We start from the raw sequence: 72,089 nt of genomic DNA, 5'->3' as shown, positions 1-72,089 counted from the left end.
TTTTTAAAGTAAATATATATATATATATATCTCACATGGTAGTTTCCTTTTATAGTTAATATTATGTCATAACTGTTTTCTTAGAAAACATAATGTTAAATACATAATAAGATTTTAAAAATTATGTTGATATATGTGAGGCTCTGGGTATAACTCACTGATAGAGTTATTGCCAGCATGTGTAAATGGTGGGTTCAATCCCAAACACTAAAAATAAAATTAAATAAATACAAACAAGTAATGAATCTTGAAGCAAAACATAACATCAAAGACTTTGGGCACAGTATTAGGGAAAAGCATTGCTGGGGCTTGAACAAGGAGGGAGGCACACGTGTGGTGAGGGGAAAAGTGTCTCTGTTCTCTCACTTTATCACAAATAGGACCTGTGCTTACGCTTTTAATTCCTACAAAATCTGAGAAGAGAAAAACCGAAGGCTTAAAGGAGCTAACTTTGAGGGTGTGAGTCAGACAATTGTTATGTAGGAACTCCTCTGAAATGGTGCAGGAGACATAGAGTGGATTTTAAACTGGCCTGGGAGAGCAAGAGAAGAGCAGGAGAACAAAGGTGTACTATATACCAAGGCACACCATACGCAAAGGTTCTTAAGTGGTAGCACCACCGGCATGGCCAAAGATGCACGTTTTATTTGAGAAAAACCACACTTTGCAGTCTCAATATTGTATTGCGAAATGCTAAGAACGCTTTGAAACACAGCTTGGGATATATTTGCTAGTAAATATCAAAATTTGCTAGAAAATCAGTGCTTTGGAGCACTGATATTCAAACCCTTTTCATGTGTACCAACACGGCTGCAATAAAATAACCAAGTGTTTCACAGGGAATATTAATTATAAATGTATAATAAATTATAGAAGCTAGGTACTGTAGTGATATTTAATTTTTCCTAGTATTTACTTTTAGAGCTATGGTACTGACATCTGTGATATTCTCTGAAAACATCTCTACTGCTTCCTAAGCACAGGATGCAAAATAACCTAATTACTAAAAACAGCAACATAAAGAATCATTCTTCCCAATTCCAAACACAGAGAAGAAACTACAATAATCAAGGCAGTGAAGTATTGAGATAAAGGGAATATACACTGGTAGAACTGGCAGTTCAGAAATGGAATAGTTATAATCAAACAATTTTGAATAAAACTGCTAAGACAATTCAATGAGGGAAAGAATTGATTTTTTTCCACAATGTTTCTGGGACAACTGGATGTCTATGTACAAAACAATGAAGCTGAATTAACTTACTAGCAACATCACACGAAACCCAAATAAACTGCATAGGAAAAATGACATGTGGCAGGAGAATAAATGCAACTGAGAACAATTTATATTAAGAAAATGAAGTCAATCTCACACAAATACTATATGCTTTTTCTAAGGTATTGTTTGTAGTCTTACATATGCACATTAAGTCATGTATATATTAATGTGTGCATATTTATCTAAACATAAATGGCATGGAAATAAAAGTGAAACATCTAGGGGACAAAGGTCCAGAAAAGGGAAGTGGAGAGAGTGATGAAGAATAGGCTCAATATTTAATATAAATGTGTGTGCAAAGCTTTAAGAACATTTAAAAGGCTCTCCCAGGTGTTCTGAGTTGGGTGTCATTTTAACTTACATCCTGGCGAAGCAGTACACGCAGGAATTTGGATATGTAACATTATTAGATGCGCATAGTGGGCTGACCCTTATGGAGCATATGTGTTTCTTCTGCACAAGCTTCTTCTGATAATGGCCGCACGAAATGACCTAAAACAAAACTCACAGGTTTAACGTATGTCCTGCAATGATGTGTTAATGGCTTCTAACAAAGTATTGGCGCAATGGTAAAGTGTCTCCCTTTTAAACCTCAAATATCAAAATGATATGTTGATAAACTCAGCAAGCAGTGCCTTTGTGATTAACATTTTACAGTGTAACTGAGGCTATGAAGCCCAGACCCTTGACTACACTGGAAATTTTATGAAAGGGAAGAGAAGCATTTGGGAAAAATAATAAAATAATAAGAAGGACTGAGCATCTTAAAGTTGTTGTGGCAATGGTTTTATTTCTTCAGAACCTTATTTTAGCTGTGGTGTCTGGAATAGAATAGAGTATTTGTTCTTCTCCCAGATGCTGGCTATAGTTCAGGCCTCTGGGAATTAGGATTCTGGACTAGAAAGGGAAGGAGTTGGGATGGTCAAATCATTCTCATGTTTATCTAATATTTTGTTTTTCTTAGCAGCAGAAAGCCTTCCCTGGGGTTTTGTGACTATTAGCATATCTACAGGAAGAAGGGAGGCTGGGAAGTCAGAATACTGTGCAGCACACTGATCAGGCAGGGACTGCAGCACTGTCATCTCTCTCAGGCAGATGTCCAGATCACAGGACAGTCAACACATGTAGCACAGAACACTAGGCTTTTCATTGCCCTGGAAGTCTAGGGACCTCCCATTACAGAGCTGTTTCCAAAGCTTAAGTCACTTCGTTTATTATTACTCCCAAGTTTTGTGATACGTTCTTTAAAATATTTTTCTTTAAAGTAACAATTTTTTTTTATTTTTTTTTTAAATTTATTTATTTATTAAAGATTTCTGTCTCTTCCCCGCCACCGCCTCCCATTTCCCTCCCCCAATTAAGTCTCCCCCCAGCCCGAAAAGCAATCAGGGTTCCCTGGCCTGTGGGAAGTCCAAGGAACCCCCACCTCCATCCAGGTCTAGTAAGTTGAGCAGCCAAACTGCCTAGGCTCCCACAAAGCCAGTACATGCAGTAGGATCAGAAACCCATTGCCATTGTTCTTGAGTTCTCAGTAGTCCTCATTGTCCGCTATGTTCAGAGAGTCCGGTTTTATCCCAGGCTTTTCCAGACCCAGGCCAGCTGGCCTTGGTGAGTTCCCAATAGAACATCCCCATTGTCTCAATGTGTGGGTGTACCCCTCGCGGTCCTGAGTTCCATGCTCGTGCTCTCTCTCTTTCTGCTCCTGATTTGGACCTTGAGATTTCAGTCCTGTGCTCCAATTTGGGTCTCTGTCTCTGTCTCCTTTCATCGCATGCTGAAGGTTAATATTCAGGAGGATGCCTATATGTTTTTCTTTGGGTTCTCCTTATTTAGCTTCTCTAGGATCACTAATTATAAGCTCAATGTCCTTGGTTTATGGCTAGAAACCAAATATGAGTGAGTACATCCCATGTTCCTCTTTTTGGGTCTGGCTTACCTCACTCAGGATAGTGTTTTCTATTTCCATCCATTTGTATGCAAAATTCAAGAAGTCCTTATTTTTTATTGCTGAGTAGTACTCTAATATGTATAAATTCCATACTTTCTTCATCCATTCTTCCATTGAAGGGCATCTAGGTTGTTTCCAGGTTCTGGCTATCACAAACAATGCTGCCATGAACATTGTAGAGCATATACTTTTGTTGTATGATAAGGCCTCTCTTGGGTATATTCCCAAGAGTGGTATTGCTGGGTCCAGGGGTAAGTTGATCCCAAATTTCCCGAGAAACCGCCATACTGCCTTCAAAAGTGGTTGCACAAGTTTGCATTCCCACCAGCAATGGATGAGTGTACCCCTTTCTCCACAACCTCTCCAACAAAGGCTATCATTGGTATTTTTGATTTTAGCCATTCTGACGGGTGTAAGATGGTATCTTAAAGTTGTCTTGATTTGCATTTCCCTGATCACTAAGGAAGTTGAGCATGACCTTAAGTGTCTTTTGGCCATTTGAAGTTCTTCTGTTCAGCTCAATGCCCCATTTTATAATTGGGTTGATTAGCCTTTTACGGTCTAGTTTCTTGAGTTCTTTATATATTTTGGAGATCAGACCTTTGTCAGTTGCGGGGTTGGTGAAGATCTTCTCCCAGTTGGTGGGTTGCCTTTGTGTCTTAGTGACAGTGTCCTTTGCTTTACAGAAGCTTCTCAATCTCAGGAGGTCCCATTTATTCAATGAGGTCCTTAATGTCTGTGCTGCTGGGGTTATACGTAAGAAGTGGTCTCCTGTGCCCATGTGTTGTAGAGTACTTCCCACTTTCTCTTCTATCAGGTTCACTGTGTTCAAACTGATATTGAGGTCTTTAATCCATTTGGACTTGAGTTTTGTGCATGGTGATAGATATGGATCTATTTTCATTCTTCTACAGGTTGACATCCAGTTTTGCCAGCACAATTTGTTGAAGATGCTCTCTTTTTTCCATTGTATACTTTTAGCTTCTTTATCGAAAATCAGGTGTTCATAGGTTTGTGGGTTAATGTCAGGGTCTTCTATTCGATTCCATTGGTCGACTTCTCTGTTTTTATGCCAATACCAAGCTGTTTTCAATACTGTAGCTCTGTAGTAGAGTTTGAAGTCAGGGATGGTAATGCCTCCAGACGATCCTTTGTTGTATAAGATTGTTTTGGCTATCCTGGGTTTTTTGTTTTTCCATATAAAGTTGATTATTGTCTTCTCCAGATCTGTGAAAAATTTTGATGGGATTTTGATGGGGATTGCATTGAATCTATAGATTGCTTTTGGTAGAATTGCCATTTTTACTATGTTGATCCTCCCAATCCAGGAGCAAGGAAGATCTTTCCATTTTCTGGTGTCCTCTTCAATTTCTTTCTTCAAAGACTTAAAGTTCTTGTCAAATAGATCTTTCACATTCTTGGTCAGAGTTACCCCAAGATATTTTATGCTATTTGTGACTATCGTGAAAGGTGATGCTTCTCTAATTTCCCTCTCTGTTTCCTTATCCTTAGTGTATAGGAAGGCCACTGATTTTTTGGAGTTGATCTTGTATCCTGCCACATTACTAAAGGTGTTTATCAGCTGTAGGAGTTCTTTGGTAGAGTTTTTGGGGTCGCTTATGTATACTATCATATCATCTGCAAATAACGAGAGCTTAACTTCTTCTTTTCCGATACGAATCCCCTTGATCCCTTTATGTTGTCTTATTGCTATTGCTAGAACTTCAAGCACTATATTGAAGAGGTATGGAGAGAGTGGACAGCCTTGTCGTGTTCCTGATTTTAGTGGGATGGCTTTGAGTTTTTCTCCATTTAATTTAATGTTAGCTGACGGCTTGCTGTAAATAGCTTTTATTATATTTAGGTATGATCCTTGTATCCCTAATCTCTCCAAGACTTTTATCATAAAGGGGTGTTGAATTTTGTCAAATGCTTTTTCAGCATCTAATGAAACGATCATATGGTTTTTTTCTTTCAGTTTATTTATATGGTGGATTACATTGATAGATTTGCGTATGTTGAACCAGCCCTGCATCTCTGGGATGAAGCCTACTTGATCATAATGGATAATTTTTCTAATGTGTTCTTGGATTCGGTTTGCCAGTATTTTATTGAGAATTTTTGCATCGATATTCATGAGTGAGATCGGCCTGTAATTTTCTTTCTTGGTTGGGTCTTTGTGTGGTTTTGGTATCAGGGTAACTGTAGCTTCATAAAAGGAATTTGGCAATGACTCTTCTGTTTCTATATTGTGAAATACATTAAGGAGTATAGGTATTAGCTCTTCTTGGAAGTTCTGGTAGAATTCTGCATTGAAACCATCTGGTCCTGGGCTTTTTTTGGAAGGTAGATTTTTGATAACGGTTTCTAGCTCTTCGCGACTAACAGGTCTATTTAGATCGTTCACCTGGTCTTGGTTTAGCTTTGGTATGTGGTACTTATCTAAAAAAATGTCCATTTCTTTTGCATTTTCTAGTTTTGTGGCATACAGGCTTTTGTAGTAAGATCTAATGAGTCTCTGAATTTCCTCTGTGTCTGTGGTTATGTCCCCCTTTTCATTTCTGATCTTATTTATTTGCGTGTTCTCTCTCTGTCGTTTAATTAGTTTGGATAGGGGTTTGTCGATCTTGTTGATTTTCTCCAAGAACCAACTTTTTGTTTCATTGATTCTTTGGACTGTTTTCTGCGTTTCTATTTTGTTGATTTCAGCCCTCAGTTTGATTATTTCCAGTCTTCTACTCCTCCTGGGCGCATCTGCTTCTTTTTTTTCTAAAGCTTTCAGGTGTGCTGTTAAGTCTCCGATGTATGCTTTCTCTGTTTTCTTTAAGTGGGCACTTAGTGCTATGAACTTTCCTCTTAGCACTGCTTTCATAGTGTCCCATAGGTTTGAGTATGTTGTCCCTTTATTTTCATTAAATTCAAGGAAGACTTTAATTTCTTTCTTGATTTCTTCTTTGACCCAGGTGTGGTTCAGTAGTTGACTGTTCAGTTTCCATGAGTTTGTTGGCTTTCTGGAGGTAGGATTGTTGTTGAATTCTAACTTTAATCCGTGGTGATCTGATAAGACACAGGTGGAGACTGATATTTTTTTGTATCTGTGGAGGTTTCCTTTGTTTCCGAGTATGTGGTCAATTTTCGAGAAGGTTCCATGGGCTGCAGAGAAGAAGGTATATTCTTTCCCATTTGGGTGGAATGTTCTATAGATGTCTGTTAAGTCCATTTGCTTCATTACCTCCAGTAGTTCTCTTACTTCTCTATTAGGTTTCTGTCTGATTGACCTGTCCATTGCTGAGAGAGGTGTATTGAAGTCTCCTACTACTAGTGTGTGTGGTTTGATGTCTGCCTTGAGTTTTAGTAATATTTCTTTTACATACGTGGGTGCTTTTATATTAGGGGCGTAAATATTCAGGATTGAGACTTCATCCTGACAAATTGTTCCTGTTATGAGTATAAAGTGTCCATCTCGATCTCTTCGGATTGATTTTAGTTTGAAGTCAGTTTTGTTAGAAATTAATATGGCCACACCTGCTTTTTTCTTAGGACCATTTGCTTGAAAGATCTTTTCCCAGCCCTTTACTCTGAGTAGATGCCTGTCTTTGTGGTTGAGATGTGTTTCTTGCAAACAGCAGAATGTTGGATCCTGTTTTCTTATCCAATCTCTTAGCCTGTGCCTTTTTATAGGTGAATTGAGACCATTAATATTAAGTGATATTAATGACCAGTGGTTGTTTACGTCAGATATTCTTATTGTTTTTGGAAGTAGAATTTGTGTGTCTCCCTTCTGTGAGTTGTGCTAGTGAAGGGTCGCTAGATGCCTGAGTTATTGTAAGCAGTGTTGGCAATGTTGGATTCCTTGGGTTGCGATTTTCCTTCTATTACTTTCTGTAGGGCTGGATTCGTGGCTACGTATTGTTTAAATTTGTTTTTATCCTGGAATGTCTTGATTTCTCCATTTATAGTGAACGAAAGCTTGGCTGGGTATAGTAGTCTGGGCTTGCATCCATGGTCTCTTAGCTTCTGCAGTACTTCTATCCAGGACCTTCTGGCTTTCATTGTTTCCATAGAGAAATCAGGTGTAAGTCTAATCGGTTTACCTTTATAAGTTACTTGGCCTTTTTCCTTTGCAGCTCTTAGTATTCTTTCTTTAACCTGTATATTTTGTGTTTTGATTATTATATGGCGAGGGGATGTCTTCCTTTGATCCAGTCTGTTTGGTGTTCTATATGCTTCTTGAATATTCAAAGGAATATCTTTCTTTATGTTGGGAAAGTTTTCTTCCATAATTTTGTTCAAAATATTTTCTGGGCCTTTGAGCTGTGACTCTTCTCCTTCTTCTATTCCTATTATTCTTAGATTTGGTCTTTTTATTGTGTCCCATATTTCCTGAATGTTTTGTGATGAGAATTTGTTGGCTTTGCAGTTTTCTTTGATCAGAGCGTTTATTTTCTCTATGTTGTCCTCAGAATCTGAGATTCTTTCTTCTATTTCTTGTATTCTATTGATTATGCTTGTTTCTGTAGGCTCTGCTCGTTGACCTAGATTTTCCATATCCAGCTGGTCCTCAGTTTGTGTTTTCTTCCTTGCTTCCATTTCAGTTTTCAATTCTTGAACTGTTTCCATTACCTGTTTGATCGTTCTTTCTTGGTTTCCCAGGGTATTATGTACGTATTTACTCATTTCTTCAAATTTTTGGTTATACTTCTCATCCATTTCTATAAGGGCATTTTTCACATGTTGTTTAAGGGACTCTACAGCTTTCATAAAGTCAATTTTTTCCACTTCTTCTGTGTTATGGTGTTGGAGACCTTCTGTTGTAAGATCGTTGGGTTCTGGTGTTTTCATGTTGTTTTTCAGATTATTGGGTGAATTCTTTCCTTGGCGCCTACCCATCTCCTCCTATCGATGCTATCTAAGGGGTCTTTTAAAACTGGTTCAGGTTCCCCTGCTGGCCAGGGGCTCCTTTTACAAAATGCCCTTGCTCTGTTTCCTGATTCCTGCCGGGGGCCAAGATCCCCCTCACCCCTCAGAAAGGTCTTCAGGAATAGGACCCGGCTCCTCCTTTGCCAGGGACCTCCCCAACCGAAGGCCTACCTCTTTGGTTTAATTGTAGTGGGGCTATCTGTTCTTGGTGTTGCGCGCGGTCCCTGCAGCCTGCTTCTCCTGCTGGGACGGTTCCCGCCGCCAGCAGCCTGTGTCCTCTGCTGCCGCTCTGGTCCCAGTGGGTCGCCGCCGGCTGCGCTGGGCGTCCTCCGGCCGCGTTCCGCCGCCCGGTGTTCCGGCCGCGTTCCGCCGCCCGGTGTTCCGGCCGCGTTCCGCCGCCCGGTGTTCCGGCCGCGTTCCGCCGCCCGGTGTTCCGGCCGCGTTCCGCCGCCCGGTGTTCCGGCCGCGTTCCGCCGCCCGGTGTTCCGGCCGCGTTCCGCCGCCCGGTGTTCCGGCCGCGTTCCGCCGCCCGGTGTTCCGGCCGCGTTCCGCCGCCCGGTGTTCCGGCCGCGTTCCGCCGCCCGGTGTTCCGGCCGCGTTCCGCCGCCCGGTGTTCCGGCCGCGTTCCGCCGCCCGGTGTTCCGGCCGCGTTCCGCCGCCCGGTGTTCCGGCCGCGTTCCGCCGCCCGGTGTTCCGGCCGCGTTCCGCCGCCCGGTGTTCCGGCCGCGTTCCGCCGCCCGGTGTTCCGGCCGCGTTCCGCCGCCCGGTGTTCCGGCCGCGTTCCGCCGCCCGGTGTTCCGGCCGCGTTCCGCCGCCCGGTGTTCCGGCCGCGTTCCGCCGCCCGGTGTTCCGGCCGCGTTCCGCCGCCCGGTGTTCCGGCCGCGTTGCGTTCCGCCGCCCGGTGTTCCGGCCGCGTTGCGTTCCCAAAGTAACAATTTTTTAACTTTGCAAACAACTATACATTTGTCTTAATCACGATGGACAATAATAAATTTGAACTTATAGCTACATTTTTCTAAAACATTAAAGAATGGCAGTAATTTTTGAAACAAGATATCTATTATCATGTTAAGTAAAATAATAATACTACTCAACTGCTCTGAGGGAAATACTGTTTCTATATTCTTTCTCAGTGATTAAGTCAGAATGGTATTTTTGATAGATTCTACCAAGAATTGATGCTTTAGCAGGATATTCAAACATGCAAAAGTGACATCTAATGTTGGATATGGACATAAGAAAAATCATTTTTAAAGGTTTATTTTTACCCTATGCATACGAGTGTTTTGCTTACATGTATATATGTGCACTGTGAGCATGTCTAATACCCTTGGTGGCCAGAAAAGTGTGGTCAAGCCCCCAAAACTGGAGTTAAGAATGGTTGTGAGCATGGGTGCTGTGAACTGAACCTGGTCTTCTGGAAGAGCAGCCAGTGCTCTACCACTGAGCCATCTCTTCAGTCTCCACAAGAATGTTTAATTAGAGAGGAATGTGGTGATATTTTGTTTACGCTTTAACAAAGCTTGCCTGAATAACAGAGTGCAGAGCTAGCCATATTAGTTAGCCATAGAAGCCAGGCAGTGGTGGCATACACCTTTAATCCCAGCACTTGGGAGACAGAGGCGGACAGAACTCTGTGAGTTCAAGGTCACCCTGGGCTACAACAGGAGATTAAATCAGTCTAAAAGAGAAACGGAACCAAGCAGTGGTGGCTTGCACCTTTAAACCCAGCACTGGGCAGGTGGAGAAAGGAAGTGATGTCTGGGCAGAGAGAAGGATATAGGGTGGGAGGAGACAGGAGCTCAGGATTCAGTCTGAGGTTTGTTAGAGAAAGGATTGTCATAGAGACAGGATCTTGCCTATTTGGTCTGAGCTTTCAGAGAGGTAAGAACTCTAGTTCTATTCTGGCCTTTCAACTTTCACCCCCTAATATCTGACTTCAGGGTTTTATTTATTAAGAACAATTAGAGTTCATGTTATAGAGAAGTATATGTATTTTTGAGTAAACTTATAAAACAATGTTTCCTTGTGTCTTGGGGGAGGGGCAATGATTTGAATACATTACTTATGTGTTTAATTTTCCCAAAATTTAAAAATCAGATAAAGTTATATACTCAGTAACACAAACTGAAATAGTATGTGGCCCCAACTACTATTAACTACTAGAATCTAGAAAAGAATATCTAGGGTATCTTTTAGAGAGAAGAAAAGGCAGGTGAAGCCTGCAGAACTTCATCTTAGCAACACTAGGAGCCACTGCTTTAAGTAGAAAGACACTTCACTTAGGTTTATATTGCATAGATTCCATCCTCATGATTAAAGCGGAGGTTGGCAAATATTTTCTCTTCAGAGCTAAGTGGGAAATAACTAGTTCATGATTTTTCAGCCATTTGGCTTCTGATGGATTTACCTAACTTTGTAGTGAACTGGAAAGAACCACAGCTACAAAGGGAGAAGTAGGAAGGAACACAGTTTGGTTCTGAGAAAACTCTGTTTTCTAAAACAGGTGACTGTGGTGTGCCAGTGATTGAAGCAGGTTAAGCGTAGGGAGTTGGTGGAGATAGAAAGAGGAAATGAGACATTAGAGAGGGAACAGTTTGGAACTTCCTTTGCCAGCAGTAAAAAGGGTATGAGAGTGTTCAGTCCCTAGGATTGATTTTGACAGTGGTATGGTCTCACTTCTGTCAATTTTACTTTTACTCTTACTCCACAACTGACAGGTGGGCTGGCTGGGTGGCTGGGTGGCTGGGTGGTTGGGTGACTGGGTAGCTGGGTGACTGGCCCCTCGAGTCTTCCTCCTCATGTTCCCTCCCTTGCTCCTTCTTTTGCCAGATTTCTCCTTCTATTTATTCTCTCTGCCTGCCAGCCCTGCCTTATCCTTTCCTCTGCCTTGCTATTGGCCATTCAGTTCCTTATTAGACCATCAGGTGATTTAGACAGACACAAAAACACAGCTTCACAGACTGATTGCCAGTTTTCTGAGAAACTGCCATTCTGATTTCCAAACTGGCTATGTAAGTTTGCACTCCCACCAGCAGTGGAGAAGTGTTCCGCTTACTCCACATCCTCTCCAACAGCGACTGTCATCAGTGTTTTGATCTTAGACATTCTGACAGGTGTATGATGGCATTTCAGTGTTGTTTTGGTTTGCATTTCCCTGATAACTAAGGATGCTGAGTAATTCCTTAAATGACTTTCGCTCATTTGAGATTCTTCTGTTGAGAATTCTCTGTTTAGATCTGTATCCCATTTTTTAATTGGATTGTTTGGTATTTTGATATCTAGTTTCTTGAGTTCTTTATATATTTTGGAGATCATCCCTCTGTCAGATGTGGGGTTGGTGATGATGTTTTCCCATTTTGTAGGTGGTTGTTTAGCCTTATTTACTGTGTCTTTTGCCTTACAGAAGCATTTCAGTTTTAGGAGGTCCCATTTATTGATTGTTGTTCTCAGTGTCTGTGCTGCTGGTGTTATATTTAGGAAGTGGTCTCTTGTCCCAATATGTTCAAGGCTACTTCCCACTTTCTCTTCTGTCAGGTTTGGTGTACCTGGATTTATGTTGAGGTCTTTGATCCACTTGGACTTGAGCTTTGTGCATGGAGATAGAATATGGACCTATTTGCAAACATGTTGCTATTTTTCTATGTTGTTTCTACCTATTCAAGAACATGGGAGATCTTTCTATTTTCTGATATCTTCTTCAATTTCTTTCTTCAAAGACTTAAAGTTCTTGTCATACAATTTGTTCACTTAGTTACCCCAAAATATTTTATATTATTTGTGGCTATTGTAAAAGGTGATATTTCTCTAATTTCTTTCTTAGCTCTTTTATCATTTGTATATAGGAGGGCTATGTCATCACAGAACCTTTATCCAGTAACTGATGGAAGCAGATGCAGTGATCCATAGCCAAGCACCAGACCGAGCTACAGGAGTCCAGTTGAAAAGAGGAAGGAGGTTTTATATGAACAAGGGAGAGGGTCACAATCATGATGGGGAAATGCACAGAGATTCAAACTTGTGGGAGTTCATGAAATCTAAACCAACAGCTGATGAGTCTGCATGGGACCAAAAGGCCTTCTGCATGTGGGCAACAGTTTTATAGCCTTGTCTGTTTGTGAAACCCCTGGCAGCAGGACCAGAATCTATCCTTGGTGCATGAGCTGGCTCTTTGAAGCACATTCCATATGGTGGGATGCCTTGCTCAGCCTTGATGTGTGTGAGTGTGTGTGTGTGTGTGTGTGTGTGTGTGTGTGTGGAGGGGAACTTGTTCACGCCCCAACTGAATGAACCAGGTACTGTTGACTCCCCATGGCCGAAGTATTACCCTTTCTGAGGAGTCGATGGGGTGGAGTGGAGTAGGGGGAGGTGAGGGAAATGGAAAGAAGGGAGGGAGGAGGAACTGTGGTTGGTATGTAAAATGAATAAAAAAATAAAAATAAATAAAATAGAAAATGTCCAGATACTAACTGTTTCATATGGTTTAAAATAAAAGAAACTACAAGAGTGGAAAGTTACTCTTATACAGAGGTGAACTTACCTTAAATGATGAGTCACTAATAACATCTGTAATAAAAATGTTAAAATATCCAGTAAAACAATGAGGTGTTGAAATGTGTAGCTCATTAAGTAAGTCACATAAATATTGGCCTGACTAAGAAGTTGTCTCCTTAAAAAAGTTCTGAAACATGTCTGATCCCCAAATTTGTTTCCTTTCTCTCTTCTTGTTCAAGACCCTTTCAGGATGGAGAGATGGTTTAGCAGGTAAGAGCATTTGCTGTTCTCACAGAGGACATGGGTTCGATTTCCAGCATTTGTATCTCCGGTTCCAAGGGATCTGACACCCTCTTCTGGCCTTCTTGGGCACCGGATACAGACATATAAACAGGCAAAACATCCATAAATATAAAATAATAGACCTTTTAAAAGAGCCTTATTATTTTGTCTGAAAACTCAACCTTGACCTATGCCTACGTTTAGTGCTGATCTTGAGCAGCAGGGACATAACCCCAAGCTTCATCATCAGGGGCTCAGCAATGCCATACACTACTGGAACCCACAGATTGAGTAGATTTGTTTCAGAGAAAGGACTAATTCTTCATACCATCCTAGCTGTTTGTTGATAGACACTGTAGACATCATCTTCATTGGTTATTTCCGTCTCAAATCAATCTCTCTCTCTCTCTCTCTCTCTCTCTCTCTCTCTCTCTCTCTCTCTCTCTCCTACCTGTTAAATAGGTAAAGAGGAAGTTTCTTTTTATGGAAAATATATGTCAATGGTTGCCCAGATTGTGAATACTTCTTTTACCTTTATATTTTACGTTCTATTTCACAACCATGGTTTCTTTCAAGCACTGCTTAAGGGCCATTCCTTCACCTGCCCCCATACTCTACCATTGATTGGCAAATGACACCATCTATTTTTGCTCTTATCAGAGTTACACTGAGCCATCCAGAGACTTGACATCTGTAGTCCTTCAATAGTAAGCTATTTCCAAAGCTGATGCTGCTTTGTTTAGAATGTTTTGTGCTTGCACATCAGTCACACACACACACACACACACACACACACACACACACACACACACACACACGTGTAGGAGTCAGGAGGGAAAGAACTAGAAAGAAGAAGAAGAGTGAAACAAACACTGATAGTCAACGCAAAAGACCAAATTAGCTCTCTCATCTACGGATTGCCGTCCTCATAGATCACTGCTGAAAATCCAGTCTAAAACTGTCTGTGGTAGATTTCTTGGAACATTAAAACAAAACAAACAAAAAACAAAAATGGAGTCAACCATTCATATTCATTCTGGTTAAGATATTAAATTCTTCATCTATGAGAAAATACTCAGGTTTCCAAACATTTTTACATCTAAACAGGAGGACTTATTTATTTGCTCACCCAACCCGAAATATTATATTAAATGCCCATTTTTTCCATGAAGCTCTTGACAGATCCTTACGTGAGAAACAGCTAGTCACCAGGAAAGCCAGGAGGAAGGCTTTTGACTTTCCCATGGGAATCACTGCTGTTCATCTGCCTGGATTCCTTTAGCAAGTTCCTTGAGGTTGAGTTCTAGTACGAAACCAGTGGTGATGGCCCGACTGTGAGAACCTCAGTCCTTATTATGATGTCAATCTGCAAGTGTTCTATTTCCATGTGGCACGAAAGCAAAAGTCACTGTGTTATCAAGCATCAAGAAGACTTCAAAGAGAAAACATTAACGTTCTTGTTAACAGACTGTAGAGTGATTCATCTTTATTCTGTACATTTTTTGTCATTTGGTTGCATAGAAGTACATTATGCTTTTTTATAAGGAGGAAACCAAGACATAAAACCCTAACTGAGAATGAGTAGCTCTGGGGACGCTTTTCTGCAAGGCTTACATTGCCTCTTCTCTCAACCTTAAGATTCTGATTTAGTGTATCCAAAATGAAGAGCTAATAAAATAAGGATGGGAAATTTTCAACTAGAGGGTTATCTTCTATCCCTTTATCTCTTATTCCCTAGAGGCAATTGTTATTTTATTATCCCTTACCATACCCATTCCTAGCTCTCTGGACATATCCACGTTTAACATAGGGCATTTAGATAAATGGAGCACTGGCCATGGAAAGTCAAGAGCATTATATGATATTTCTATTATTATGCCTGTATTTGATGATCTCTCTCTCTCTCTCTCTCTCTCTCTCTCTCTCTCTCTCTCTCTCTCTCTCTCTCTCTCACACACACACACACACACACACACACACACACACACACACGCATTCAATTAGTGATTCTACAATCAATGGAGCGTGTAACATAGCAGATCCAATGAAGCTTGGCTTGGATCTTTACCAAAACGACACCATGAGAAAAAAACAAGCCTACCTTTTAAGAAAGCAAGTTCTTAAAAAAAAAAAAAACCTGAGATCTGTTCTCAGATTTCCTAGGTACATGAAGTCATGAGTACTGTGGCCTGCTTGGTCAAAGGGAACTGTCTTGGAACAGATGGTTCTTTCTATAGTGCAATAGAGTAAAAGGAAGAATGAGGTCAAGCAGCTTAGCTGTCCTCTCTTTGGCTACAGTTTTAACAGGGTAAGTTCTGCCCCCTTTCAGAACCTCAGTTTCCCACTTGTGAAATAAGCTGCCGGTTTTGCGGACTTTGAAAGTCATTCCCAGATTCTGAGGCAAGATGTACAAATCACTTGGGACATAAATTAGGACAAATCCCTTCAGACCATATTTGTGATACCATGGTAAGTTCTGGATTCTCCGCTTAGAGTGGGACTTTGTGGGCTGCCAGTATGGTCAACAGTATGGGTACTAACTCACAACTAATGGAAGAACTCGGGTGACTTGCTAAGGAAGTACAGATTCAGAAAGGCGCTAGAAGATCTTTGAATGCCTTGTGGCTTTCAAGGAGAATACGGTGTTCACTTGTTCAATTTGGGAGTGAAGAAAGAAGGAATGGTAGCTGACGTTCACATTCTGCCTGAACAGAAGTGGGTTCCCTGAAACTCTGCTGCTCACCGAGCCACAGCAGACAGCTTGATGGGCTTCCCCAGGAAAAGTGAAGCAGCTGGTTTGAAGTCGGAACACTGCAACCAGCTTATGCTTTGGGAAGAGAAGCATTACTCATCTGAAAATTCTGCATATCAACAGATGCTGCTTCTCAGAGCAAGTGTAAAACACATTAAATTCTATAAACAAACAGCAACAACAAAACACCTCTACCAGCAGTTTATTCATATAACTTAAATATAAAGAAGAAGAAACTCCTATTTTTAACTTGGAAAAAACTGAATTTTTAATCTAGATTTTTCTGATAGGTTCAAAATATTTGATATGTAACCATTCTTCTCCCAGTCACATCTTATTATGAATAAATACTTTGTGTTTTATAATATTTATCAATGATTACAACCTACCTTGAATATGAGGATTTAGCTATTTAATTTAAAAAAATTAAATTTATTATTATTCGATACTTTCATACATATATTCCCTCTCTCATCTCCCTCTCTGTTCTGCTGGAGCCCACAAACCCCTCTTTCATTTGACTTTTTCTTTTTGCATATGATAAGCTACTATAATATTAGATGTTCTTGCTTCAGCCTCGGTAGAAGGTAATCTACCAGAGCAAGAGTAACTTATCAGTGGGCACGCCACTGAAGAAAATGGCACTCTGTCCTCCAACACTCTGACCTTTGTTATTATCCTCTCAAAAAAGCCAGTTCCAGAACTAGAGGTCAAGGCCTAGGTCCTTCAATGCCTACATTGACTGTATAGACGTTCTTAGGAGAATTCCAAATGTATCTAAGGCTAAAAGCCAAATGGTTGCAAGACTCAAATAAACTATATTCTATTGGTCAATACTTAATAAAAAATATTAAATAATCAACAAAAATCTATTAATTATATCTGGGAGGCCTTTAAAGGAGTGTCTAGCCAGCTATATGCCACTATCTAAACAGCTAGACCCAAACAGAAACCCACTTGATAAGATGTTAACAACAACAAAAAGGAGATATTTGTGTGCTTGGCGAAAGATACACTTCATTCCCCATAATATTGCGTCAGAGAAAACAAATACAAAATTCTTCAGGGACTAAAGGGTTAAGTAAGGCAAAACTTCTTTAAAAAGGAAAAAAGGCAATGAAGCCTCTCAGCAGAAATTCAAATTTCTCCCAGGCCAGCACTTGTGAACTCTAATGTTATACTTCAATTTTCAACTGCACTGATTAAACTTCTAAATTATGTGGACTGAGAAGCACCCTCCCCCGCTCCCATGTATAACAACAGTTAAAAAACAGAGGTCACGAATTTGAAAGAGAGCAAGGGGAAATACATGAGAAGGATTGGAAGTCAGAAAGGGAAGGAGAGAAATGGCGTAATTATATTTTCATTTCAAAAAATAAAAACAATATTTTGAAAGAATAGCTAACCATATAAAAATATGAGGTCACTCTCTAACTATTAGGAGTAAGGCACAGGACCCCTTTGCAAAGGCCAAAACTAAAATAAACAACCAGATGGAATCCCTGATGGGATGCTTACTTACCTGCTTTTAAATACGTCCACTGCCATAAAGGCAGCAGTGGAGATCTCTTGGATCTACCGCGACAGAAGCCAGCTTCTTCCAATAGGATGCTATTCTGACCCATTACTGTCATGTGCATTGATCATCTGGAGAGGGCAAGCTGTGACTCCAGAGAACTACAGTATTGCCCTGATTACTCCAGTGGCTAAGCAGCCTGTTCCCGGAGGGAGCTTGAGAATTAGACTAATACAGAAACGTGTAAGCTGTTCTTCCTTATCTTCCTTCTGCTCCCAAACGCCTTGGTATCATTGTTATATTTGCCCCAGTCTTTGCAGTAAGTCTTGACTGCCCTAGGTACAGCTGACTGAAACCATGGCAAAAGCATCTATTAGTACTCTTTAACTCTCTTATACAGGATATATTGCATTTATCTATTATAAATGGGCACAGAACATCTCTCAGTTCTTGCCTGTGAAAGACCTGAACAGGTCAAAGGGTCTTCTGGTTCCTGATTAACTATATCTCATTTAAACTTCAAGTAATTGATAATATATTATCCCTTGAACCCAAGCCCATGACTTCAAAGTTTATATATTCTTAACATTAGTATTGATTTATTGTTCCTTTACTTATGAGACACAGTTTCAAAGAGAGCCATGGGTGTTGTTTAAATTCCTTGCACATTGCTTGAAAGATTTTATTACTGTATGAACATTCTCTGGAATATGCTAATATGAAATGTGTTATTGAATCAGAGTAAAATGATTAAATCGTGTTCTTGATGAGTAAGTCCTCACATAATCATTTTATAGTAATAATAGCCAGCCATTCTATAACCAAAAGCAAAGGGCTGCGCTGACTTCATCAGAAGAACCGTGGTATTTGGATCACCATAATGCAGTGCGGATGCAATATTTCTTTTTGTAAAAAATGAGTGATCAGCTGCGTCAAAAATGAAGTGACTTATCCAGTTACATTTTATGACAAAGCTGGAGGACCACAGAATCCTGGCTTTGGTGCTTTTGATCTCTACTCTACTGACATCAATTAATAATCATTTGAATCTTGCATAAAACAAGCCTTGGTATAAAAAAGTTAATTCTTAGCAAAACACAAAATTATATGGCAAAACACATTTAGTTTGGGTGACTGTGTATGATCCTAAGTTATGTCTTCTACACAACACAGGGTTTAAAGAACTGTTGTTGCAGATAGGAAAATGTATCTGTGATGATTAATCTTGACTGTCAGCTGTACTGTGTTAAGAATCACCTAGGTGACGTGCTTCTAGGTGGATCTGTGAGAACATTTTCAAAGAGGCTTAAAGTGAGGTGCCAGTGCCTACCATGGATGTTGGCAGCAGCATCCCATGAAATTTGGTTCTGGATTGAGGGAGGGAGGGAGGGAGGGAGGGAGGGAGGGAGGGAGGGAGGGAGGGAGGGAGGGAGGGAGGAAAGGAAGGAGAGAGGGAGAAAGGGAACGTAACAACAAGAACTAAACACCAGGATTCATTTCTCTGCTTCCTGACTGGAAACAGTGTGATGAGTACCTTATGCTTCTGCCACTAGAGGGACTATGTCCAGTCCAACTGTGAACCATAATAAACAGTCTCTCTGAAGTGATTTTTTTTGTTTGGCATTTTGTCCTAACAATGAGAAAATCAATGTACATAATATTTTAACTTTAGATTATGTAAATTTATTAGTTATGTGCAACATTTTGTAAGGATAAACATTTTGTTTTTCCACAACAGGTTTTCATTATAGAATAGAATCAAAATGACTTATTTGGCACTTTCCTTTTTTAAAAATCCCAGCTATTAATCTGTGCCAGCTGACATGGGGTTTTCTTCAAAGCTTTGTATAAGAAAATAATTGCCAGATTCAACTCCCACAGCAAAAATGGGATTATCATGATTGCCCTTCTTGGAAAGGTGGAGTACAGAAAAGAGGCCTTGAATGTATTTTCATATGGAAGATAAATTTACTAAATGATTCCAAAATATGTTCAGATTCTCAATAAATATGGAATGGATTAGTGCATGATATGTTTTAAAAACTATTAAACCTTGTGTTGGTTGTAAATGATGAATTAATCGATGCTCATTTCTAAATAAAGTAAGACTATGTCTCAGCTGACACAAACTTGTCATGAGCACCCCTGGCTGATGGTTACTGATGAGAGAACTCTGTTCCAACAGAGATTAGTTGAAGGGCAGTCACCTTCCATGGATCTCTTTAGAAATGTCATTATACAGAAAGGAGTTGGGGTGGGTGGTTGACTCCAATCCTGAGTTCGCGTGACCAGGGACTTATTGTCAGAAAAAATAAATAAATAAGAAGAGAAACCAGAGGAGTTGATCATTGTCATGAAAGAGCTCCAGGATCTTCTGGACTTAGGTTCTCAGTTGAGAAGACTAATGGAGTCACTAGGGTTTACTTACTGTTCTTGAAGGGATGGAAGGCATTAATGGAGGCATGAGAAGTGAGATGCTATGGCTTGCCCTTACCATTTAGGTTCCGTGTTTGTGCCAACCAGATGTGTCACCTCTATTAAGAAACAGCGATTTCCATGAACAGAACCCTAAACAAGTTTAAAAAGACTTTGTGCGTCATTAAGAAAAAATTTCTTTGCAAGATGATTACATAATATGACCTAAATTAATGCTAGCTTACATTTGCCTGGCATATTAATATTACTGAGTGTGTTCACATCTTCTGAGTCAGTTGACTAACATAGAAGCTTGACGTGGGTAGTGTTGCCTCATTTTTTAAAGACAGAGACCAGGCTTTAGAGAAGTGAAGGTGTCCAAGACCTCAGAACTACTGAATGATAGTAGGACAAAGTTTTAGAGGCAGGTGCTTGGGCTCAGTGCTCAGTTCCACACAATAATTCCACCTTCGTGTGGGTTTGGTACACCGATCGGGATGGCTGTTGTTACTAGCTATTTGATTCTTTTCTTTAGATTCCTCTTCAACTGGAAGAATTCCAGGACACATTACCTCATGGTTCATAAACTTATACATGCCTTTGCTAATCTTAGTTGCCATGGTCTGAACATTGATAAACACTCTCCAGCAGGAAATGAACAGTTCAAATATGCTGGTGCATGAATGGAGCCAGTCAGAGGAACAGCCGGACACCTTGGGGTCTACCTCTCTTCTGTAGGAAAAACATTTGGCATTTTTGAAGCACTAGAATTATGAACTGTGTGAACATATTACAAATCTGCTGGTGTGCAGAACGAGTGGCCCCCGATTCCTTGACAATGATTGTTTCCAAATAATCTTCAATTTTTGTAAAGATCTAGAAATATCTTTGCACAATCTGCCCAACAAGAAAAAGGAACTTATCCTGAATCAAACTTTCTCAAAATATCATTGACATGATATACAAAATGGTATTTTCTGCATGAGAACATCTAAGTTTTTCATCGCCATTTGTGAAAGATGCTGTCTTTTCACACACACACACACACACACACACACACACACACAGGCACGTGCACGCACGCACACATGCACTCATGCACACACACACATCACTTTGTCAAATATTTGATTACCATAGTTATGAGTACTCACATATGATTGGATCTTCTCTTTTGTTTTATTTCTCTCCATGTTTCTCATTGTTTCAGGTAAATGGTCCCAGAAAAGATTCTATTGAGTGAGGTAACCCAGAACCAGAGAAGCAAGCACCACGTACTCTGTTTCACCTGAGATTTTTAGCTTCAAATTGTGTGTATAAGAATGGACTAATCACAAAGCCCAGAAAAGTATAAAGAGACCACAGGTGGGGAAGGGTCCTAGGAGTGTGATAGCAAGATCCAGGTGATATCAAGTAGGAAACAAAACAACATGGAGGGAGTTCCAGCTGGGTAGGAGAGAGGGCGGTCAATACAGAAGGAACAGGAGAAGGAGGAACGATGGAAAAATAGCATCAAAGCTGTTTGATAAAGCATCTAAGAATCACGTTATTTTAATTTATTTTACATTTACCTAAAATAATACACAATGCATACATGTATGTGTACAGATATGCACGTATATGTGTGTATGTGTGTATATATATACATATATGTGTGTTCACACATATACTTTTAAAGTAAGTTAAGATCCTCGGGGTGACAATATTTCCCTTAAGTGCTATAGACTACCAAAAAAAATAATAACCTCTACAAGTCATGAGCATGAGAAACCTTCCTTTTAAAAGATGGATCAATGTAGTCCAAGTGACTTTGATTATTGATGTAGCCCTTAGTTGCCTCTCAGGGCTTAAGGAGAGGCCCCTATTGCTGAAGATGCTGCACACCCAGGACATAGGACTCAGATGACTTGAGGATCTACCTACTTTCCATGGTTTCAGAAAACACTATGCAACTTGCCAAAGGAAGCAAGCAATTAACCAGTCCTATTTAGGTGCATCACCTATAAAGCATCGCAATTACCAGCATAGCAGAAGATGAATAAAGTTGCAGTAAGTGGCACTCACTTTTTGGGGACAGCTAACAGCTGTCTAATTAATTAATGCTTAAAATGAATGTTTAATGTTTAATTAATGCACTGAAGACCCATTCAACAGGAAGAAAATAACGCTCTGGTGCTGTAAACCTAGGCAACTCTCTGAGGTTAGTGAGGTCATAGACCTTAGAAAAGAATTGATTTCGGCCATTGCTAGAAAAGCATAGTTCCTCAGTATATCCTAAATCTTATTCTTACACCACAGAGCTACCATCCCTTATCAAAAAAAGCCTCCTTTCCCCACCTCGACTATCCAGTTCCCTCAAGTCTTCCTCTCACCTTCCCTTTTCCTCTCCTTCTTTCCTTCCACCCTCCCTTCTCCCCCATCTCCATGATCCCAACGCCAGTTCCTAAGGCAAATGCTATTCTGAGAGAATAAAATGGAGGAAAACAAAAACCAAATCGAAATATGTAATCACATAAAAATATTCTAGCTTTAATTTTATGTCATGAAATAATTATTAAAGTAAATATAAGTTTTGCTGGTGCACTTAAGAATTGTAAACCTCACATTATTATTATTATTCTGAGAGTTACATTTTTAATGCTCTTGTCTGTCCCAAACATCTTAGGACGTCAGTCTTAGGTGTGGAGAGGAGAAAAAGGCCAGAGAAAAACAAATATTCTTATGGTTTAACAAACAAAATAGAACATAAAATCATATTTGTGATGTTAGAGTCAGTATGTAAAAATTGTCTATGCATGTAAGAAGTGAAATGCCAAGAGGTTTCTTTAAGATTGTGATCTTCCCGAGTCAGGTGAATAGATAAAGAAAATATGTCATACAAATATAGAATTTTGTTCAGCCATAAAGAAAAATAAAGTTATGATATCTCCAGAAAAGCAGAACTGGAGATCCCCATAATAAGCCAAATAAATCATATCCAGAAAGACAGATATGGCATCTTTTTCATTAATATATGCAACCTATATATTTAAAAATATGTGCATATATACAATTATGATATTTCTGCATGAAAAGAAAGCAGGAAATGGACTATTTAGGAGCAGGAAGGAAACCAGCAAAAGCAGAAAAGGAGAACAAGAGAAGATAATGGACACTGAATATGGGCAGAGCATCGGACATACATTTACAGAAGGGCTGCAATGAAGCATCATTTTATATACCGAATATACCCTGAGAACAAAAGGGAAACTATCTCATGAATAAAAGGAAGTATTCAAAAAGGATTGTAAGACTTTGACTTTTTGTCCTAATTTCTATTGTGATTTCAATTTTATTTATGAATAAATTATTTTTAAAAGAAGGCACTACAACTGGGCTGCAAAACCCCAAAGCCTATTGAATTACCAGATTATTTATTTCCTTCTTAAACTGACTCAATTTCCAGAGTTCTTGTTTCACCAAAAATTTCATTTGTAAGATATCCTGAACTTTTCTCATTGTTCATCGTGGAAGCTTTTATAGAGAAAGAAGGAAACCTGGGCAACCACAGTGATGCGCCTCCTGCTACATCCTGCCCTTTCTCTGCACATTTGGTCCAATCAGGCTGCTTTCATGCTCACACTGGAACCATTTTAGCCAACTAAGAGGTCTCTTGAAGCAAAATGTCCTTGTGATCAAAGGAGCATGGAGTTATTTAAGAAAGAAGCTCATTTTCCTTTAAAGTAAGTGTATTGATGCTCTTAGCAAACCCACAAGTCAGAGAAAATTCATACTTAGAATCACCTACTCCTATTGTCCTTATTCTTCATACCTCTGCCTTATTTAATTATAAGTCATGAGTAGTATAAGGCAGACATGTGGTTTAACAACAGCACAAATGTTCCAATGTCCATCAAGCAGGTCAATGAACTGTTTCTTCAAAATGTTGTATAAGCTTATTCCCTGACACCCATTCTTTAACACTGCTCTGGCCACCAGCTGTCACCTGGTTCCACCTCTGCTTCCTTTCTTAAACTAAAAACACCCATCAACCACCCACTTAGGGGACGTTTCTTAATATATGGAGGCAGTGAAATGGCTCTCCTTCTCTTTGTCCTTGCTAAATAATACTTATCCCATTTGTTATTTTTAGTCAATATAGAATTCAGGTGGGGGGTAGAACTCTAAGACATTAGAACAGTGGATATATAGCTTCAAATACATTCGAGATTGGATTTATTTTAATGATTTTTTCTCTGAAAGATTAAAGATTACATATTCATGTGAGGCCTCATTAACTATAGAACTGGTAGTAGAGAAATAACCAAATGTCCAGAAAAGACACATGATGAGCAAAACAAAAACCCTGTTATAAGGAATCCCAAAGCCAGAAAAGATATAGTGTAGCTTTTGACCCCCAAATCAGAAAATGGCATAACTCTCCCACGAGCAAGGAACTCAGGACCGTGAGGGGTGCACCCACACACTGAGACAATGGGGATGTTCTATCGTGAACTCACTAAGGCCAGCGGCCTGGGTCTGAAAAAGCATGGGATAAAACTGGACTTGCTAAACATAGTGGACAATGAGGACTACTGAGAACTCAAGAACAATGGCAAAGGGTTTTTGATCCTACTGCACGTACTGACTTTGTGGGAGCCTAGGCAGTTTGGATGCTCACCTTACTAGACCTGGATGGAGGTGGGTGGTCCTTGGACTTCCCACAGGTCAGGGAACCCTGATTGCTCTTTGAGCTGATGAGGGAGGGGAACTTGATGGGGGAGGGGGAGGGAAATGGGAGGCGGTGGCGGGGAGGAGGCAGAAATCTTTAATAAATAAATAAATTTTTAAAAAAAGAAAAAAAATAAGCAAATTGAAGAAGAAATAAAAAACTCTCCCAGAGTCTCTCACAGGATGGTTGTATATTTTTACTTTGTTGCAGTCAAGACACTGGGCTGACTTTTGCTAAGCTAGGTGTTGCAGCTCAGGGCAAGAGCAGGCAGAGATGGCAGTTAGCCCCGAACTGGAAATAAAACATGTAAGTTCAAAATCACCTAGTTAGTAAGCACACTATGACAATCACAGGGTTTTTGTTATTTTTTTTAAGCCCGCCATGTGTTGGTTAACTATGCATCAGGCACAGTATCACATACTCTGTCTGTCTTATAGAAGACAATTTATAAGGATCCGAGATACCTATTTTGACAGCTGGGCACTAAAAGTCAAAAGACAAACCATTTTCCTGAGGTTACTCAGAACATGGCTAACCTATCCTCGACCCTAGAGCTTTCTAACTTTACAGTCTCCCCAATCTTAGCCATGGCATCACACAAACTTTGCACAGAATTTATATGCTAGGGAGGACAGGTTCCTACCTATTGGATGCGATGACAAAAAGTTGAAGTAACCTGTGGGGATTACAGAGAAGTATGGAAGTGGAGCCCAACCTACAGAAAAAGCAGAGGCAGGGTGAGCAGAAAGCACAGTGAAATCTCACTCGTGGTGGTTCGGAGTGTGCACCATTAGGCTTCGTTTCTTTTTTTTGTTTGTTTGTTTTGTTTTTTTTTTAAGATTTATTTATTTATTATGTACACAGTGTTCAGCCTCCATGTATGCCTGAAGGCCAGAAGAGGGCGCCAGGTCTCATTACAGATGGTTGTGAGCCACCATGTGGGTTGCTGGGAATTGAACTCAGGACCTTCAGAAGAGCAGTCAGTGCTCTTAACCACTGAGCCATCTCTCCAGCCCTAGGCTTCGTTTCTAGAAGGAGTGAGGCGGGGAAGGAAGGAAGACATGCTGGAGGAACTAAATGGAGGCTAGGGTGCTGCAAGGTCTCGCAAAGGATGGGGCTCGGGTGCAGCGTGGCCCTCCGGAGAACAGGGCACTCACACATAGGCACACAAAACCATGAACGAGGAGCAGGATGATTTTGGGAACAGAATCACAACCCAAAGCCAATCTTGTTTTTTGAGAAGTCCCCAGAGTGTGGTTAGCTAGCTTGAGTTGTTTTAACCTCCGAGCCTGCTTATGAATAAATATCCAATGCCTCATGTTCTAGAGAGGATTGAACAATTACAAGTGATCTGAGTTCCCAGAAGCATTTGTACAGGATTGTTCGTTTGTTTGCACAGAGATCTTCAAAAGCTTAATTCTACATGGCCACATGACTTTGAGTGTGTGGGTTTTCAGAACGCGTCCGGGGTTGTGTATTTAATTAAGGGATGACTTTATGACTCTAGCTTCTATAGCCTTGATCTGTATACTTACTCTTAAAGAACATTGCAAAGTTATTACTTCAGCATCATGCTTTCTGACAGAGACATGGTTTACTTGTTTCTGAAAGACCGGATTATTGGGTGAAGTCATGTCTGATTTCCTTCATTATGTGAACAATCTAGTTTAAAATGAAACAGGGTAAGGTGTCTGAGAATTTGTGTCAACTTCAGCCCTGGAAACGGATTTTGGCCATGTAACAGATTCACTTTATATTTGTATCTTTAAAATCTTACAGCAACTTTCCTTTCATGTTACTAACGAGAATTCCAAAGTGGTGTTGTAAGAGATGGTAAAAAAAAAATATACGCAATAAGGAGTCTTCGTTTGTGGCATGTTCGAGCTCACTGCCTGTTGGTTGCACCCGCAGAATGTCCAGAGCAACACTGGTTGCTCTCCATTGTTTGTGTACCTGCAAATTCTTTCCAGGAAGCTTGTTGAAGCATTCAGAATGTGTGTTGCTTTAGAACACGAGCTCATGCACCTAGATCAGGAACTGATACTAGAATAAGACACCATGGTTTTGCTGCTTTCTTAGTTTTTTGGCAATTTTGAACACATGGCTTCCAAGGTGTACGTTCGATAGAGCATAGGAGGCAGACAGCGGTAGAACTGATGGGAGCTTATTATACGTGCTTATCTAGAAGAAACGAACACAGAGAGCAAGCCTTTTAGACAAGATAGCAAAAGGGCTGGAAGGCAGTGTTGAAATCCAAGAGATGGAAAGGGCCATAAACACATGCTAATTGGAAGAGTGCTCAGTAGTTTCTGAGCATGGTGGATAGACTGGAGGGAAGAGTGGAGAGGATGGGTTTGGGGAGTAAACGGCTGGTGCTGGAAGTGGGTAGGAGTGAGACTCACCAGAGCATCTTTAAATGATGAATGAGAGGTCTTTGCTTTAAAAAAGAATTCTCTAGAGATGACTGGAAAACGGAGTACTAGAGGAGTGAGCAAAGGGAAAACAAACAAAGAGGAATGAAGAAGAGAGGGGCTGAACTATGTGGCCCAGCAAACATTACTTTGTGTGTGTTCCTGCTTCCTCGTATTCCCATACTTTGCTCCTCCTTTATTTTTTACTTTTTGCATTTACACATGGAAGTTTATTCAGCCATAAGGAAAAATGACTGCCACAGATGTATGTGACATTGTTTGACAATTGTAAGGCCAAGATCCCAAGAAAGACAGCCAGTATGTGGCTGGGATGTGTTTGATTTTGAAAACCACTCTAGGTTCTTTGTTCTAAAGTTCTACTGAAAAAGAAGATTTGTCTGTTTCTATTTCTCAGTTTACATTATAATTCAGATGCAATATTTTTCTGACAAAACAAACAAACAGTAGGAAAGCAAACTTTCTGGAGAGATTTGTATTTTATTCAGATGGGAAAAGAAGGTAACTTGGCAGGAAACGTGCGTCAATAGGGATGAGCACAGGGGCTGTCAGTGAGGACAACCGAACCTAGCCCCGACGCCACCTTAGAACATCAGCAAAGGGGAGAAGTTCACCAGAGCCCACACGCCTGCACACCATGAAGGCATCATCATTCTTTCTTTGTCCATGGGGAAGTTAGCAGTGCCCTTCATGAAGAAACTGAATTTTTCCATTACTCCTCCTGAGTGAAGACATGATGAACAAGACTCAGCAAGATCAGGAACATATAAAATTGAAAAGACGTACAAAAACTGTGAAGTAGCTGTGGGACCTATTTTATGGATAAGAACAAGGCCATGGAGTAGAACCTCTTTCCACAGAAAGGAAGATTCGAGAACATCGTGCTGTTGCTACAGAGGAGAGGTTCTCTGCTTCAGTGATAACTCTATCCCAGTCTACTTCTTCCATGGATACTAGAGGCAAGAAGATCACCCAAGGCATTGAAAGAACAAGAAGACTCCACAAAGGGAGTTGAGGTAGCCTGTCTCTCAGCTTTTCGTGTTCAGCAAGGCAATGATGGAGCTGGATATTGCAATACCAAGGAAGACCTTCACCATGTTCTTCTCAGGGGCTTGTGGCCTTGAACATGCCTAGTTTCATGGCCCAGGACTATCTATGCATCTGCATCAAAGAATCTTTCCTTCTGTGAAAAAAAGCTTCCCAAGCAGAAATATATGTGGACATGTTCTCTGGGCTCAGGTCCTATTTGTTATTCTAAATTGCTAAGAAAACCACAAAGGTGAGAACACAGGACATAAGTGGCCCAATGCTGGTGGGTAAAAGGTAGTTAACAATGATGAAAAGTGAATTTGGTATAAGATAGTAAGTGCTAACTTTCACCTTACACTTTACAAGGGGGATATCTACCTAATTACTATTCTCCCCAATACTGTGCAGGTCAAGCAAAATACCTAAACAAAACATGTCCATGGGATACTGATACAATAGTAACAGCCTGTATACTTTATTTTAGAAAAAAAAGCAAACCAATAATTTTCATTGCCTTTTCTCCCTTAAGACTACTGATCTTTACTTAGAGCCTGTGGTAACTTGAGAATAAAGTCCAGATGAATTAAAGTTGTTTAGTATTTTAGAAACAATGCGAGATAGTGGATTCCAGATATTCAATTATTCATGAACCTTTCTTTATATAGGAAGTTGTGTGGAACTCCACTTTTAAAATAATAAAACTTGTACTTGGGTTTGGGGGCATCCAAATGGCCACTTTAGCCCATTTGGTGACTCCAGACTTTCTTCTCAGTTGCAGGAGCAAATATGAGCTTGAAAACACATGCCTTTCTAGAAGTACAATAATTAGAGATATGTGCTGGGATAGGAGCTGTTTGGCAGAATAGCTGGCCCAACCCTGGTCTGATTCAGCTACAGTTGGAGTTTTCTTACCATGCTCTGTTCTGCATGGAAATAAGTAGAGTATAAAGAGTTAAGAGGGATCCTGGGAAGGGGAAGGATTGTGTAGAGAACATTGTTCCCAGTCCACTTTGTGTTTGATACTCACAAGATCTCTGTACACAGCTTGCATTTATTCCCGTAGGTGATATAGTCGGAACCACAAACTGGTATGTTTTCAATGGGGCAGGGGATGGCTACCACTGGGTACTTCTTGTATATGTCACAGTCCACCTGGTTAGACACAAGAGAAAGTCCTGCTTTTCTCAAATACAGTAAGTATCACTACGTTGGATCAACTAGACAACAGGCTGCAAGAGCTGAAGTCTCGCTCATCTCAGATGTTCTGATGCTGTTAAAGCTGTTTGTATAGTGGCATTACCACCATGGCAAATACCAGCAGTGCCAGCACCCTTCCTCTTTTTTAATGCCACACTTGGTGAGCAATCACTGATCATGTCTGTGCCAGATAGTTAACTTTAGTGTTACATGATCTCCTATTAGTTAATATTTAGGACACTTGAGTAAGAGAAGTTCTATTATAATGTATCTTTTCAGCTGGGGAAAAGGTTTCTTCATCTGTGTTTGTCTCCTCTGTTGCTTTCCCTAAACACATGGCATGAACTATCTATCGATCTTTCACAAATATTTGTTGACTAAATAATAGCCAATAGAAATTGAAATTAAAATTTAGTTCAACATACTTACCGTTGGTGAAGGGTGACTGGTCACTTCTGGAAAGCAAATACAATGGAATATTAAAAATAAAGCAAAGCCTGGAATTTCATTATTCAATGTAGCCTTGTCTTTCAGTCAAAAGTTTCATTTCTTTTGACAATGAATCTCAGCACAGACCCTACCACAGCTGCTGGCTTAGGAACTTGAGTGGCCAATGGATAAGCCCTTGAATCAGGCAGGTAAATTTATATATTATTTCTGGAACTTATGGGAGACTTGATAAAGTCAGTTGCCATTAACTCCTTATCATTGATATACTTTCTCTATTAATCAACAAGAAACGAAAAGAGCTCCATGTGGTGATGCACACATTTAATCAAAGCACACTGGAGGCAAAAGCAGGTAGATCTCTGTAAGTCCAAAGACAGCCTGGTCTACATAGCAATGGGACTACATAATAAAACCCTATTTCAAAGAAACAAAAAGAAAAGTAAATGAATGTCTTTAATGTGTTAGACATTTATTTTAACTAAACCTCTTTTCACAATTTAAAGGCTAGATTGTTAACTTGAACCTTCTGGAGCAGTATGTTCTATTCCAATCCTACTATATGGATCCATGAAGACACCTAGGACTCTGCATCTCCACTCTGAGGAGCAACTGTCTACTGAAATGGTTGTGTAAGTCTGTATGCAATACAATTTATAAAGAAATTGGGACTCTTTGTGTCCATGGGTGCCAAGTAAGAATGCTTTCAAGGGATGGCATCAAATCCCACTCCCTCAAAGTACAGATAGAACCACGATCCTTCTCCCTGGCCAGAACTGTTTCTTTCCCTTTAAGTCGGCTTGACCCGATATTTATATCAACAACTTAGCTCCTAGGGGAAAATATATGGAAAAGAAGCAACCTTCAGGATCATAGGTGACACTGACTACACCCAACTCACCCAAGCTGTGGCAGACATAGATTGCCATGAAGAACAGAATAAGGCCCCCGACAACCTTCATGGTGGAGAGAGCTGTGACGAGGAGGCTAGTGATCTGGGATCCACTTGAAGCTGAATGTGCCGTGCACTAGGAGAGGGGTCATATTTATGTGGGAAGCTTTGGTTTCTCCACCTTTCCTGTGAGCTCATCCAAAGTCAGTGTTGGACCCAAGAAGCTCTCCAAGCATGTCACACACCCTAAGTGGAACTGCAGTACCTGTCAGTTAATTGCTGCTTCCCTCCTCACCGGCAGGGAGGTCACTTGAGGTAAAGAGTATTTTTCTGTCTGTTGTATAAGTGAAGACTGTTACTTACACTCAGCTTTTCACAGAAGAGATTAAGCCTGGGTTTCTTAGCTATGAGACAAAAAGAAATCACCAGCTTTGTTTATTTTACTCAAATGGAAGGTCATGGTTATACCTACATTTAGTTTAGACTCCTGAGAAAACAAAGTTTCCTTTTCAAAGCAGTGAACCTGGTAAGCATGCTGTGGTCTGGAAAACCTAACAACAGCTTTGGCATTTATGAGGCTTGGAGAAAGATGCTGGCACTTCCTAGCGATGAGACACTGGACAAGTTGTTGATGAAGCTGTGGACTTTTACCAGAAAGGAAAGCCCGGTCATACAACAGTTATTTGTAATTTTGAGATTTCCATAACTTAGAGCTTTTACCTCTATGAGTGGGTGGTCAGGAGATGATGCTGCATGGAGACCAGTCTGGTTGCCAAATGGGCAAAGCAGTCATTGTTTAGACTGGTGCCCAGGGAGGTGAAGGACTGTTCCAAAAGTAGTCCCTTTTCATCAATGAAATCCTTATTCCATGCCAGAAGAGATGCCCCTGTCATTTCCCTTCCCTGTCGCACAGCTATTGCTCCCATGCTCTTCTCCAGCTGTAAGGGATGTGGAATGACGATGGTCACTCTTACCTCATCCCCCGAAGGGTCAACACGAGAATGACAAGTAGTTGACAAACAACAGAGTGACTGCCTCAGAGCCTGAGCGTCCTCTCTGTCCCATGGGGACTATCATTAGTTACAGCACAGCTAAATGCCCTTAACATGAAAGCCTGCTCTAAAGCAGTGTGTCTGAACACATGCTTGTGATTGTTAGTGTTCAATGAAAAGACCAGAGTCAGAAGGTGGGTTGCTGGTATTTAAACTGCAACTGCATTGTCCAGGCACAGTTGTCTGAGTGCCTGCTGTTTGTCTGCAAAGCTCAAGGCCATGCATGAAACCCAGGAAGGCAGAAGGTTATAAAGCTCATTGCATAGTAAGCTTAATTTTGTGTGTTCTAAAACACAAGATATTCAGATGATATTAAACAACTTATAAATGACATTGTATCACCTTAAAATTTAGAGTTTTGCATATTTTGAGGGGGAGGCAATATAATCTTGTTAAAATAGCTACCATTGTATACCCTGGATCTCATTTGAATTGTTCATCTAAAAGCCATTGAATATGCTAGTTAACTTCGAGAGACATCTCCATCTCTGAAACACAACCAATGTTTACCCCACGGGATGTTTTGAACTGTTAAGTGAACCTTCACACATGTGCACACACATGAGGTGGTAGGAGGGCAGATAGCATGTTATTACAATTTTGTTGTATAAAAACCAGAGTATAACTAACCACGCACCCAAGCTACCATATTTGCACACATAATCTACATGCATTTGCTCGTGCATGTAGACATATATCAAAATGTATGTATATTATAGTTCATTTGAATAAGATAGCATGAGATTAAAGTGCTGGATATATAATACAATTAAGAGTCATTGTAAACCTCAGGTATATAAAGCTGTGCCTGAAATAACACAGTAATATACTTTTTTATAATAAACTTTCTTTTCATATAAGAAGTAAGTATTAAAATAATATGAAGTATATAATACAACATACACTAGCTATTTATCATCATTTATTATTGGGTATTGTGTCTGCATATGGTGCACAATGTACTTTTATATGACCAGTAGTACAGTTGAGCTGAATGCATTTCATCGTTACAAATAAACTTACCACTATGAAACACAACTATTATGTACACCATTGCATAAAGTAGTTATGATAGCTAAAAACAACTAGGTAATGGGCATTTTTTCCAACTTCAGTATAATCTTCTGGGACCACCATTCTATGTGCAGCGTGTTGATGACTAAAATATCATTATCTAAAAGATGACTATATATATAATTCTTTCATGAGTGTGTGTGTGTGTGTGTGCACTGTATCAAGTGCTAGGCTTATAATCAGGTATTGATACGGTAGCTCATGTTGTGGAATATAAGTTTCACGACAACACTTTGAAGAGGGCAGTCATTGCCCTAATTCAACCAGTTTGCAATTTGAAGCTTTGGAGACTTCTATAATTTTCTTAACATCATGACCCAAATTACCAGAAGAGACTGTGCAGAGCTGAGTCACAGGCAAGAAGTGATGGTTCTAATAAGGACCAACAGTTGTAAGCTTTATTGGTTGCTATGGAACTTTACAGATAATGAATACCAACCTGAAGCCATCATGTTTCAAGATGAGGGTTTTTTTGTTTTTTTTTTAAGTTTTAAAGCATAAGTTTGTTGTTTCATTTGTTTGTTTTTAGTGAAAAAGGAGTGTGAATGAGATCAGGGATGATCAGGATGCTGGGAACTACAGGCTCACAAAGTATTATTTTGGATATTTGAGCATCAGGGAAAAAAACGAGATGGCAGAAACTTTGGCTTCATCCAGCAAAGTCTCGTATTTACTGAATATCTTAAAGTCAAAGGTAAAGACTCAGAGTGGAGGGTGATGGGCTAGAGGCCTATAAGACTAACTAGAGACCGGCTAACTGGAGGCCTATAAGACTAGCTAGAGACCGGCTAACTGGAGGCCTATAAGACTAGCTAGAGACCGGCTAACTGGAGGCCTATAAGACTAGCTAGAGACCGGCTAACTGGAGGCCTATAAGACTAGCTAGAGACCGGCTAACTGGAGGCCTATAAGACTAGCTAGAGACCGGCTAACTGGAGGCCTATAAGACTAGCTAGAGACCGGCTAACTGGAGGCCTATAAGACTAGCTAGAGACCGGCTAACTGGAGGCCTATAAGACTAGCTAGAGACCGGCTAACTAGAGGCCTATAAGGCTAACTGGAGGCCTATAAGACTAGCTAGAGACCGGCTAACTGGAGGCCTATAAGACTAGCTAGAGACCGGCTAACTGGAGGCCTATAAGACTAGCTAGAGACCGGCTAACTAGAGGCCTATAAGGCTAACTGGAGGCCTATAAGACTAGCTAGAGACCGGCTAACTAGAGGCCTATAAGACTAGCTAGAGACCGGCTAACTAGAGGCCTATAAGGCTAACTGGAGGCCTATAAGACTAGCTAGAGACCGGCTAACTAGAGGCCTATAAGACTAGCTAGAGACTGGCTAACTAGAGGCCTATAAGACTAGCTAGAGACCGGCTAACTAGAGGCCTATAAGACTAGCTAGAGACCGGCTAACTAGAGGCCTACAAGACTAGCTAGAGACCGGCTAACTAGAGGCCTATAAGGCTAACTGGAGGCCTATAAGACTAGCTAGAGACCGGCTAACTAGAGGCCTATAAGACTAGCTAGAGACCGGCTAACTAGAGGCCTATAAGGCTAACTGGAGGCCTATAAGACTAGCTAGAGACCGGCTAACTGGAGGCCTATAAGACTAGCTAGAGACTGGCTAACTGGAGGCCTATAAGACTAGCTAGAGACTGGCTAACTGGAGGCCTATAAGACTAGCTAGAGACTGGCTAACTGGAGGCCTATAAGACTAGCTAGAGACCGGCTAACTAGAGGCCTATAAGGCTAACTGGAGGCCTCTAAAGGAGAGACATCTGGCGAGGGCACAGATGAAGCCATCCCCTCTGTCCTAGAAGACGGGTGACTAGGTAGGTAGGTGAGTGTGGAGACGGCTTTTTGGAGAGACCAGGAAATGGAGCCCATCATAACCTGCTTTTGACAACAGAAGAATTAAGTTGTGCTGTAGCTTGAAAAGGTTTGTCACCAAAATAGACAGGAATCTGTCAGATCATCTGAAATGGATTTAAAAAGTGATGCCCATTAAACAAAGCTCCAGCACAATTAACCCCTTGCTGCACATTTTTCTCAAAGTCCACATGACACGGAGTGACTTTATGAATGCTGAATGAGTACACCTGTGACATCTGACAGGCATATCCCTGTGTGAGGGAGTACCAAGGTTTGGAAGAGAGTCATGCGTTCCGGAAACACCTGCTAGTTTCCTTGGAAAAGTCAAGTTTTAAACAAAATATGGATTTAGTAGGTGTGGAGAACAAAAATAATTGTGCAGGCTATGGCTAGAAGGCAAATGACAAAATGGATTTCTCAAGGGTGGGGCCGAGTTCATGACCTTCTGGGTGTTTACAAAATTAAAGCCGAGGAGGATGGGTGGAGATAAATTATGAGGGGGAGTGAGGTCAAGGGATCAGGTGTGGGCTAGTTTGGGTTTTGGAAACTACTTCTGGGGAGAGGGAATTTTCACGTTGAACAGTGAACCACACACTTGGGGGGGGCACAGTTCTGGGGTGGGCAAGCAGCCCATTTCAGGCCAAAGGCAGTCTGCTCATTCGCCTGTATGTTCTTTCAAAGCAGGAGCTTTGAACTGTGTGTGAGGACCATGATTATGGGTCCCTACAGTGGGAAAAAAGGGTAAAGATCAATGCAGAAAATGTGAAAACAAAGACAAAAGCTTGGGAGTCTTGCATATTTTCCCAACTAGATTTGGGCTGCCACAAGAAAGAAGAGGATGGCTCATTACAGGGGGATCCTGGAATAATGGTTGAGCGAGGTGCTCTTGGGTCAGCTCCTAGGAGTGACATGAGAGAAATTGCATCACAAATGGGCATAATCCAGGGACAGAACAGTATCTGTAGGAGCAGACTATGAGAAGAAAACTAATATAGTAAATAATTATTATGTATTGAACCTGTACTCTCTGGATTTGACTTGGTTCCCTTAAAACTTAAAACCATCTTATGGGAGAGGCAGGATAGTCACTTTGTTTCAGCTGAGATTTAAAAAAAAACAACCCAAAGGCTTAAAAGGTAGCAGTTTGAACCAAAGGATGATACATTTTAATTCCTCTAATGGGGTGATTTTAAGTGTACAGCAAAGAGGTGGATTGGGAATACACTGAAATAGTAGAAGTAAAGTGGACAGAGCAAAAGTAGTCAGGAGGAGAGCTGGCCCTGTAAATGACCGGCAGAAAAGGGCTGGAGTGTGCAGCAGAGTGCGTGCAGTTCCTCACACGCGATGATCTGCAAGGAGGGAGGGTCCCAGTGTAAGAAGTCCCTGAACCAATGCTGCCTGCCCTGTCCCATACCCCTATATGTGTAAAGAACAAAATAAAGGCTTTTAGTTCCTTGAGTTTTCTGCTCCCTCCATTTCTCCTGATTAACATTAAAATCCATCCTTAGGGGCTGAATATGTAACTCAAGAGTGAAGCAATTGCCTATCAAACATGAAATTCTGGGTTCCATGCCCAGCACTAAACAGAAGAAAATTACACTCCAGAAAATTAAGATGTGAAATGAAGAATGGGGCTAAAGGATGGAGCAATGAAGGGGAAGCTGGTATTCTGTTCTTTATTCTATTCTCCCTTCTCATTGCTGTATCCACACCTGTCCCCAACCCCTAGAGCTCCTTCCCTTTGACACATTTGGGTATTATGCCTTTTGAAGCATACCACTAATACCTCAAGGTCTCCTTGTTACAATTTTAAATTGTGTTCATACATTCAGCTATACCTGATGTGGGATTTCCCTCTGTATGCTGTGAATATGTTTTATTTCCGTTGGCCAATAAAGAAGCTGCTTTGGCCTATGGCAGTGCAGAATATAGGAAAGTGGGCATTCCAAGCAGAGATAAAAGAAGAAAGAAGGTGTTGTTAGGCAGAGGCCATGTAGCTGCCAAAGGAGAAAGAGACAAGAAACTTACCGGTAAGCCACAGCCTCATGGTGATACACAGACTAATAGAAATGGATTAATTTAAGATGCAAGAGCTAGCTAGGAAATACCTGAATCATTGAGCAAGCAGTATTGTATTAATATAGTCTCTGTGTAATTATTCTGGTCTGGGCAGCCAGAAAGCTAAAGTGCAGTCTCTGTTTACATGAGCCATCTTTGGTCAATGTTTTTTTCTTTCTGCTCCCTTTACTATGTGTCTACCTTGAACTCTGGCTCTCTTTTCTTTCTCTCCCTTCCTTATCTTTTCTTAGTACAGCTTCCATCACACCTTTGTGTGTTGGGGAGACAATGCCTCTCTGATGTATAGAGGAGCAAAGCTCTTTCTCAAAACCAGGAATATGCTTGGCAGAGCTGGTAATGGCCTGGTGACGGGGGGCTGTGGCTTCATATCCTGAGAACCCAACCCTTCCCACAATAGGGGCTGTGGTTATCATCCCCGAGGCTGCTGTGTGTTCGGTCAGTAATATCTTGATTTACCCTGTGTTCCTCTTGGGCATCATTGTTTAATTTTGTTCTATTCACACCTCCTGAAAATAGTATATAATATGTTGTACTTTACAATAAGCTTGCTTGGCATAAGATATAGCTTGTGCAAAACCTCCAGACCCCAGTTTTTATCCTCTGTCTTTTATTTCTCATCCCCTGGAACATCCCCTTCAGTACCCGGTTACTGAAAAATGACCTTCTGGTCCATGTCAGTAAATAGTTCCAGTTATGAGACAATAGGATGGGAACAGACTATACCAATTCTCCTTTGGGTTCACATCACATATCTGGATATTGATTGACATGTACACAGCTGTCAGCAGTAATTGATAAAAATCACATCTTCTGTGCTCTGAAAGGATGCCTGTAACCTAAAAGTCAGCCAACATCAGATAATGTTAGTTAGTTAAGGTAGCTGTAACAAAATACCAAAAACTGAGGCGCTTAAACATAAGAAATCTCTTTCCTCACAGCTCTAGTCTGATATCACCGAAGGGTTGGTTTGGCCTTTTTTTCCTTTGGCCTCTCTCCTTGGTTTCCAGACAGACAAGCCTCACAATGGCCTTCACATGGCCTATTCTCTAAGTACATACACCTGAAATCTGTTCTTTCTGTCAGGACACCAATCCTACTAAGTTAGAGCCCGCTGTTAAGGCCTTCTTTAGCTTTCATTTTTTCTTTCTTCTAGTCTAATCTTCCAGAAGTCCCCGAATACAACTTCTTTATCACTGTCCCTTTTTCCTGTAAGTATCTCCTGCTCACGGTAACTACATGGTTTAGCCAGACTGGTCTCCTTTCCTGGAAATGCCGGCAAACTTATTTTTTCTTGAGTTTGTATTTTGACTCACTCCACCACTAAACAGATAATCTTAAAGGCTGAAAGTGGAAGAAGTGTAATTCCTAAGTTTTTACTTCGGTTTTATCTCTGTACACTATACACCTCTTAACTTCTGAAGGTCTTTTTTATGGCCCTCTGTGAGCGCCTGCTTCTACAGAGTCCTGTATTTTCCATGTGTGCCCATACCTATGGTAAACTTTTATGGATTAGGCATAATAAATAAACAACAATAACTGGCAACATAATCAAACAATTATAAATTATGCTATAATGGATATTATTATACAAGGTATCATATTGTGTTGTAATATAGCCTAATACATGGTGATGTGTGATGAAAGGTTAAGATCAGGTAAAGTGAATGAATGATATAGCTATTATGATGCTGTACTACATTGCTACAAAGTGATTATCTTGGACAGGAACAATGTGACATGCAACAGCATATCTGTCAACCAAAGATGACTAATGGGATAATGGCCTGAACAGTGTAGCTATACTAGAGAAAGGTATGAGTCATATCCTGGTTGAGTTGGAACATAATGGTGTGAGATTTTTATCACTCCCCTTAGAATAGCTTGCAATTTAAAATTTATGAAAAGTTTTTTTAGTCTGTGTAACATTTCTATAGCATAGTTGACTAGGACACTTAAACCCTAAAAAAAAAAAAGGAAACTGTAGATAAAAAGAGACCATAGGTCTCTCCTTCCCAGATAGGAATCCCAGACTTCCATGAACTTGCCTTCCTGCCAGAGAATCACATGACCTGTGCCTACCCACTCCTTATCTCTGGGCAGAGATCTTGGATCACTAGCTCTCACCTGTGATAGTCACATTTTCTCACCCTTCCTCTTCAAGTAGTCACTCAGACTCTTGCTGTAAATGCCACCCTCCTCCACTGCCTGCCAGCTGACCATGTATCCTCTACAGAAATTATGATCCTGGTTTAGAAGCTTCACTTAGCCCTAACTGAACCAGGATCACATCTGATACCCTATTTGAACATCAACACTGAATTTCCTAAGACTGAACCCTAAGTTGTATTCATCTTAACAAGGTATAGAAACAACAAGAGATTTAAATACCCTCTAAATTACGTAAAGGCCAGATAGCTGAACCAAGAAATATTATCAACAACTTAGCTTCAGATGCCTTAGTCCCACAGCAAAAGCACAAACAACGTGAGTAACCGAGATAGTGTGTCTCCTCCAAAATTACTGCTCCCAGAGAAAAGCAACTTGAATGATGTACAAGACAATGACTTTAAAATCACAATAATAAATATTTTTAAGGAATTCAAAGGGGATATAAATTAATTATTGAATGAAGATTATGAAAGCATAAATAAAAAGGTGAGTGAAAAAATGTCAATTCAAGATGAGAAAACAGGATTTAATGAAGAGATAGAATCTATGAAGAAAAGAAAACTTAAAACTCAAAATAAAAACTTCAGAAAGTCATAATTAAGATCAGAGAAAAGCCTCACCAATGAGCATCGGGTCTTAAAGACAAGGAGAAGAACTGGATCAATAAATGAATGAAAGAAAATGTTAAATATGGAAGAATGAGAAGAAACCTAGGTTAAAGGCACAGACAATATTTTCAACAAAGTCAGTGAACACAACTTCCCTAAACTCAGTAAAGAGGTGCCTATCAAGATACAAGAAGCATAGAGAACACCAAATAGATAGGACCAGAAAGAAAAAAGAAAAAAAAAAACTCCTCAAGACGTGAATGAAATAGGCAACCCAGAACAGAAAGAGCATTACGTACAAGAAAGAAAAAGTCACACCCCATCAGAACACCAGCTGATTTTTTTTAATGGGGACTTTAAAAGCCAGAAAGGCTTAGGACAGTGGTGTACAATTTATGGAAGGATACAGATGCTAGTCCAGACTATTGTACTCATAATCAGAAGAGAAGCTTTCTGTGATGAAACATGCAAGGAATTTATAACCAGTAAGTCAGCTCTACAGAGGATACCAGAAGGGCTTAAGAGAGGTTTAAACTGTTGAGTGGTGCTCCCAGCATTTGGGAGGCAGAGGCCGGGGTGGGGGGGGGATCTCTGTGAGTTCAAGGCCAGCCTGGTATAGAACTAGTTCCAGGACTAGAGCTGCTACTCAGACAACTATGCCTCTGAAAGGGTGGGGGTGTAAACACAATTAAGGAGGCATGGAAAATATATAAACAAACAATTCCTTTAATAAAATGTGACAAAATGACAGGAATTAACATACAGTTTTCTACATTGCCACTATATTCACAATAGGACAACATAAATATTCTTCAACTGAAGAATGGATAATGAAAACATGGTAAATTAAATCATGATATCTTCAAGTAAATGGATGAAACTAAAAAATATTATACCAAGCAGCATAACCTAGACCTGGAAAGACAAACAACACAAATTCTCTCTTCTGTGGTTTTTAGTTCCAAATCTTCAGGTGTGAGTACATAACCTAGAATAACCACAGAAACGAGAAAAGTAAAAGGGTTTCTGTGTGTGTGTGTGTGTGTGTGTGTGTGTGTGTCTGTGTCTGTGTCTGTGTCTGTGTTTGTGTGTGGTAGGGAGGAGTGCCAGAGATAGGAATAGCAGGATGCAAGTTAGATGAAGACAAAAATAAGGAAAATGTGAGGAGCTTTTGCTTTAACTGAGGATGAGGAAAGGATGCCAATGCAGAAGGGGAGGGAAAGAGGGACTAATAACACTAAGGATATTTGCAAAACTCATAAGGAATCATACTACTTTTGTCTAAAATTACAAATAACACATATAATCTTTCTTATATATGCATTTGTAAAGAGAAATGAAATTATGAAATCCACAGGTAAACTCTGAGTGAGGTGAGACTCACACAAACATAGTGTGGTTTTTTTTCTCATTTTCATACATTGGCTATGAGTCTTCTAATATGTCTGTTCCATTTTGAAAGTCCATAGAGGTCAAGTAATTAATAAGGCATCATTGAAGAATCAGCTCACGGAAGAGAGCTAGAACACAGTGGTGTAAAGGGCTTAAGAGGAATACAGAAACAAGAAGAGTTGCATTGGGGTGGGAAGGATGGTCAGAGTGGAGGAGAGAATATGGAAAGGAACAGTTAAGTAACCTAATAACTAATGACATTTCAAAATAATTACATGAAACCCTACTGTAGAAGCTTTCTGAAATATGTACACAAATACATGTAAAATGAATCTAAATGGAGTGACCCCTGCAACGGTGCAACAATGTCCCCATTAGACACCACAAGATAAGAAAATTACAAAACCTAGTACCTGAACTGCGTTATCTCTTGGGCTGGATAATTTTATGTTAGTTTGATACAAGCTAAAGTCATCTGAGAGAAGGGGATCTCCGTTAAGAAAATGTCTCCATTAAGAAACTATTGGCAGCTGGTAGCTTCTGACAGAGAGAATCAGTTTTCCTTAAGAGTGTTTTCCCTGTTGGGTTGACCACCCTCTAGGGGAGACCATCCAAGAATATATGGGAAGCACAACTTGGCAATATGACAAGGGACAGGTTGGGAAGTCATGGAGGTGATTCTGAAAAGAGTAGGAGGAGAGGCAAATATGAAAAAAATACATTGTATGCAAATATGAACAAAATACATTGTATGCAATTCTCTGAAAACTAACAAAAAGGGGAAAAGTGTAATTCAATTCAAAAATGAGATGTTTCTGGTTAAGGTAAACTACCAAATATTAATAAGCATAATAAAACAATATAATGTAACAATAACAGTAATAGCATGTGTTTAAGAGTTGAGAAAATTTTGCTCAATTAATTGGGAAACAAACTATCTAGAAATTTTATTTACATATTAATAAGCATAATAAAACAATATAATATAACAATAACAGTTATAGCATGTGTTTAAGAGTTGAGAAAATTTTGCTCAATTAATTAGGAAACAAACGATCTAGAAATTTTATTTACATGCTTAAGGCTTACACGTTTCAGAAAAAAAGTTTAAATAAGCTAATATAAAACATGCCACCATTGTCATAGGATTATCACTAGTAGTTTATTTTAAAAATGTTAGTCATGTTAACTTTATATTTAATTTAAGGGAGATTTATTGCTTGAAAATGTAATGACAGATATTTTATAGTTACATATACTATGTATAAATGAAACAATAAGTGTATTTATAATGCATAGACTATAAAATGTGTGCATTATGTATGTATGCATTAATTTCCCTGATAATTTTGAAGATAGTTTTTTGCTTTTCGGTGAACTTACTAAACAGAAATACCTTGACAATTCACTAAATTCAATAAATGAGTGTATATTTTTAATATTTTCTATTTGATACTAAAGACTGTGAAAATTATATTAGAGGAATATTATTGAAATTTAGTCATACTCTTTAATTTGTCTTGATATAATCAATATGATATTTTAATTATTAAATAATGTCTGCAATAATTCAATAAATATAACAAAGTAGAATTCTTCACTGCAAAATGCCTTGTACCTAAATGTATTGCAGATGAGATATCTTGTAAATGTTCAGATTTCTGAAGTAATGCCCATTTTAGTTGGTTCTTTGTTATTATTGATGTTGTTACTTGATGGCTTTAGCAATTTGACCCAAGTCTTTGAGTGTAAAAATCATCCTTCTGTTTTTCTCACTCAACTTTGGAAATTCTTTTTTAAAACAGGCACTGGAAAATGAGACAGACCAGAGCTTAACCATGCTGCAAGAGAGGACTGTGTGAAAAAAGAGGAAGCCTGAGAAAAGAGTAGACAGTAGGGACAGGAATATCTGTGACAGAAAGCGGGCAGGTTTTTTGGTCTGGGAGTGCCAGAGAATTAGGAAGGCACGGGCAAGATAGAATGTAGTCTTTCAAGTTGAAATGTGAGTTCTCAGGAACCGCAATTCCAGTGTGAGCACTGGAGGTGCTGGGAGGAGCACTGAGGGGTTGCTCTGAGATGGGAGCCGTGGCAAAAAAAAAAAAAAATGGGTTATGGGGCAATCTGGAGAAATGAGAAAAGTGGAGTCATAGTAATAATGATAATAAAAAATAATAATAAACCCAATGATCTTGGAACATAAACATGAAGAAGAAGGAGTCTTTGACATGCTTGAATGCTTGAAATAAAACTGAGCTCCAAACTGAACAGGGTGTGGTGGGATCAGAGAAAAGGGGATTATGGAGAACAGAATCTGGCCTAGTTCCCCAAATGGGCCAGTTCTTTGCTTTTGACTCCTTAGATGTGTTATGGTACACCATATGGGTGTGTTTTGTTTAGACTAGGAACTGGGTGCACCGGATTGTAGGGTGGTGCTAGTCACTCTTGAGGGTAAAGGGTAGGGCGGGCCAGACCATCTGATTCAGGGAGGAAACTTTGGGTGACTCCATATCAATTGAGTGGGAGAACAAGTTCACCAGTGTGGGCAATTAACCAATCATCAGACAATCACAGTTACATATGGAAACCTGTCAGTTCAAAGGGTGGGAGGGAGTTTATTCTGGAGTTTTAAACATTAGCGACCATGGTTTGGGAACAGATTTAATTACCACCAAATCCATGTTCCAATGTGGTAGCAATTTGATGAGGCTTTAATAATGATATAACAAAGCACACCATAAGTGAAGGCATGTTGAATATACATTGGTGGGAACACTCAGTATATGGGTGGAAGCAAAGTAGAAGAAAACCATTCTGGAGACCTCATATGCTCTCTGACGGTGTTTTTAGTCTTTGGTTGGTGGAAATGAGGCTTTGTCCAAAGGTTTTCTTAGCTGTTAGTCACAGAATATTAGCACTGACACAAAGTGACTAAGGGACGGCTACTAAGGTAGATAAGGGTGGGTGGCCCAGGGTGAGTTGCAATTAGGCTCTGGACCTGCAACATTCCAACATCTCCACACCTGATGCAGTTCTAAATTTAGCAAGTCAAATCCTCCCATTTAGAGTCCTGGAGAGATGACAACAGTTTTGCAATCATTTTTAGAAAGACAAATTATATTTACTGGGGTCGGACATCTATGTAATATGGACCAAATAGCATGAATTGCTGTCTATTTACAAATAGGTGGCAAACAAAGAAGAGAAACATGGTGGACTGGAGGTTGATGTAGCCTAAGTGGTAATAGATGCAACCTAAAAGACGTCCACTCCAGATCTCCATAACATGGCAACTAGGGCAAGGGAAGACAAATGGAGTCGAAGTGAGGGAGTCACCAACCGAGTAAGAGCCGCACAAGAGACTGCATGACGAGGATGGTAAATAAAGCCAGAACAAGTGAGGAGAGAACACTGGTGAAGCCACAGAGGGTGCAGTGAGCTGGCTCGGTGTGTACACTGAGAATACAGGGGAAGAATTTAGGTCCTCAGCCCAGAAGCTGTGAGGAGTCTGGGGGGCAGGATTGGCCAAGAGTGAGAAGGAAACTTGTGGAATCACCAGCAACTAGACAGTAGCTTTAGATAAGGGGCAATGAGAAGCATGTTCGTTTGCTGTTTTTATTATCCAAGTCAGAATTCTCATTTGAGAACAATTCCACTCTTAAAGAAACAATCCTCCCAGTCTTCTCCACTCCCTAATTTTTCCATTCTGCACCATCTTATCCAGCATATGCAAAAATGGGGGGCCCCAGTGTGAAAACTCGTTGGCACATGTCTGTATTAGAATTGCCTGGAGGAGTTAACAAAGCACTCAAGTCTATATTCATTAAAATGATGGGCTGGAAGGTTTACATTACTGTTAACACTAGGGGTTATAGGTCTGTTTAAATTATTATTTCATCTTAATTTAACTTTGGGAGGTCATATAGATCAAGAAATTCATCCATTTTTTTTCATGTTTTCAGTTTGATGGAGTACAATTTCAAGTATGTACTTACTATTCTCTGAACTTCCTCCATGTCGGCTATAATGTCTCTGATTTTATCTCTAATTTTATTAAATTGGAGTCTCTATCTTTTGTTTAATTTAACTAGAGTCTTGTCAATTTTGTTGAGTTTCTCAAAGAGCCAGCTTTTTGTTTCATTGAGTCTTCATATTGTTTGTCTGTTTGTTTCTACTTCACTTATTTCAACCCTGCGTTTGAGTACTTATCCCCACCTGCTCTTTCTGAGTGTTATTTTCTAGAGCTTTCATTAAGTTATTAATATGAGGTCGTTCCAATTTTTTTATGAAGGCACTTAGTGCTATGAACTTACTGCTAGAACTGACCTCATGCTGTCATATATGTTTGGATATATTGTGTTTTCATTTTCATTCAATTCTAAGCAAATTTTAATTTCCTTCTTGAATTCTGTCTTGATTCAATTTTCGTTCAGTAGTGAGTTGTTCAGTTCCCATGAGTTTGTAAGCTTTTTCCTTTTCTGTTGTTACTGATATCCAGCTTTAACCTGTGGTGGACAAACAGGATGTAGGGTGTTTTGTTATTCCAATTTTCTTATATGTGTTGCGGCTTGCCTAATGTCCTAAGATGTGGTCAGTTTTAGAGAATGTCACATGAGCTGCTGAGAAAAAAGTTTATTCTTTAGTGTTTGCATGGGATTTTCTGTAGATATGTTGTGTCCATTTGATTTATGGTGTTATTTAATTCCAGGGGTTTTTCTTTAGCTTTTATCTGAATGCAGTGTCTATTGGTGGGAGTTCGTGAAATCACCCATTATCACTGTGTTAGGGTAAATATATTGGATTAGCAATGTTTCTTTTAGAAACTTGGGTTATTTTGTGTCTGGTGTATAAATGTTTAGAATTCCAGTATCTTTTCGATGAGCCTTTTCCTTTAATGAACATGCAGTGCTCCCCCTTATCTCTTCTGACTGATTTTGGTTTGATGTATGATTTATTTGGACATTAAGGTAGCCATCCCTACTTGCTTCTTGATTCCACTTGCTTAGAATACTTTTGTCCATCATTTTACCCTGAGGTGACACCTATCCTTGATGGTGAGGTGTGTCTCCTGGATGCAGCAGAAAGATGGATTCTATTTTGAATACATTTTGTTAGTCTGTGAGACCATCAATATTGAAAGTTATTAATGAACAGAATTCGTTGATTCCTGTTATTTTGATGTTATGGTGTGGGTGTCTTTCCCCTTCTTTTCACATGTTGTTCTCGGGTTATTTATTCCTTGTTCCTCTGTGGCACAGTTAATCTCTCCAGACTAAAGTTTCCCTCTAGTGCCTTCTGTAGAGCAGGGTCGGTAGACAGACTAATAGATAGATAAATTTGTTTTTATTGTGGAATGTTTTTCATTTTCTGTCGACTGTAACTGATAGTTTTGGTGAGTTCACTAGTCTGGACTGGCATCTGCGGCCTCTCAGAGTTTGTAGAGTATCTGTCCAGGCCCTTTCTAGCTTTTAGAGTCTCCACTGAAAAGTCGAGTGCTGTTCTAATGGGCCCACCTTTAGAAAAGACTTAGTCTTTTTTTCTTGCAGCTTTTAATATCCTTTGTTTTGTACATTTAGTGTTTTATTATGTCATGGGAAATTTCTTTTCTGGTCCCGTCTATTTGTTGTTCTGTATGCATGTGGATATTACCATTGCCTTGGACAATGGCATGCAAAGAAGGCTGTATGTTTGAATATAAAATCCCTGGGATACTTTGGGGTATGGACAGCATCTGGAAAATAGAGATGGATTGTGAAAAGGCACTGAATAAGATGCTAAGTACCTTGACATTGCATTTCTAGAAATGGGTTGAAAACTGCCTCAGCCAGCCAAGAAAATGCCAAATCTTGGAGGAAAATGGGCATCCCCACTATCTACTAACTCAGCAACAAAAGAATCTTTCAGATAGACTGGAGTCAATTAGGGGAAGGAAGTGCAAACTGCTTATTTGTTTTGGCATGGTCTAATGTATCCCAGGATAGACTGCAACTCACTATTTAGCTGAGATCATCTTGAAGTTCTGATCCTCCAGCTTGATGCTGGGATTGCAAGTGTGCACCACCACACAGTGTCTATTCCGTGCTAAAGGTTTAATCCAGGGCTTTGTGCATGTTAGGCAGGCACTTGACAAACTGAACTACTTTTCCAGTCCCATGAGTAGCATTTTATGACAAGGATAAAAGTCTTGGTAAGCTTGTTTAGCACATAACAATGGATCTTGGAACCATAACGCATACATTTGTGAGTGAAGCAAACCTTGGAAAAAGAGATACAGCAGAATCAGCACCAAATAATGACAGAATGTTAAAGGAGACTGTGATAAGTCACTGTTGAAAGTTCTGCCCAGGTCAAGGTAGGTCTGGTCTGCCGCTCTCTGGACAAAGAAGCTGTTGTCCATATTGCCACAACAGAAATCATAATTCTGATTCTTAACTTTTTTTCAGGGTGAGAGGGGAGATGGTTTTCACTTGCTACCATGCATTTGTACACATAAGGTATGACTGGATGAGGGTGCCTCCACTGCCTTTGTGGCCAATCAAAAGACTTTGGCTTCCAATACAAATAAGTTCTGGGAAAGGCTCTTTCCAAAAATGAAAAGTTCAGGGATTCAACTTTTTGACTATCTCTTTATGTAAACCTGGTTGAACATTAATTTACTTATGTGGAGCAGGCTGTCTTTTAATCCCACAGGTAACTGCCTGCCTCTGCCTCCTGAGTGCTAGGATTAAAGGTGTGTGCCACCATGCTCAGTGTATGCTTTCCTATTGCTGTGATAAAACACGATGACCAAGGAAACTCTTAGAAGTAACACTTTATGTGGGCTTAAGTTTCCAGAGGGACATCAGGGAAAGACAGCAAGGACAGCAGTCATGGGGTTGTAAGACTTTAAGAAAATCCTGAAGCCATTTTTGACAATTCCGAATCCTCTCAGCCTCTGTGCCATAGTGCTTCCCCTCCTCCCCTGGGAACCAAGGACTTAACAGCTACACTCACATGTACTCAGTTCCTGAACAATTACCCATATACGTATGCTTTGGTTCGGTCCCCTGGGAAACGGGGTCAAAATGACCTCTTACCTCATCTGATCTGGCAACAGCTCTCCAGTCAATTACTGGTAATAGTCCTTTCAAATAAGCCAATCAAAATAGTCAAAGAACAACCCCCCTTGCTTCTGTGGCCCCTTTAAAAGTAGACTGTACCCGCTATTCGGGGTCCCTCGGCTTCCCGAATGCTGGGGGACCCTATCATGACAGAATTAATAAAATCCTCATGCTTTTGCATCGGCTGTGGTGTGTGAGATGGTCTCTGGGGGCGACTCCTTCTCGGTGTTTGGACGCTAGAGTCCAACAGGGTCACATTGAGAGCTCCCATCTTGAACCACAAGTACAAAGCAGAGAGAACAAGCAAACAGTAATACGAGGCCTTCGTCTCTCAGTGCCTTTCCCTAGAGACCCACTTCCTTCAGGAAGGCCACACCTATTAAACCTCACTAAACTCTAGTAACATCTGTGGACCATGAATTCAAATGCCCTAAACTATGGGGGACATTTCTCATTCAAACCATCACACCTAGCTTAAGATTCTGGATTCTGGATAAGTGGATCTTTAGACAGAAGTCAAAGATGCCCTGCCAATTGTGTTTCTTAAATTTTTAGTTCCAAAGTCAACCACCAGCAACATTAATTGCTAAGTGTTGGGATATTTTTGTTATAATTCAGAAGCTCATGGTTGACTTAACAGCAGTGAGTCTCATCCTTTGGGTCGAGACCCCCTTGGTGTCAAATGACCCTTTCATGGAGGGGGGTCACATATCAGATATCCTGCACATTCATATTACAGTGCACAGCAGTTAGCAAAATTACAGTTCTGACACAGGAACAAAATAGATTTATAGTGAGGGAGTCGCCACAACATGAGGAACTGGAATTAAAAGGGCTGCAGCATTAGGAAGGTTGAGAACCAGTGTTTACCAGCCTTCACTACCTCACTCCCAAATGGAGGAGCCACTGGTTTCTATCAAGACATACATCAGGTTTAAGGTGAGGGTTGGTTAAGCTGAACAGACCATCCTTCTGGATGGCCAAGGACCATGATATGACCCTAATTTGAACAGTCAGTGGCAAAACTGAGGGAAGAATTCTGAACTCGTTCCACATGTACGCTTTCTTTCTCTGAGTCAGAAACGTTCATTAGGGCGGCACTCTCCATCTCTCTGGTATGTTACTCCTCCAACCATGGGAAGTGTAGCATTTATTTAGGGATGTTGGGAGCTAGAACGAAGCCTGGGTGTGGCTTCCTGCTCTGAAAGGATGTTTCCTCTTTTTCTTTTATGTCTTTAAGTGAAGTTAGTGGAGCCAAGTATGCCTGACAGAGAGACCCGGTGAGTTTAATTAAAGAAAGAAGTAGCGGTCTCGCTGGGCTGAGAGACTATGGATCTCTCCACATGGAAACTGACTTTAAACTATCAGTTCACAAAAATTAATAGTAATCATTTCATTCATTATTATGTTTATTTGCAACAAATATGGCATTTTTCCATTATTTGGATTCCTTTGCTTTCTGTTTGGTTTTAAATTTGGGTTGGGCACAGGTGTGCATACAGTTTGTGAATTAAGCTCCTCAAATTCCCAAAGAAATAATTTCCAGAACGAAGTAATGGAAAGCACGAACAAGTGAAAGCATCCCATTCGCTTCTAGTTACACTTTCCATATTTGACAAACGCAATATGAGGGCCGAATTCCCTAAAGAAAAGAGAGAACGTTAGTTCCTTAAGGGAAGAGGACATTGCTCTTAAACGTGCTTTGGCTACCTTCTAAATGAAGTCCTAAAGTGGAGGATGATTCTGTTAGTATTCAGGCATCTGTACTGGCCTGCGCTTGGGGTTCTGACAGGCTATGTCCTCAGCTGTAGCCAGTAAGAGCGCCTCCTGTGTATATTCACTATGTTTGCTTTTAAAAGAGCCCTGCCAACCTCTTCTCTTTCTTTCTCTCTCTCTCTCTTTCTCGCTTCTCTTTTCTTCTGCCACCCCTGTCCCTAAAGACTTGTCTCCCACCCTCCCTTCCCTTTTTTCATATTCTCCCTTCCCTAATAAAAACCCCTCCATGTGAATCCTGTTGCCTGGCATCTTTCTCTCTTGCGGAGCTTTTTAAAAATTACAACAGCTTCTACAATTCCATGTGTACCCATCTTGTCCATTCCTGTTACCATGTCATATTTCACACATGCCTGATCTATGTGTTGATTACTCAAAATGTGTCATGAAAACTTTCAATATAGTGTTTTGTATCTTGATGCATTATAGAGTAAAAAAATACATTAGTTATATTTTGCTTTGAACTTACCACCGATCAATGCAAAAGAAGCACTCATTCTTGTAGGTTAATCCATTTGTAGCACAAACAAATGCTACCACATCTGGACAGCTTGCTTCATAATCAGGATCTATTGGGTAATACATTTTGCATGGGGGCTGGAAACGTAAACATGACAAGAATAAGAGTTTATTTTTGCCCATTTATCAGTTACCTTTCACTTCTAACCCACATAGCAATAATATTAAATCCTACTAGGTGAACATTTAAGGATTTCCTGTCTTCTAAACTTCCATCAGGTGAGTTTTTGTTTCTACTTTTCTTATGTAGTAACTCCATGTACCCCATAGTCACTTCAATGATAATCATCATAGAATCCCTGCTAAACCCCAAGCACGCAGTTTTCCTTTGAACTTGCCTCCATTCCAGTATGCTATTGTATAAGAAATTAATGAGTAAAGATACATATCTTTACTCATTATTAGTCATTATGTGCTTGTGAACTTAGGGCGGGATTACCACATAGTTGGTAAGAATGAGAACTGTCTATGGAGACTAGAGATACATGATATTTGTGGCTGAGCAAGCAATGGTTGTTATTTCATTAAATGCTCAGCAATATCTAATTGTGTGGGGGTTTTTTTTTTGCACTGTAACATTTGCTAAACCATGTTAGTGTGTATGTTACAAGAGTTATGCTACCTGGGAAGAAGTCCACCCTGGAGAGATTAAATGATCCGGGCGGAAGAAGAATATAGCATTGAAAATTGACATTTACCTTAGGCCATCTAGAAGGGTTGCGTGAACTGACAAGCTCTGCAAATAAAGCACGAACACACTGAGTTAGAAGAACCAGTGTATGATGGGATGCAACCTCACCCACTAGCCACTTACTCGGAAAGCCATGGAAGACAATTTACAGAATTTATAGGTGGCACTCCTTTGTGGACTGCTTTATTTATTTATCTGCCTATCTATCCTATATATAATTTTCAGAGCTCATACTTCATTTGCAAATTGCTGCGTCATTGAGGAAAAAGTACTGGGCCGAGTGAGAAGCTACAGAGAGCGGGTCTGACATGTATGAAATGCTGGGTTCCATCTCCACCACTGCAATAAGTAAGTTAATCAGCTAAATAAAGACAATTTGGAGTTGTATGACTTATAATGTTATTTATAACAGTAAGTTTCCTGTTCTACAATTAGAATAATTATATGCATTTTCAGACTTCTATTAAATTACATGTGATATAGAAGTAGTGTATTACTGCAGGTCCTACTAGGATGCTAAATTAATATGGGTCCACTGATTGATGACAAGGAGGTAGAACAAGCACCCAGCTTTCAGGAGACTGGCTCTGAGAACAGGTTTTCTTAGATGATCTTGGTGCCTACAGATAGAGACCAACTGTGAGAGAAAGAACGAAGATGGGCTGACTATAGTTCTGCTTCTATCTCAGGTGGTTTAAAAATACCATAGGGTAGCTTAACAAGGAGCAATATTCCTAAATTACAAACTATGCCTCAGAATTTAGGACTAGAAGTATATCTCAATAATAGAGTATTAGCACAACATGTAAGATGCCCTGAGCTCACTAATAAATAAAGGCAGTTTCTCCTTGGATGGATACCTTGATCAGCCTAGATATGGTAGGGAGCACTTTGATCCTTCCTCAAAGAAATGTGCCTTACCCTCCCTGAGGCGTGGAGAGAGGGTGGGGTGTGGTTGGGAAGACGGTGGAGGGAAGAGGAGGAGAGGAGGGGTGAAACTGGGATTGGTATGTAAAATGAAAAAAAGATAACTTGTTTTCTTTTTTAAAATAAAAGAAAAATAGAAAAGAAAAAAGAAAACGTCAATTTCAGAAGAGACAATAAGAATACATATATAACTATGCACACACAAACCCAATGAAGACACAGAAGCAAAATCTGAAAAAGATACTCCACTTAATTCATGATGAGTTGTTTAAAATCACACTCAAAAGCCACTTATGACCTATTGTGTCAGCTGCTGAGAAAAAGGTATTTTCGCGCTTTTCTTTCTTCAAAAGCATTCGTTTATGAAGAGGGAAGTTGTCAATATTGGGCCAAATTACATTTGAATTTTTATTTAACTTGTCACTCCCAATTCAATGAATTTTTTTAAAGATGTATCTCCGACAATACAAAACCTCATGTGCATAATATTATTTCTTGAAGCACCGTTTGCTGTTACACACTAAGATTCATCTACTCCAGTAGAACAGTTGTCAAATGGTTTGCTGCGTCTACTCAGTGAAATTCTACATAATTGGGCAATAGAAAGGAAGTTCCCTGTGAACTATGATCTCTTGACCTTCCAAGATTCAATAGAAGTAAGAAAAAGTAGGTTGTAAACAGACACCTATAGTATGCCATCTTCATGTAGGCAGCAAGAGGGTAATGATGTGTAAATATTGTTTGGATGAAAACACAGGAAGCCCAGAGAATTGAAGTTGACTACAAAGAGGACAGTGTGTGATTAGAGCAGAAAGGATAATGGAACTGGGCAATGTTAACTCTTTTTGTTTATTTTGCTTTCATTAAAATTAATTTCAAAATGGAGCTTGGAAAATGGCCTAGGAAGTTCAAGCACCTGCTGCCCAAGCCTGAAGATCTGAGTTCGACCCCCAGAGCGCATGCACAGTGAAGCGACACTGGTTTCTGAATGTAGTTCTCTGGCCTCTAGATATATGAATGGCTCCTCACAAACACACCCCTTATGCAAACTCACACAAGGAAAAAAAAAAGACTGAAGGCTAATAACCTGAAACATCCAGGTGAGCAGAGAAACTTCTGACAGAAAAGTTTAGACCCTGATGATATCTGCAGACAGGAGCTGGGAAACTTTTGACAAGGAACATAACATACAGGTAAGAAGTTAAGGTAGAATTTATAGCTTGCGGATGCAGGAAACAGACTAGCAGCTGGCATTTTCCACTCAAAAGTTCCCTTCTCTGACCTGTAAGACCCTCAAGCCTCCTTCACCTCGGTGCAGTTTCTTTTCCCATGGAGAAAATGCCTGCTCTTCATTCCTCTAATAAAAGACAATCTGCCTCTGTAGAGATTAATCCCCCAATTAATTTTGGTGTTTTGAGACAGGGTCTCTTTATGTGTCCCTGGCTGTCCTGGAACTCACTATGTAGACCAGGATGACCTCAAATCACAGAGATTCCCCTGCCTCTTCCTCTGGAGTACTAGGTTTAAAGGTCTGTGGAATTATGCCTGGCATCTCTTTGTTTTATTTCCAACTTCCCTTATTGAATATCCATCTAAGAACAAAAATAATGTTATAAAGAAAAAATTAGAAACAAATTAAACTACTCTAAAATTGTTTCTATGATTTTTTTCTGACCCATATATTATATGCCAGCATATTGTTTAGTTTTCAGCTATCAGAGGACTTTTAGAGTAATTTCCTTTGCTGGTAAAAAAAAAGTTTGTTCATTATATATGTGCTTATTTGCTTAAGCTTAAAATTTGCAGAAAATAGCTTACAGAATTCCTATTGCATCTTCTGTGGAAAAGAACTCCACACACTAGAATTCAGGACTGCCCTACTTTCCTGTTTGTTGCTGTAACAAATATCCCGACGGAAGGCGCTTTATTTGGATCACAATTCTAATTAGTTGATCATTTCTGAGACATCAAGGCAGGAAGTCACATCACATCAGTAATCAAGCTCAGAGAAAAGATAACTGCACCCTTGCTCGACTGCCTTGCTCTCGGTAGGTTTTCTCTTCTGTTTTCCAGGATGCCTTGCCTAGGGAATGGTGCCACCCACCAGGGACCTGGTCTTCCTACATCAGTTTGCAATCAAGACCCACACTGGCAAACCTGATGTAGATAGTTCCTCATTAAGATTCCCTACCCAGGTGATTGTAGGTGTTAAGACTTAAAACTGACCAGTACAAACCGATATTTACTTTTTCTTTAGAATGAAGTTCTTACCACTGAAATCCTATGTTTAAGGATTACTTGGGTTCATTTCATTCTGCCCATTTTAGTGAGGAGAATCTTTCTCTTGAGATATGTTTTTTTCTCACTGTTTCTATTTGCTTTCACTTTTGTGGTGTTTCCTTGATTCCCTAAGATGTTTAAGAAAAATTTATCCATCTGTTTATTTATGTGTTCTTTTAAAAATTACAAATATATCTGTGTATATGCACGCATATGCATACACACATACAAATGTGCCATGGTGTGCCTATGGAAATCAGAGGACAACTTACAGGAGTTAATTTTCTCCTTTTACCATGAGTCCTGGGAATCAAACATAGGTCATCGGGCTTGGTGATAAGCACCTTTAGTCTGCAAGCCATCTGGACATCCAGCATGCTGATTCTACTTATTTATTACTCAGTACTGGCAACTGCACACATGTAAAAGTCAGAAAACAACTTGCATGAATCAGTTCTTCTACCACGTGAGTTATGGGCTTTGAACTCAGGTCATCAGCCATGGAATTCAAAGTCCCGATCTAATGAGCATTCTACCCCAGGATCCAGCAATACCACTCTTGGGAATATACCCAAGAGATGCCCTATCATACTACAAAAGCATTTGTTCAACTATGTTCATAGCAGCATTATTTGTAATAGCCAGAACCTAGAAACAACCTAGATGCCCTTCAATGGGAGAATAGATAAAGAAAGTGTGGAATATATACACATTAGAATACTACTCAGCAGTAAAAAACAATGACATCTTGAATTTTGCAGGCAAATGGATGGAAATAGAAAACACTATCCTGAGTGAGGTAACCCAGACCCAAAAAGATGAACATGGGATGTACTCACTCATAATTGGTTTCTAGCCATAAATAAAGGACATTGAGCCTCTAATTTGTGATCCTAGAGAAGTTAAATAAGAAGGTGAACCCAAAGAAAAACATATAGTTATCCTCCTGGATATTAGAAGTAGACAAGATTGCCAGGCAAAAATTGGGAACTTGGGGGTGGGGGTAGGATGGGGGTAAGGGAAGATGGGGAGAGAAAAGTGAGAAGGGGAGGATGGGGAGAGCTTGGGGGAATGGGATGGTTGGCTTTACTTGTAATGGGAACATTACAGTGAATGTTCTCTGCCCTAGAAGACTTGGTTTGGTTCCAAACTTACAGCTCAGAAGAATCTACAATATAGAAAACAAAGCTGATTTTTTTTCTTCTGAAGGAAATACATTTTAAAAGTATGTAGTTTGAACTTACAAGCTCAACATTTCATATTTCAGAAAAACATTCCAATCCAAAGTAAAAAAAATTTACTCTTATTTTCTCTACAACTTTAAGAAAGTCAAATTTTTATCTCCAAGACTGCTCACCTGAAAAAGTAACATGTGTCAAAGTAGAGAGCATCAGAGAGAGTGTGATCACGTGGTACAAGCAGACGCTTCTTCTCATGTCTTCTGCAGTGAAGACTAAGAAAATGCCCGTTAGTTTATTCCCAGTCTATGGTACAGATAACTTTTTAACATGAGAAAACTCAGTGCCCTTGGAGATGCTGTGTCAAGACAAAGCTGGCCATGGTGGTCTCATACAGGCTCCAAGCATGTAGACATGAGAGAGTCTCTTTGCTTAGAGAATGACAGGAGAACTATACCAACAATTCCCTCTTCCAACCCTACTGTGTGTCTAGAATAGAGATTAGGCTCAAGACTTTACAAGTCTATATCATCCACATAGGCCCATATTCATTCTATTTCTTCTCAAAATTGTAGGCAATGGGACATAAAGAACTGAACTGAGAGAGACCCACAATGAGTGAAGCTTTTCTATTTTCACATGCAAAGAAAATAAAAGGAAGATGAAAGCAAAATAAACCAACCAAGCCATGACAACCATAGAATGGAAGGGGGGAATCTGAGATACGGGGAAACACGAAATATCACCACTAACTTTGACTAAGGATAGAGGAGACAAAAAGAAGTTACCTGAATGAACTTTCTGTTGTCAGCTTGAAGTTACAGCTAGCGTTAAAAAGAACTGACTAGGGGCCTGCAAAGCCATAGAGGTGGGTCGCCTGCTCAGTTGAGTGACTACTAACTTGGCATGAGTTTATTCTCTTGGCTGTTTTCTGCTTTTGATCCTCTTTCATGCCACCCCCTCGGATGTTTCACGCTTCAGCAGGCAAGGCCAGGCCTGAAGGAGCTGAGTGAGTTTTAGTTATGAAACACAGGAAATAACAGCATCCTAAATATCTAATGTTTGCAAAGTAGATTAACGACCTGTTGCATTCCAGGCTGTTTGGTAAATGTTCTCGCCAAACCACAGCCTGTTTTCAGCCTTCCCACATTCCTCTGTCTTTACTTTTTAGAAGACTTACCTGTTTATATTCAAGCTTTGTTTTTTTCCCTTTTTCTGCTAACCTAGGAAACCCTAAGAGTCTTCTAATCAATATTATTTCTGGTGCTACTCTCCCAATTTCTGCATCTGTTGCTCTTGACTATACCTCAAGATATGCAATTCAGAAAAGTGACCTTTATCTGAAAATAAAAATCACCATATACTTTAAGCTTTTCTAGTGTCATTAGAACTTTTTGTTGTTTTATATCCTGGATGTATTGAAGTAACAGGCCCTGGCATAGATAGTTCCTAGATGGATCCATCAATATTTTGAAATCTTGCTATGTTTCCTTCTGTCCTCTTCTAAGTTGGAGTAAATTCAACTCTGATTTCTTTCAGACCTGGTGGTGTTAGATAGAAAATAATCTACACACTATAACTCAACAATCCCACTTTGATAAAGATTCCCTAGGAAACCTCTCATTTAATGTGATATTGCTGTTATGCTGCTTAACACACTCCATTTTCTTCCTTTTCTCCCTCAATGCACTGTTCTGAGGAGAAATGTCACCTTTTATTCCTGAATGAATAAACAAACACAAGGACACATGATCTACAGCTCTACTCCTTTCCCATCAAATTCTGGAAATCATGTCAATGAGTTTTTTCTTCTATTTCCATCACTCACCTTACACTGCTTAGCATGGGGAGCTGCTGTTTCATTGCTCCCCCCCTCTTCCTATCTTTCTATAAGTTCTTTGTGAGTATTACACGTCATACAATATGCTTGGATCATATTTGCCTTCCTTTTACCAACTCTTCTTAATCCACCTTATTTTTTTCCCATCCAGCTTTGTGTCTATGTTTTTAACCCTTCCGGACAAAGTTCTCCCATCCAAATACTCCTGGATATGTGGCCTTCCCCTGAAGCATGGTTAACTTACCAGGCACTACCTACACTCTTAGGAAAGAATCTATTTCTCCCTCTCCCAACTGTTAACAATTCCCGTTTGCTCTGTGGCTAAGGGTGGGATTGTGTGCCCAGCTCCCTCTCCATGCTGGCATTTAGTGTGGTGTGGGCTCGCACAGTTATTATGCATGCTCTCACAGTTCCTGTGAGTTCATATGTGAGCAGCCCTGTGGTGTCCAAAAACATGTTTCCTTTTCATCATCCATCACCTCTTTCTGCAGGGCTAAAAATTCTAAAGCCTCTTCTTCTTTTTTCTTTCTACATTGACTTTTGGGTCTCTGAGTTAATACCATCTTCTGAAAACACAAGTCTCAGATGAATGTTAAGAGATTCAATGAAGTATGGCTATAATGTATCATTAGGAGTAAGTTTAATACTTTGTCCATTTGGCAGTATCATAGTACCAGGTTCTCTCATAAGGCCTGCAACTGTCTAGACCTAGGTTTTTGTCCGCATATGTGTGCCACATGTGGGTTTTATCTTGTGGAGTGTGACTTAAACACAATCAGAAAATGGTTGGTTACTCCTCTGATGCTCCTGCCACTATTGCACCAGAGGTCATGTCTTGTCAAATCTTATTCATTGTTGTACCTAACAGGGCTTAAAGCAGGGCATGAGTGATGACTACTTCTCTACCCTGGTAGGTTATGTAGCTCCTACCAACACTACTACTAAAGCTTCCAGGATATGAAGCTTCCAGGTCTGTACCAGATTTATTTTACCATGAGCTCATGATTCATAGGTGCTATCTTCAACAATAAGTTCTTACTGTCATGTTCTGAAGGGTAACCAAGAGCAATTGAAATAGCTTGTAATGTCTTTTTGGAAAGTGGTCTGTAGGACCTCATTGACCAGCAACTCCAAAACAAGTAATCCACTCCTGGAACAAGGTTTTATTTTCTCTTTCTCTCTTTTGTATTTAATTAATTTTTTTCATTTTACCTTTCAGCCCCAATTCCCCCTCCCTCCCCTTCTCTCACCTCCCCACCTCCCCTAGTCTCCGCCCCCATCCACTCCTCAGAGGGGATAAGGCCTCCCATGTGATGTCACCAAAATCTGGAATACCAAGTTGAGGCAGGAACAAGCACCGCCCCCCAAATCGGGTTGGGCAAAGTATCCAATCATAGGCAATGGGCTTCAAAAAGCCAGTTCATGCACCGCCATAAGTCTTGGTCCCACTACCAAAGGTCCCACAGACAAACAAAGTCATATAACCATCACCCACATTCAGAGGGCCAAGAACTAGGCTTTTAAATGTTAGCCTCAATTGTTGCAAGTTTCCAGAGGTCTTTTGGAAAGAACTTCAGTGTTACTTATCTCTCACCCCACTCCCTCCTTTATTCTACCCTCTGCTCTGGGTATTCCTAATCCTTCCTATTTCATTATTTCATTTTTTACCTTTAATAACAGTGACCTCTAACTCCTCTATCTTGAAAGTCTCTCCCATGACCCCTTAGTAATTCCATGACCTCCATGGATATTCCAAATCAAACAAACATATATGAAGATTCAAAGATTGCATCATCAGATGAGAGAAAACATGGAATGTTTGTCTTCTTGGGTCCGAGTTACTTCACTCAGAATGATTGCTTCCAAACCCATCCACTTACCTATAAATTCCATGATTTATTTTTCATAGTTGAATAATATTCCATTGTGTAAAAACATCACATTCTCATTATCCATTCAGAAGTTAGAGGACATTTAGACTGTTAGACTCTTTTCGTTTACTGGCTATTATGAGTAGAGAAGCAATGAGTATAGATGAACAGGTATTTTTGTAGTAGAATGTGAAGCTCTTTGGGTATATACCCAAGAGAAGAATAGCTGCATAATGTGATAGACCTAATTGTCTCTTTTTGAGGAACCACTACATTGGTTTTCATAATGGTTGCACCAGTTTGCTTTCCCACCAGCAGTGAATACATAGTCTCCTTTCCTGGCATTCACGCCAAATCTGTTATTGTTTGTAACTTTGACCTTAGCCTTTATTACTGGGATGAGAAAGAATCTCAAAGTAATTTTAATTTGCATTTCCCTAGTTGCTAAGGATGATAAACCTTTTAAAAGTGTTTTTCAATTATTTATGTTTCAACTTTTGAGGAGTCACTGTCCTCAAAATTGTGTTTATATTCTCTCTCTCTCTCTCTCTCTCTCTCTCTCTCTCTCTCTCTCTCTCTCTCTCTCTCTCATCTTTATATATTCTAGATTATAACCTTTTGTCAAACTCTTACCTGGTAAAGGTTTTTTTTTCCCATTCTCTAGATGGCCTCCCTACTGGGTCAATGGTGTTCTTTGATATACAGATTTTTACTTTTATTAGGTCCTATTTACCAGTTGTTGGTATTAATGGCTGTACTTCTTAGGGTCCTTTTCAGAGAATCCCTTCTTCCTATAAGATCAAGAATAGTCCCTATGTTTTTCCTCTATCAGGTTTAGGGTATCAGGTCTTATGGTGATGTCTTTGATCCAGTTGGAGCTGAGTTTTGTGCAGGGTGAGAGATAGCAAAAGGGTTTCATTCTTTTGCATGTAGCTTACACAGCCAGAGTAGGACCATTTGTTGAAGACGCTATTTTCCCCCAGGGTGCATTTTTAGCCTGTTTGTCAAAAGTCAAGTTACTGTAGGAGTTGTGTGGGTTATATACTGATCCTAAGTTCTAATCTACTGAACAATGAATCTTTTTTTATGCTAGTCTCATGGTATTTTCATGACTATAACTCTGTAGTATAACTTGACAGATGGTGAGACCTCTACCAGTTTTGTTGTTGTTATTATTATTCAATATTGTTTTGGTCATCCTGGGTCTTTTGTATTTCCATATGAAATTTAAGATTTTTTTCAATTTCTGTGAAGAATTATGTAGTATTTTGATGAAAACTGTATAGAGTCTGTGAATTATTTTTGGTAGGATGTCTATATTCACAATATTAATTATACCAATCCAGGACCATGTGAGGTATTTTTCAGGTTCCTAAATTTTCCGTTGTATAAGTCTTTTACTTCCTTGCTTAGACATATTCTGAGATGTTAGTCAGGGCCATGGTTTCAGTTACCCCGGAGGTCACTCAATGTTCCCTGAGGTTGCTCAGTGCTTCCAGGGGTCGCTCTGCAATCCTGGGAGTCTTTGGACCCTGCTCCCAAGGAGGTTGCTTGCTTGGGGCTGCTCCTGCTAAGGTTACTGCCTTGGACCTGCTCTGGCAGAGGTCGCTGGCTCAGGCCTGCTCCAGCAAAGGTCTATAGCTTGGGCCTGCTTCCTCGGAAGTCACTGACTAGCACCCAGTCCTGCAGAGGTCTCTGGCTCCGGGCCTGCTCCCTGAATAGCGGCATCCTTGTACCTGCTTCTTTGGGAGTTCATTGCCTCGGGCCTGCTTCTGCTGAGGTTGCTGACTCACATCCCACACATGTCCCTGGTTTCGGTCTGTGATGGAGGAAGGTCATTGGCTAATAAAGGAACTGCCTTGGCCCATTTCATTGGTTAGAAGATAGGTGGGAGGAGTAAACAGAACAAAACTCTGGGAGGAAGAGGAAGTGAGGTCAGACTCGACAGCTCTCCTCTCCAGAGCAGACGCCTCAGAGCAGAGACACCATGCCCCTATCCCGGGCAGACACACGCGATGAAGCTCTGACCTAGAATCTTCCTGGTAAGACCGGTGCTCACAGATTATTAGAGATGGGTTGATTGGGATATCAGAATTAGCCAGTAAGGGCTAGAGCTAAGGGCCAAGCAGTGATTAAAAGAATACAGTGTCTGTGTAATTATTTCTGGGCATAAGCTAGCCGAGCAGGTGGCTGGGGTGTTGGGGACGCAGCCCCGCCGCCCATATTTCTACAGGTCTGCTCCCACGAAGGTCCCTGTTTTGGGCCCAGTTTCACAGAGGTCTCTAGCTCAGGCTTGTTCCTTCAAAGATCCCTGACTCGTGCCCAGTCTTGTAGAGGTCTCTGACTCAGGCCTGCTCCCTTACAGGTTGCTCCCTTGTACCTGCGACTGTGGAGGTTGCTGCCTCAGGCCAAGAAAAATTTTTATATGCTAATGAAGCAAATACAATCTATATATCTAAATTTGATAAAAGTATACTGTAATAACATTTTAACCTAACATAGTATGTACTATTGAATAAAATAGTAAGGGAACAGGGTAGAAAATGAGGAACTATGGAAAGAGAAGCTATTCTTAAGGGCCATTTGAGGGATAGTAAGGAAACCTAATACAGCAGAAGCTTCCTAAAATATGTACTTGTATGAAGGTGATCTAACTGAAATTTTAAAAAGTAATGGAGGAGATAGAGTCCCAACTAGATATCTCTTGTCACCAAATGAAACTTCCAATATTAGCAATAAGTTATGTCTAACTAATTTTCTCGCGAAAGGGATCCCATAAAACATCCCAGGCTGTTACCAAGACTATAGGTTGCTCTCCATACACTAATGGCAAGGTCCCTCATGGAAGACAACAAGACAACACCTCCACAACTCATTGACCGTGGAGAAGTTGAGCTGGTGCCTGCCTAGAGCCTTCATGTCTATATTCTAGTGTTTTTGGCACATGAAGGGACTCCGCACACTGCCAATGAGAAACATAAACCCCAACCCAGCCACAAAACTTTGGTTGACAATGGTGCATTGCATACTTGGGTAGTAGTTCAATGGTGGCACAAAGCTTGTAGGAATAACAAAGTAATATCTGACTTGACTTAAGGGCCACTTCACAAAATGGAACTCATATCCAACATTGCTTGTGTGACCAAGAACCCAAGACGAGATAGCCTAGGGACCTACAGAAAAACTAAATTCTAAAATAGCAACAAAATGACTCCTTGACATTTTGCTGTATTCATAGACCAGTGCCTTGCTCAGCCATTATCAGAGGAGCATCCTCCTGCAGTAGAGGTCTCTGACCCATAGTCAGAAATTATGCAGAGAACGAGAGACCTCTGAACTCTCTGCCCTAAACTGGACGTCTCCATCACATTCCTCCCCTCAAGGATCAGGGAGACCTGAGGAGGCAGAGAGAGTCCAAGAGCCAGAGGGGACGGAGAACACAAAAAAAAATCAGGCCCTACAAATAAACATGATCAACGCTCATATGAGCTCACAGGGACGAAGGCAGCATGCACAGTCTGCACCAGGCCTTTTGGGTATATAATATAATTTCCAGTTTAGTGTTTTTATGGGGTTTCTTAATGTGCAAAAGAGTGGGTCTCTGCATCTATATATGTTTCTTGTACCTTTCCTTGGGATCTTTTCCTTCAGTTTGTTTTGTCTAATTCCAATGTGTTAGTTTTTTATTTTAGCTTATTATATTTTATTCTGTTAAGACAAAAAGGGAGTGGAGCCAGATGGGGTGAGAGATGGAACTGGGAGGAGTAGAGGGAGGATAAACTGTAATCAGGGTATATTATGTGAGAAAAAAATCTATTTTTAATAAGAGGGGGAAAAAAGGAAAAAAAAAACTTTTTTACTTTCCAATAAATTTTGACCTTTTCTTCTACCAGGGATCCTAAACTTAAAAACACAAAAGTGAAGTTTCAAAATTACATTTATGCAGAAATAGAAAAATAAATAGTCATTAAAATATCAAATCAGAGGATGAAGGGGAGCCCTAATCCCATAAGATGGGGGTAAAAAAGTTATCTGGAAGTCTACTATCTACAGTCCAACTTTAAAACATGAAGGGATAGTAGAGAGCTTAGAAAGAGAGAACAGAACACTGAGGGTTAAGGGGTTGAGCAGGGATGGGGGAAGGGAACACGAGTGTAGTGGGTGAGTGAGCCAAAACTAACGACACATGAAAGTCTTACAAAGCCCACTAATTAGTAAGCTCATTTCAAAATATAACTCTTAGGGGAACCATTTAAATGGAATTACTCTACATGGGTGGACAATGTGTCTCCCAGAGACACGAGTCATTAATGAAAATCCCTATTTGTTTTGGTCCCAGAGGTCTACAAAATGCAAGCTATTACCATTGTCTTTGGCTGTCTAAAAATAACTAAATATAAGACTTTCTTGCTAAAGACACCAACACTTTATAAAACCAGAGGGAAATTAATCTCAAATGAACAGGAAACTTGCTCCCAGATGGCTAGTTTTCATAGCACCGGAAGGTGTTGTGAGCGCTGAAGGGAGAGAGATCCGTGTTCTAACTCTGCCCTGAACCCTGAACCCTATTTCAATGCTGACCTGCCAGGCACGATGTGTCTTGGGGTAAAATAGTGGCATGGCTCCTACGGAGTTACTAACTACTTCTGATTGGATTTGAAGCCTGCTCCACAGGAAGGAATTTCATGTTTGATACTCTAATCCTGGTCAAAAGCCCACAGCTGTGGAGCTCATAGGCTCGAGAGCATAGAACAGGCTTATTGCTATTTTGCTGCATGACTAAGATGTCTAATTGCCTTATAAATATTTGTGCTTATACCCGTACACATGGACTTAACTTTGTTCGGAAGGGTTTCTCTTTGCAGTGGTCAACGGTCAATGGCGACGTGAATAACTGATGAGTGCTAAGATTAAGAGACTGAGTGCTGCGCCCTAAAGGATATGGCTACATTTACCTCACGGCCACTAAGACTTGGGGACCACTGTAGAAAAAGAGGTGGAAAGACAATGTAAGAGCTGAGAGATAGAGAGGCACACTGTGAAGTTCTGTCTTCTGAACATAACACAACTACTGCCATTATGATGGTGTAGCAGCTCTGGTTGCCTGAATAAGAACCACATAGGCAATCCAAAATTCTAGCATGCAAGTATTGATAGCCTCCTGGCCCTGCCGCGTACTGAGGATCTATTGGCAGTAGACAGTTGCTGGAGGAGGAAGCATTGTTCTTTTCAGAGGATGTGGCTACTGATAAGCTTCTCATGCTCCAAATGATGGCCCTGCCCTGATGGACCCAAGGTGAGCTCTAACTGGACTTTGTTGGTTATCTTAAAAAGTAAAAAAGAAGAAGAAAAACCAAACAAGACATGAAATTGTGAGGGAGGGTCTTGAGAGGTACAATTCAGGAATCAGAAGGGAGGAGATAGATACAATCATATTTTATTGTATACATGTATGAAACTCTCAAAAGTAAACATTTTCATTAAAAAAACAGATCAAATTGTGGCATTATTTGGATATGGAATGAATTTGTAGAACTCAGTTACTAGAAATAGCCAAAGGGAAGACATAATTAAAAGTAGAGAAAGCCTTTAAAAATTGACAATAAAGATGACAGAAGGAATTGTTTAAGAGGCATTATATAAATCTTATTTGAAGAGTAAAAAAGCAGTCCTGGAAAACATCAAAGTATTCTTGGGCAATTGGGAAAATACTCCATGCCCTTGCTTATGGTGATGGAACATCTTTAAAAGATCAACTTATCCTGTGACAATTTGTAAGTGTTTTCTTTAAAGTCAATGAAATATAATAGGCTCTTTCCCCTGAGCTTAGCCAATTAATATCAAAGTCTGTAGGAGAAAATCTGACATTTTTTAAAGCACTAAAAACAGTAGATTGGGAAGATGAAGCAATGACATCATCCTGAACTCATAAATAAAATGGACATTAAAAAAACTCAAATGTCCAAGAGATGTGCATAAATGTATGATCAAAACCTTACCCATACTGCACTGCATCCAACTTTTCTAGCCAGCCAGACTTCCCACCTTCTTCTTCAGTGTCTATTCCTATAAGTCTTCTGTCTTCTCCATCTGTGGTGGAGAGTCTACACCTTCTCCCCAGCCTAGAAGATCTAGTCTGGGTCCCACAACCATAGCCTAGTACCATAGCCTAGTCTGGTCATCCCTGTATACACCACAATTGATGCCTAAGTTTATACTATGACCCTTCTACCTGTTCCCCAACCCACAGTCTCCTCACACCGCATCCAAGCCTCCCACCCCATCAGATCTCCCCCTATGCTCGAGTCTTGTACCAGGAAGCACATCCTGCAGACTAGCTTAGTTTCCTCTGTCCATCTGACTTCATTCCATCCAAGCCATTCCCAAACACTAGGCACCACTCACTTGCATATCCTCTCTACACACCCAAGCTGCTCTGTCCAAATCAGAGTTAGAACTAAGAAAAGAAGTTCATGTATCCATATCTCATTGGAAAATACAAACAATATAAAAAAATCAAACCATTACCTCTAAAACCTAGCAATCTTTTTTCCAGTTATGTTTTCTGTCGATTTAGTGGTTGCACATGAATCTACTAGTATCTTAATTATCCCCATGGCCAGACAGTTGGTGCCCCATAGGCCACTCAGACCCTGACCTAGCAGGGCTCCTGGTCCTGTGGTCCCTGCTTTGATGTGGCCATTATTTAAATTAAGTCTATATTGTTTTATTTGTCAATAAGACTTGAATGGAAGGCTAGAGTGAAAACTTGCTAGCTCAGAGAGATTGAGTAGCAACTAGCTAACCTTGCATTTTGCCTGGAGACATCACAAGAGACACATCTCTTCTCTTGTCCCAGAACCAAAAGGAAATGAAAACTCAAGCCCCTGCCCTTTTCTTCCTGTGTAACTTCTCTATTCAAATTGCTGGTTTATCTCCAGCTAATTCTAGTCAACTAGTTGCTGACTCTAACCCTTGTTTTAAGGTAAACTCCATTGACAGTCTGAAGTGTCACAGTGCAATCAAACTATCCCACAACATTTCAGTATGTATTTCTGACTTCTTTACCAAAAATTAAGTGTGGATTTATGTCTGAGTCTTCAGTTTAATTCCATTGATCAACATATCTGTTTTTATGCCAATACCATTCTGTTTGTATTAAGATAGCTCTGTAGTACAACTTGAAATGAGGGATGGTGAGACCTCCTATAGTTCTTTTATTGTCCAGGGTTGTTTGCCGCTATCCTGAATTGTTAGTTTTTCATTATGAAGCTGAAAATTGTCCTTTCAGGAGATGTAGAATTGTATTGGAATTTGTATTGGGGTAATATTGAATCTGTAGATTGCTTTTGGTAAGATGGCCATTTTTACTATGTTAATTCTCCTGATCTGTGAGCATGGGAGAGCTTTCCATCTTCAGATATCTTCTTCAATTTCTTTCTTCAAAGACTTAAAATTTTTCACCATCTTGATTACAGTTTCCTGAACATAATTTATATTATTTGAAGCTCTGGTGAAAGGTGTTGTTTCTCTGATGTCTTTCTCAGGCCATTTGTCATTTGCACATAAGAGGGCTACTGATTTTTGTAAGTTAATTTTGTATTTAACTATTTTGCTGAAATATTTACAGATCTAGCATTCCCTGGTGGAATCTTTTGGGGTCACTTATGTATAGCATCTTACTATCTGGAAATAACTATACTTTAACTTCTTGTATCCCTTGATTTTCTTCAGCTGTTTTATTGCTCTAGCTAGAACTCCAAATACTATTGGGAGAGGCTGTGCATTCATGCTGGCTGCCCAGAAACAAAATAATCACACAGAAGAAACTACATTGTTTGCAATACCATTTGACCAATAGCTTAAGCATATTTCTAGCTAGCTCTTATATCCTAAACTAACTCATTTCCATTAATTTGTGTATTGCCACATGGCTTTGGCTTACTGGCTAGGTTCATGGGAGAGGAGGTCCCTGGGGAGGTGTCTGCTTCCTGCAGGCGGCAACATAGCTTCTTCCTGACTCTGCCTACACTCTCTCTATATCTCTTTCAGCCTGGCTTTACTCTGTTAAGCTACTGGCAGGAAGCAGCATTTTTATTAACCAATGGCAATAAAACATATTCACAGCATACTGTGGAATTCACATCCCACAGAGTACTATATTGAATAGGTATGGAGAGAGTGAACAACTTTGTCTTGTTTCTGATTTTAGTGGAATTCCTTCAAGTTTCTCTCCATTTAAATTGAAGTTGACTATGGCTTTGCTGTAAATTGCCTTGATATTTAGGAATATAAATTTATGTGCATTTAACAACTAATGAAAAAGGCCATGATTTTGAACAAGAGCAAAAGAGGTATATGGGAGGGTTTGGGGGAAAATAGGGAAGGGAGTAATTATGTAATTATATTATAATTCTCAAAACTAAAGATAAAAAACTTTTCCACATAATATTGAAAATAGCTCTGAGGGCTGAAGAGATGGCTCAGAGGTTAAGAGCATTGCCTGCTCTTCCAAAGGTCCTGAGTTCAATTCCTGGCAACCACATGGTGGCTCACAACTATCTGTAAAGAGGTCTGGTGCCCTCTTCTGGCCTGCAGACATGCACACAGACAGAATATTGTATACATAATAAATAAATAAATAAATAAATAAATAAATAAATATTTTTTTAAAAAAAGAAAATAGCTCTGAAATACATAAAAAGATGCTAACTTCATTTATAATTAGAAAAATACAAATAAAGTCTTCTCCCTCCCCGCAGGTGTGTGACAATGGTCTTGCACCCTGTAAAGCTTTGTTACTTGTATTGGTTTAATAAAATGCTGATTGGCCAGTAGCCAGGCAACCAGAACAGGAGAATTCTGGGAAGATGAAAGGCTCAGTCTGCAGTAGTCACCCAGATGCAGAGGAAGTAAGATGAGAATGCCTCATTGATAAAAGGTACCAAATCACATGGCTAACACAGACAAGAATTATGGGTTAATATAAGATATAAGAGTTAATAGAAAAGCCTCAGCTACTAGACCAACCAGTTTATAATAAATGTAGGCCTCTGTGTGTTTCTTTGGGACTGAACAGCTGCGGGACCAGGTGGGACAGAAACTGCTGTCAACACAGAAGCTACAGAAATTAAAATATCTCGATAGTATGCTTTTTGATAAGATTTTTGGTGAAGCTTGGGAGGTTTAGGAGTTGCATGCAGCCATGCTTTAGTGTTTATTGTGGATGGGCTTCAAAGCTAGATCCTATTACCATTTCCAGTTCACTCTCTCCGCTTCACACTTGCATTTGAAGATGTGAGTTCTCAGCTTCTGTTTCTGCAGTCATGCCTGCATCTTGCTTTTGTGATGAACTCTTGTCCCCTCTGAAACCATATACCCAAATAAGATGCCTTAGCCATGATGTTTTATTCTAACAACAGAAAATATTAAATATAGCTGCCTATCTGTGTGTCTCTTCAAAACTCCCTCATGGCATTATGCCTACAAACTCTAAAACAGATAACTTTTATAGGATGCACAGTCCAGTGTTTCAATTTTCCAGCTTGTCACCAATAAGGCTCCTTCTTCCCTTTCACACTCTCTCCAGCCAGAAGATCCAGGCTTTTCACAGGTAAGATTTTGATGAGACATCAGGTGTCCATCCTCATGGGTCCTTGTGACCCAATGGCCTGAATTTGAGGAATATCCAGTTGAGTCTTTTGTGGCCTCCAGAGCCATCTTCCCTAGCAATGGCCTGCCTGCATTTTTTCCAACCCAATACACGTGACCTTGTTCATTCTACCTGATGTTGTTAAAGATTAGCTTCTGGGCAAGTCGCTCCATTACCTTACAAGCAAGTAGATGACCTTGAGACTTTGCTGAGGAGCATCCTCTGTTTCTGGGCTCTCCTTTGTCATCTCGGAAGAAAAAGGTAAGGGCAATGAAATGAGTGTTTACTTGCAATTAGAATAATTGTAGGACCTCTACCTAGAATCTATCTGTAATCTAGATTTCTATCTCCATTTTCTACTTTGGATTTAACCACCCTGCGGTTGCTTTCATGGTGTTTCTCTTCATCAGATATGGCATAGAACACAATTCAGACATGGTGCCAACCCAAGTAGGGAATTTTTATTATGCCCTAATCCCTTAGGGGCAATCGCTTAGAAGCAACTAGTTGTCTGTATCAGAGTGCAGTCAGTAGAATAATCCCCCATGAAAAGAACCCCACACATGAACAGGTTGTTCTAATCTGTTTTCACTACCCATCATGTGTTCTGTACTGACATTCATATATTATTGCTTGCTCATGGGAAGCAAAGAAAAGAATCATTAACAAAGCAAGGGAAGAATTGTTCAGACTTCGTTTAGCAAATCCTGGTAACACCCTATGAATATTAGTGAGGCAATGATTCCTGTAATTTAAAACACTATTACAGAAGTTTTATTTAACAAAATTTAAGATGAGAAACCTTTAATGAGAATCTTTATAAGGTACAGGAAATACAGCAAATGCCTACTAAGGATTCTTCTTAGTTATTGGAAATAATGTGTCAGACCTCTCTGAGAGAAACAGACTTGGACCACAGAGACCCAGGAAACCTTCATGTGGTTAACTTGACCTTTATAAGACCCAGTGCTTCAGACATGTGAAAATACTTACAAAAAGCTAGAATAGGCCTTTGGTGTGAACCTTTTCAATTCTTGAACATTGATTGTTTTCAAGACTTTTAACATCAGGAAATACAGAAGATGTGGATCGAAGCTCTGCTTTTTGGTTGTGGTGCTGAAGGTTAAACAGGTCCCTGGGAAGAAAAGATTACCCAGAAGTCAGTGCTCACAGAAGAAAAAAACAGCATGTCTCCTCTGTAAGAAGGAAAGCCACTGGGAAAACAAATTCCCTGCAAAGTTAAAAAGACACAAGGAATCTATAAAAACAGAGAGAATAACTCACACATATTAAACAGAATGGTTGAACATAATATGTGTGTAAGCATAGAATATAAATTTTATTGTGTTTAGTCTTTGTTTTTGTTAGCTGTTCCCATTTGGAGAGGGAGACTAAGGAGGTGGAACTTTCCTTTGTTTGGTTAGGTCTTTCATTTCAACTAAAACATCTGCTCCTAGAATTTTGAAATTTATATTGTTAAAATTCTTTTGGAACATTGGAACTCTTTTCTTCCTGTTGGAAGACTGTCCAACTTTGATAAAATGGTTTTTGCTTTATCTTATTGTATTTTATTTTGTCATGATTGGTTGTTATCTCACAAATGTGTAGAATTTATGTTCTATTATAGGTTATTGATTTTTGTGCTATTCAGATCATTCTCAAATGATATAAGTAAACTGAGGGGCATAGGATACAAATTATAACCTGCTGATTGCTTGCAAACACACACACATGCATGCACACACACACATGCACGCACGCACTCACACATGCACACACACACACAAACACGCACATCTTTCTTGAATTGAAGGGTATGTTGGATCAGGAGAGGGGAGGAGACATCAAATAGCAAGGATTTGTATTATCCATAACTTTGTATAAAACTCTATACAGTTCCTCAAGCCCCTCAGGAGGGGCAGCACTGTGATTCCCAGGACAAAAGGAGAAATAGCAAATGAAGAAATGATAAAGTTACTAGGTTCTCTTCAGTTCTTTTGTTTCCCATTTCTTCACTTTAGACATATTTCTCTGTGCTTGTAACAGATTTCAGAAGTGCCAGCTGTGACATCTGTCCCAGCAATTCTGATGAGGTCCTGATTACATAAACCCCTTACTCCATATCCTTCCCAGATTTGACACACACGTGACCATCTTTGTAGTAGGACTTTAGGGTACAGTGAAGCTAGAAGTAAAAGAAAAATTATTTATCTGTCATTATGTTTCTCAAAATGCTTTCATGAGTTCTTTATTCTACCGCGTTGATTCCAACTGCGCTCCTAATAGATTCCTTTGAAATTCTTTACTGTGTCTGCCGTGTTTTCTTAGGCAATAGAGAACAAGTTTTGGGTGCAAATGTATTACTATCTTAAAGTTCGAGGAGAGGCTATTCTAGACACTATACATTGTCACAGGGAAGGATCAACTAAAACTCAGATAAACTAGCTTAGTCCTTCTGAAGAATGACTTTAAAACATGCTAATAGGGGGTTCTGAGCTAAGATCTCACACTTGGTAGCATCATGAGGTCTACTTAGGATAATCATAGAAAATTTCCTTCAGAGAAAAAAAAGACATGTGTTGGCGTTTTCATACAACTTTTCTAGAGTTGTTACTTGTTATACAACCTTCCCTGGAAGTCTCCAAATGAAGGTTAAATTATGGAAGTAACTGTAAAAGAGCTATGGGCTTACAGATTACACCTGATCAAGGTAGTGTAGTCTCAGGCTTGTACACTGAAGGAGGCAAAGGAAGAATCCAGACTCAGGAAACATGCTTCATTGTGTTTATTTTGTACGTTGTTTGCTATATTGTCAGGGAGACAATATAGTAAGAAGCTGTAGCATCCTTCTCCACTTTATGCCTATTGCTTTCAAAATTCAAAGGGAAGGTATCTGAGAATATACTCCCTATTTTATTTTTTTATATTTACCTTTGTGTGCACATATATCACAGCGTAGAGTCGAAGTAAGGGGGAAACACGTGTGAGTTAGGTTTTCATAGCCTACCATATAGAACCCAGGAATTGAATTCAAGTCTTCATCCTCTGCGGCAAGTATTTCCACCCGCTAAAAGTTGGCCTCACAGGCCCCTTTGTAATTTAAAGTAAATAAATAAACTTTCCCCTTACAACCCCCCCCCCCCAAAAAAAAACCCACCAGGACGCAGACTTTCCCAGTGGTGAGTAGGGATAGATGCTCACAAGGACTGATGAGGCTTGAAGATTTCCACAGTCTTCAAATACCTCCTTGTCCTTCTCCATGGGAACCCAGTACACAAAACAGTAGAGAAGAGGCTCAAGGATTTTTTTCTTGGACCTCAATGCTCTTCATTTGATTTAAATGCCAAACTGGGAGAAAGGATACACACCAGGACCTTAGTTATGGGAGTGTTCGGAAAAAAAAAAAAAAATTCCATGACAGATTTGGTTTTCTCTGGATGCTTGAAAACCCTATCTCCAGCTGGGGACATGACCTTAACACACTGTTTGCTTTTTATGCCACGGAAGCTGATTCTCCTTCTTTGACAGCGCCTGCTTTGCAAATTAAATGCCTAGGTAAAGGTAACTTCTCTCCCTGCAACTAGAAATGCAAGTTATTCTGGAACATTCTCTGAAGTTATAGATATCCTTTTTGGAAGGAAAAGGGAAATTTCATACCTGCTTCCTCTCAAGCCAATGAAAAAAAATGCACAACTAGGCAATATG

General features: G+C 39.9%; 2 protein-coding genes across 2 annotated transcripts; both read right to left on the bottom strand.

Moving 5' to 3' along the window:
* Nucleotides 1–27,241: 27,241 nt before the first annotated feature.
* Nucleotides 27,242–30,508, bottom strand: LOC142848625 (serine protease inhibitor Kazal-type 7). The gene is made up of 4 exons (XM_075970828.1): nt 30,321–30,508; nt 29,402–29,427; nt 28,803–28,927; nt 27,242–27,467 (listed from the first exon to the last, which is right to left on the bottom strand). Exons 1-4 carry the CDS (start codon nt 30,379–30,381, stop codon nt 27,422–27,424), a joined length of 258 nt encoding a protein of 85 aa, XP_075826943.1. The 5' UTR covers nt 30,382–30,508; the 3' UTR covers nt 27,242–27,421.
* Nucleotides 30,509–49,225: 18,717 nt separating this feature from the next.
* Nucleotides 49,226–55,279, bottom strand: Spink13 (serine peptidase inhibitor Kazal type 13). Its single transcript, XM_075970827.1, has 4 exons — nt 55,201–55,279; nt 50,644–50,681; nt 49,896–50,023; nt 49,226–49,295 (listed from the first exon to the last, which is right to left on the bottom strand). The coding sequence occupies exons 1-4, from the start codon at nt 55,277–55,279 to the stop codon at nt 49,247–49,249; spliced, it is 294 nt and encodes a 97-aa protein (XP_075826942.1). The 3' UTR covers nt 49,226–49,246.
* Between the last annotated feature and the right edge of the window lie 16,810 nt (nt 55,280–72,089).

Source organism: Microtus pennsylvanicus, chromosome 4 (assembly GCF_037038515.1).
Source record: "Microtus pennsylvanicus isolate mMicPen1 chromosome 4, mMicPen1.hap1, whole genome shotgun sequence".
NCBI classification, from domain to species: Eukaryota; Metazoa; Chordata; class Mammalia; order Rodentia; family Cricetidae; genus Microtus; species Microtus pennsylvanicus.
The sequence above is the reverse complement of the archived record's forward strand: the minus strand, read 5'-3'. Positions and strand labels throughout refer to the sequence as shown.

Bases quoted from the DNA above. Each gene is read 5' to 3' on its own strand.
- LOC142848625 (XM_075970828.1), bottom strand. From the start codon at position 30,381: ATGAAGGTTGTCGGGGGCCTTATTCTGTTCTTCATGGCAATCTATGTC. The intron at 29,428-30,320 runs GTGAGTTGGGTG...TTTGCTTTCCAG, and splicing joins CTATGTCTGCCACAGCTTGG to AAGTGACCAGTCACCCTTCA. The intron at 28,928-29,401 runs GTAAGTATGTTG...GTGTCTAACCAG, and splicing joins CCAGTCACCCTTCACCAACG to GTGGACTGTGACATATACAA.
- Spink13 (XM_075970827.1), bottom strand. From the start codon at position 55,279: ATGAGAAGAAGCGTCTGCTTGTACCACGTGATCACACTCTCTCTGATG. The intron at 50,682-55,200 runs GTGAGCAGTCTT...CTTTATTTGCAG, and splicing joins GACACATGTTACTTTTTCAG to AGCTTGTCAGTTCACGCAAC. The intron at 50,024-50,643 runs GTAAATGTCAAT...TTACGTTTCCAG, and splicing joins ACCCTTCTAGATGGCCTAAG to CCCCCATGCAAAATGTATTA.